The sequence below is a fragment of the Acomys minous genome, assembly GCF_964271855.1.
Source record: "Acomys minous genome assembly, chromosome: 9".
Lineage (NCBI taxonomy): Eukaryota > Metazoa > Chordata > Mammalia > Rodentia > Muridae > Acomys > Acomys minous.
In genome coordinates, this window is record NC_140490.1 from 39,213,375 (window position 1) to 39,268,211 (window position 54,837).

Here is a 54,837-nt window from a genome sequence, read left to right on the forward strand (position 1 = left end):
GTCCTAGCTGAAGGAATGCTGTTATTGCAGCCATCCAGGAACACAGGCACAGCTAGGCAGTCACGGTGCCACGCTTCGGCCACCCCTCCTCAGTGAGTCTAGGGCAGCCAAGGCTACACAGAGAAACCCTACCTCAAAAAACCAAAATAATAATAATAAAATACAGAATGTCAGGCGTGTATGCCTTTAATCCCAGCACTCAGGAGGCAGAGGCAGGCAGATCACTGTGAGTTAGAGACTAGCCTGGTCTACAAAGTGAGTCTAGGATAGCCAAGGCTACACAGAGAAAGCCTGTCTCAAAAAACCAAAATAATAATAATAATAACAACAACAACAATAACAATAATAATAACAATAATGTAGAGAGTGCCAGGCATGGTGTTGCACGCCTTTAATCCCAGCCCTCGGGAGGCAGAGGAAGGCAGATCACTGTGAGTTCGAGGCTAGCCTGGTCTACAAAGCAAGTCCAGGACAACAAAGGCTACACAGAGAAACCTTGTCTCAAAAAACCAAAAAAACAAAACAAAACCAACCAAATAAACAAACAAAAACGAAGTAGAGTGATCAAGGAAGACATCCAACGTCGACGTCTGGCCTCCAACCACATGAGCATGCAAATACATGCACACCCGACAGGCACATGTGTGCACAGCTGCAGAGCACATAGACACACCACTCACACAAAAATGGAATGAGAAGGCAACATGAAGAATACAAGAACATATTTGTAAAATGCAGATCTGATCAAGGGCAGGGACCCAAAAGATATGTGAAGAATTCCTGAAACCCAACCAGAGTAATAAGAGCAAAAACTGAAAAAAATAACAAAGGACTTTGAGTTGTTGTTTCTCCACAGATGTTTACAAAAGTGGCCAACATGCATACGCAGATGATGTGCTCTACCCATCACCAGAGGAACACAAATCAAAACCACAATGACTGTCATCCCTTAGCCACCAAAAATAGAAAATGCCAGTTATCAGCGGGCATGCAGAGAAACCACAGTCCTCGTAGTCCAATGATGAGAATGTGAGTTAGTGCAGTGACCATGGAGAACAGGATGGCAATTCCTCAAAAAATTTAGACATAGAATGTGAGCCACAGGGGCTGGAGAGATGGCTCAGAGGTTAAGAGCGCTGGCTGCTCATCCAGAGGTCCTGTGTTCAATTCCCAGCAACCACATGATGGCTCACAACCATCTATAATGAGATCTGGTGCCCTCTTCTGGAGTGTAAGCTCACATGCCAACAGAATATTGTATACATAATAAATAATTTTTTTTAAAGAAAAAAATGTGAGCCACAAAATTCTACTTCTTGATACTCATCTGTCACCAATGTAGAGGCTTAGGGTGTGTGTTGAGTATGGTATGTGAAAGCTTGGCCCGTGGTTGCTTGACCCATGAGCTCGAGTGAAACATCATGGTGGTAGAATCATGCGCCAGATGCTGCTCTTCACTTGTTGCCATGGAGAAAGCAGAGAATACAACAGCCAGCAAGGAATTAGGCAAAGATGCCTCCAGTGACCTACTTCCTTCTAGTCAGCTGGAGGCTGTGTGTTAAAAACAAACAAACAAACAACAACAACGACAAAAAAAAACCTAAGCCAGTGGGGGACACTTCATTGTCAAGCCATAACAGATGCTAAACTGTTATAACTAAAGGCAAAGACTCAAACATGTATGTATTCCCCTGACCCACCATGTTCATATCAGCATGGAATCATGTCAAGGGCCAGCTTCGACAGTCAGGGTAAACTGAGGTGGAGCATAAAGTCAGCTACTGATCACTCAGCAGACTTTTCTCTAGGGGTACAAAGCTTGATTCTCTGGGCCAATACTCCCTGTAGCTGGTGGCTGGGGGCCTGGTACTCCTTGTGGCCATCGAAGAAAAGAATGAAAGAGGGGAAAGAATCTTACTCACACACACACACACACACACACACACACACACACACACACACATACACACACACATTCACACACTAGGTGAATGGAGCAAAGCTCCAACAACTTTATTTTTTCTCCCACAGCTTATTTATCCCAGCAAAATCTTTTAAGCGGTACAAAAATAGCAGAGTGGTTACATTCTATTTTTCTTTAAGTGAACGATTACGAGTATACATAGAAAAACACGTTCCCCAATACCCTCACATGATCAGACGGTTTACCTTTCATGGGTGAAAAAAATTATTCCCAAGAACCCACATCATTTGCAACTAAACAACTTGTTATAGATTAACAAAGTTAATTGAGGAAGCAAGGTAAAGTTTCTTCTTACTGGCAGGCTGCAATTTGCAGTTACAAAAAAAGAATCAATTGTTTTATTATTTATCTTAAAAAGTAATCTTATAAAAATCTAAGAGACTCACACATCTAAACTTTCATATTAAAAACAGTCATTTTTTTAAAAAAAAACTTTAAAACCTCAAGGTGCACATCTACTCATTAACATTTTTTAAATTAAATCATATCAGGAAGCTGAGGGCAAAAATGGGTTCAAGAAATTAGTCATTGCCAGGCCGGCTTCAGCAGGAGAGAGGTGCGTCACCTAGGACCAGGTGGGCTGTCATTGTTATTGTTCCCTGACCTCAAAAGGTCCCTAGCTCAGCTATTAAAAGTGTGCCTTGCTGGGCAAGGTAGTACACACCTTTAATCCCAGCTCTTGGGAGGCAGAGGCAGAGGCAGGCGGATTGCTGTGAGTTTGAGGCCAGCCTGGTCTACAAAGAGAGCTCTGGAATAACCAGGGCTATTACACAGAGTAACCCTGTCTAGAAAAACAAAAACAAAATATATTTTTTAATTTAAAAAAAGTGTGCCTTTTTGAACTATAAATTGTTCCCTAAGACTTTCTACAGCAAAAACATCTTAACCTAACTTTCTTAAACTATTTAAATCAAATCAGGAATTCTGTAAAATCGTTAATTCATCTAAACAATGTTATTTTATGAATGAAAGTTCATCTTATTGATCTGCAGCAATGAACAACATGAGGAGGTACAGCAGCAACAGGAAGTAATCCAGAGATGAAGCCCTCAGGCTGTGCCTCTTCAGGGTACATCCATCACAGCTGTGCAAAACACTGGACCATCTCCGGAAAGCTCACTTGCCCACTGCAGTCCCTCCTGCATGGCGTCAGCCAGAACCGCAATAGCCAAGATGGAAGCAACCCAAGCATCTACTGGCAGGTGAGTAGATGAACAAAACTGGTGATTGCATACAAGGGAATATTATTCAACCATAAAAAGGAATGAAATTTTGATACAGGCTAACATTATAGATAAACATTAAGGACACTATGGCAAGTGAAATAAGCCAGTCCCCCCAAAAAACATGAATCCGTATGATCCCAGTTCTTTGAAGCTAATCTAGAGTAGTCAAACTCAAAGGGGTAGAAAGTAGAAAGGTGGTGACCAAAGGCTGGGGGAGAAAGAAGTGAGAGGTCTTGTTTAATGAGTATGCAAAAATCCTGGAGCTGGTCCATACAGTAGTTTAAATGTACTTGGTAGCTGTGCTGGTTGGTTTTAATTGTCATCTTGACAATTAAAGAGGAGACTTTCTCAGGGGAGAGAGTCTCAGTGAGGGACTGTCTGTCTTATGTTAATCGATGTGAGAAGTGCCAGCCCCCTGTGGGTGGCATCATCCCCTGAGTTTGGGTCCTGGACTACATAGGCCAGAAGAAAGTGTAAGCTTCCAGAAGATGGCCCACCGTTCTGCTGGGCTATGATGGATGGATGCACCTCGGAGAGGCACAGCCTGGGGCCTTCATCTCTGGATAATTTCCACTGCTGCTGTGCCTTCTCATGTTGGTCGCTGCTGTATTCCCCATATATCTGGCACGGTGTGACTGGGCGTGGGGAGACCCGCACGGGCTATAGTCTGGTGTGATTGCCTCTTGGGGGGCAGTCCATGCAGGTACTCATTTCTCTCTGCTGGTCCCTGGATGTGCTGTGACTGGTTGCTTGGAGTTCCTGCCTTGGCTTCCTTACTGTGATGGAGAGTAACTTGGCATTGCGAGTTAAAGCAAACCCCTCCCCACTATGTTGCTTTTGTCAAGATATTTTATCACAGCAACAGAAACAAAAATGGGCCAGTACGACTATATGTGTGCATAATTTACCTTTACCAAGATGCCATTTCTTTTCTTTTTCCTCTGCTTTCAGATCACCCAGTGCTTTAAGCAATGGAAACAAACTACACTTCCATAGAAAGGGGGTTTTGCTTGTTTTTCATGGTACATTAGAAATTTGAAGACACATGATTTTCAGATAGTCTTTATTCTCACAGTGTGGTAAGCCATATTTACACTGGGCTTTCATTTTACAATGAAAACAGAAAGTTCATGTGTGACCATGTATCACATTGTGAGGTCATCTTCCCCAGACAGATTCAGCTCTTAAGGAAATCTATGCTTTTAAGAGGTGTGTGTGTGTGTGTGTGTGTACGTGTGTGTATACGTGTGTGTGCATGTGTGTATATATGTGTGTCTGTGTGCACGTGTGTATGTATGTCCAGGTAAATGTACCTATATTTGCATGTGTGTGTATATATATGTGTGCAAGTGCATGTGTATATATGTGTATGTGTGTATTTGTGTGCATATGTGTGTGTGTGTGTGTATGTGTGTGGAGCATGTGGGCCATGCCACCAGAGGAACTGGCATTGAGCTGTCCAGGTAGACTGTGTTCAAACTGGAGAAATTTCAGACTTGAGATGGGCAGTCTCTGTTCTGAGCCTGCATGCCCTGGCCCACCCACGCAGCTACGACCCTCTACCTCCACTGTTCTCTATGTAGTCATGTAACCCAGCACCTGGAATTCCTCCCCATGCAAAGAGACCATTGCCAGCATCTTAGCCCCAGCCAATGAAATGCATTCACCCCAAAAACCCCTTCCCACTCCCCAAGGTTCATATAGTAAAGACACACATACACTCTTTCATTAAATATCACCTAAGAGCTGCTGTTTCTTTGCATAGCTCTGAGCTAAGAGAGCTGTAATGCTAAAATTCTCAGAGAAGGCCTTCTCCTCTTGCACCCTCAAGCTCCCCCCACACCCCAAGCTGGACTGGAATCCTGCAGACCCCACGCATTCCAGACTCTGCTTCATCTTTGCAAAGTTCGTGTCCGGTGGCACCTGGACACCCTGAAAGAGAAAGCAGAACTCAGAACCACGTATGTATGTGCATGCGTGTGTATGTGTGTGTGCATGTATGTGTGCAAGTGTAGGTATGTGTGTGATCCTGTGTGTGTGTGTGTGTGTGTGTGTGTGTGTGTGTGTGTGTGTGAGATTCCCCAGGTGCTGGTCTCCTTTTTTTTTTTTTTAATTTTTAAACAGGTTCTTTCATTGCCCTGGAGCACACCAAGTAGGCTGTGCTAGCTGGCCAGTGAGCCCCAGAAACCCAACTGTCTCTGCCTTCCCAGTACTGGGAGTACACTCATGTGCCACTAGGTTACGCTTTTTTTTTTTTTTAATGTGTGTACTGGGGTTGAACTCACGTCTTTGGGCTTTTGTGGCAAGTGCTTTACCTAACTCTTTCATATGGACTCTTTTTTTTTTTTTTTTTGGACAATGTTTCTCTGTGTAACCCTGCCTGTCCTGGAACTCACTCTATAGACCAGGTGGCCTGGAATTCAGAGATCCGCCTGCCTCTGCCTCCCGAGTACTGGGATTAAAGGTGTGCGCCACCACTAACCCAGCTTGATACAGAAATTTTAAGACCTATAGGACTAATGACAATGTTGGAGGTGGAGGTGAAGAAGGCTGTGCAGGAGTAATTTGTTCTTATTCTAAATCCAGAGGCCAAGTCCACGGCCACTGTGGCACTCCGGCCTCTGGGCATGGTATGCCCATCACTATCCTGAAAGCAGAGCAGCTGGGCTCACTCACAACCAACCCCACAAGATGGAGCCTGACGTTCCCTGTGGCTGAGAGTGCAGTGGATCACCACTCCTGGCCCTACCCAGAGCCCTGTAGACTGTGGCCAGCTGACCCAGCAGAGGCAGCCAGTGCAGCTGACAGCTGAGGAGGTGGAGGCACTCAGAGCACAAAGGAAACGGAAGGTTAGCTGGAGAGGAGCTCCTCTGTGCAGATTTTGGGAAGTCATTGCCCGTACTGAGTGTGAAATTTGGAGATTCTCCACTCCTGCAAGTTGAACCAATAAATTAATTGGCCCACTAAGCCGTTCTTTGGTGTGTTGTGGGTGCCCTATCTGGGGAGAAGGGCTGCTTGTTCACACTTTGAGAGGAAGGGCTGTACAGCAATGGCAGAGCCAAGCCAGGCTTCCCAGGCGGTGGCCTGTGAGATGCAGCTGCCACTGTGACAGTCTTAGATCATCTGAGAGGTGATGCGGGCTGTGACACAGCTCTGTGGGTGAGGCACCTGTGGAACAATTGTAAGGAACTGAGGACCTGAGTTTGAATTCTTCACACCTGTGTAAATACAGGGGTGGGTGTGGTGGACCACCTGCATGCAGTTCTGCCACTCAGAAAGAGACCAGCCTATTTGGCAAGTTCTGGGTTCAAGTGAGAGGCCTGACTCAATACTACCAGTAACCCAAAATCTACCTTTGGCTTCTAAAGAATGTGCATCGACACACACGCATGCATATCTACACACACGTGAGTTGCAAATGCATATGTCTTCACACCATGCAATTATACATTAAAAAAAAAAAAAGAGCCAGGTGGTGGTGGCGGCGGCGGCGGCGGCGGCGGCGGCGGCGGCGGCGGCGGCGGCGCACACCTTTAATCCCAGCACTTGGAAGACAGAGGCAGATGGATCTCTCTCTCTCTCTCTCTCTCTCTCTCTCTCTCTCTCTCTCTCTCTCTCTGTTTTGTTTTTGTTTTTCGAGACAGTGTTTCTCTATGTTATCTTAGCCGTCCTGGACTCACTTTGCAGACCAGGCTGGCCTCCATCTCACAGCAATCCTCCTGCCTCTGCCTCCCGAGTGCTGGGATTACAGACGTGCACCACCATGCCTGGCTTGGCAGGTGGATCTCTATGAGTTCGAGGCCAGCCTGGTCTACAGAGTGAGTTCCAGGACAGCCAGAGCTGTTACACAGAGAAATCCTGCCTCGAAAAACAAAACAAGAACAAGAAAAAAAGTAATATGGTTATGAAGGCCCTGAGTGTATTAATGGCTACCAGAGCATGGGACAGCTATCTCAGGAGTAGTGTTTGAAAACTTAAAAAAAAAAAAAAAAAGATGAAGGGTGGCCCTCATTCTGGGCCTGGCATGTTCATATGCCCACCTACATAAAGATAAAGCATATAAGTGCCTACCAGGTGCCAGCATCACTTAGCCTGTGATAGCCCTATGCAGGTTCCCTTCTTGCCCTGTGGCTCCTTTTTCATCTGGAGGCTGTGGGTAAAGGCAGAGCAGAGGTTATGTAAGCCAGAGCATCGGGAGGCCTCCTCCAAGTCCCTGCTTTTAAGCCGCCTGAGGGACAACCAGTGCATCCTGTGGACAAAGGGAGACAAACATGTGAGTTAATGCTGGGCTTAAGGGTCCCAGTTCTGGGTGTCCTGTTCACTCCCCTAGGGACTGATCAGGGGTCCAGGCACTGTTAAATTTAGCACAGAGTTTAACTCCGTGTAAATTATGAATGGGGAACAGCAGTGAATTTGTATTTAATAAGGAATCCTGGAATTTGGGGAACAATTGTAGACCAGAACAGCAGCAGTTCCCCCTTCTCACCAGCTCTGGCTCCTTAGCAGGTAGAGGCTAGCCTCCAGTGCTCTGGGAAGGCATGCAGTGGGTGGAGGCTAGCCTCCAGTGCTCTGGGAAGGCATGCAGTGGGTGGAGGCTAGCCTCCAGTGCTCTGGGAAGGCATGCAGTGGGTGGAGGCTAGCCTTCAGTGCTCTGGGAAGGCATGCAGCGGGTGGAGGCTAGCCTCCAGTGTTCTGGGAAGGCATGCAGTGGGTGGAGGCTAGCCTCCCGTGCTCTGGGAAGGCATGTAGCGGGTGGAGGCTAGCCTCCCGTGCTCTGGGAAGGCATGCACCAGGAAGCTAGAAGGGCCACACTGGTAGCAGGATTTAGGCCAGCGGACAGCAGAGCTGTTCCAACTTAATTGAGCCCCACCCAGACAGTGAGGGCTTGCCCCTTGAGTTGACACAGAGTACAGGAGTCAGGGGGAAAGATTTGGAGGTCACATCTGGGTTTGAGAGACAGCTTCGCTACATAATATATAGAGGATCCAAAAACGAGATCATCAGTTTCTCATTTGTAACAAAAGACTAATAAATAGTGGGACCCATCTCTGCTGTGGGGGACTGGGTATTTAGTAAGAAGTAGTATTTAGTATGTAACATAGTATTTAGTAAGAAACACAGTAGTATTCAGGAAGGCATCACTACATTTTAGTGTTTTGAAATTCAAATATGCCATGATTATTATTAGACAAGGGCAGAGGACAGAGCAAGGCAGAGCCAGTTAAGGAACAGAAACTCACCTCCCACCCTCACTCCACCAGGCCAAACCATACATCCAGAAGTGCACCAACTCCCTATCACCACAGGCACAGGAGACCTTCCTGGTGGCTGCTTGTTTGAATATCAACAGTCTCCCATAGGCTCATGGAGTCCTAGTCCCTAGAGAATGGCAATAGTGACAGGCGATGGGACCATGAGGGTGCTGGCTTTGTCAATGGGGTTAAACAGAAAGCGGCGGGGGTGGGGGGTGGAGAAAGGGGGCAGAGGGAGGGGGCATTTGGAGGAAGTAGCAGGAAGCAGGCTTTGTAGGGCCTATCTCATCCTTAGCGCTTCCTTTCCCCAGCCCTTCCCTTTTTCTGCCACCCCCTTCAGTCCTGCTCTGATGATTCTGCCTTGCTCGAGCCCTAAAAACCATGAAGCCACACGGCCAGGGGCTGAAATGTAATGAAACTGCAGCTCAAACAGACTTCTCCTCCTGCAAGTTTTTTATTTTCATAAATTTGCTCACAGAAGCAGAAAGGCTCCCCTGCCTTGGGCGTCACAGTCACAGCGGGTCACAAGCACGTGCCCTTCTCTGAGAGCTGGAAGGGGCAGGGAGTATTGTCCTAATCATAGAGCGACCATGCTCAGCCCCACGGGGGGGGGGACCCCCGGGGCCAAGACTACAGCTATAGGAGCAAGGCCCTGCTGGCCGGAAGCTCCCTGACTGTTCCTCCTACAGCTGTGACCACCTCTCCGTGTGGCCTGCTGCCCTGTACCCTCCTACTTCACCTCTACTCACTGCAGTCTGAGTGGCATCTCCCTCGAGCCATTCTGGGACACCTGGAATCAAAGGAACCAGGCTCTCTCCTTGTGTTGATTATTTTTTTTAACTTGACACAAACTAGAGCCACCTGGAAGGAGGGGCCCTCGATTGAAGACTTGCCTCCAATTAGATTGCATGTGTGGGGGCATTTTCTTGACTAATGGCTGATGTGGGAGGGCCCAGCCCACTTTGAGTGGCACCACCCCTGGGCAGGTGGTCCTAGGTTGCATTAAAAAATGTATGCGAGCAAGCCATGGCGAGCAAGCAGTAAGCAGAGTTCCTTCGTTGTCGGTGTTTCAGTCCCACCTTGAGTTCCTGCCCAAACTTCCCTCGTTATGGACTGGCACCTGGAAAGGTAAGCTGAAATAAACCTGCCTTCCCCAGTGTGGTTTTGCCAGGGTCTCATCACAGCTGCAGAAAACCCGGTGACGGCACCCGCCATCGGAGAAGCGGCTCTCCTAAGCTTTTTGCCTGTTCTCCCTCTTCAGCTTTGAAAAGCAGGTTGTAAGGATGCTGCCGCGGGTCCTCAAGACACACCAAGGGCATCCAAGTTGGCCGGAGAGCCAGAAGCAGGCCTCCTTGGCTGGGGGGCTGGTTGGCAGCTAGACTTCAGAGAACACCTGACTGCAAGTGCAGCCTGGCGAGGACCAGGCTCTGGTGTGGTTGGATTGCCCCCTCCCACCTCCTTCCACCCCACTCCACCAGAGGTGTCACCTTAAACAAGTCACCTGACTGCTCCAGCCTTGGTTTTCTCATGAGATGGGTCATAGGGATGCTTGCTGACTTTCCTCCTTGGGATTAAAATGGAACTTAAATAAATCTCTCCCATGGTGGGGATCCAATTCCCAAACCATCCTGTTTTAAGCCCAAACTGGGGCTTTCTGAGAGCATAGGGTTTACAAGTGTCCATCTCTTCTAATGGCCCCTCTCCTCAGGTATATTCTGGGTCTTCAGCCAAAGGTTCTGCTAAGGCTCAGGTAGCAGCAGATCTTGCTATGTGTGACACTTTCCACACATCTCACTTACCCCTCCCAACTGCACCCACTTGCCTCAGTCTGACAGAGAAGACCGAGGGCAAGCCTCAGACATAAGTGTGCCTGGGAATGGGAGGCTGAGGGCAAGGTTTTAGGAAGTGGTTGTTTTGTCTCTGGGCTCCCCAATGGTCTCATCTCACTGAAACAATACTCTTTCGAGTCCAGTGCCAGATGCCCAACAGCCAGTCAGAGGGAACCTTCTGAGCGAGGTCAGGAGGCTATGCCTCCATTTCACCTGGCTCTCTGCCCCCTCCCCCCCTGCCCCCACGCACTCACTTTGGCTCCCACCTTCCACCTAAATAGCTGACAGTAAGTGTTGTCTCTCCACACCAGCCTCAGAGTTTCCATTATGCCCTGAAGATGGACCCTGGGTGGAACTTCCTCCTGCCAGACAACTCCCCTGGGTGTTTCACTTCCCTTCCTTGATGGGAAATGTTCTTAAGCCCAGTTTCTGCACCCCAGGGACTTGCGTCTTATGCCTACCCACACCCTTGCTGAGGCATGACGATAGCAGAGTGGTGGGCAGGGAGTGTCCCATCTCCAAGGAAGAAGCTCAGGAGGGGTAAAGGCCCACGCCAGGCCCACTCCCTCTGAAGACAGAGGGGGCCATGAGCATCACTGAGGTATCATGAGACCTATAAACTTGCAGACACGAGGAACACTGAGGAGGAGCATCTTGTGGAAAAACAGGCTTGCGAGATCTGTATACACAAACACTGAGACATGTGAGCCCCGTGGCCCAGAAGACTTGCCCTGCTGTGCACAGACCCATCCCTGAGGCACCTGGAGGTGACTCTTGAGCTTCGTCTCATCCATCTATCCATCAGAGATTGTGTCTGTTTCCACGGAATAGGATACAGTGCTGGCAAGGAGCCTGAGGTCCAGTCTAGCTCTCCAACCTACACCTGGCTTCTCACCCTCCCCAGGCAAGTAGCATGCCTGCCACATCCTCAGAGCCACTCCTTGGGTTACTATTGCCACTTGCCAGACACCAAGAATTGTCAGGAGAGAATTTTCAAAGCGACATGGTTGTTTGGCTCCCTTTTCAATACCAGCAGGACCCAGGGCACAGGAGGTTGGGGGAAGGATGCAGTAAGGACAGGTAAAGGTGGTAAAGCCTCATTCACTGAGCTTAACGTCCATGAAAAGCACCCGGTTCCCAACCATCCAGAGGTTCTGAGAGGCAGCCTGGCTCCTTCCCACCTCTCCTGAATCACTGACGACAGAGCAGGAGCCCCACCCACTCTTTCCATACCCAAATACTGTCCCCAAAGTGTGGCCTAGAACAAACAACAAATTGCACGATGGGCAGGCCTTGGAGACTGGGGATTGATTCACCTGGGGCCCTCACCTGGCTGTGCTGCAGATTCACCGTGTGACCCTGGCAAGTCACCTCTGTGCTTCAGAGTCAGTATTTCAGCACTGACTCTCAGGTAGACAGGAAAGACCCAGGAGTAGCCATGGAGCCCCCACCCCCCACCCCCGAGCTCCCCAGAGCAAGCGCAGCCTCAGAGGCACTGTGCTGGATCCAGAGCATTCTTCTTGAGAGAAGGCAGCAGGAGAGGCTCTGGAAAGCCACGCATGATGGCCCCGATCCCATTCTACCCAACCCAACCGCAGGCCAGGGGTGAGCTGTCCTTGTCCTGCCTGCTTATATGTCCTTATTCTGCTGGCTTTTCCTAAGCACGTACAAGCCTTTGCTGTAATTACTTTTTTATTCCATTCTCCACCTATTAATTTGTCATAGAGACATATTGTTCTTTTACTGATTACATAGGAAATTGGACCATGGGTCCTTAGATTATGATGTGCACCTGCAGTTTGTGTTCCTGCATCCTGGGCAACTGGGAGGACTTTGAAACACTGTAATGATCTGCAACCTTTCCACCTAGATGGACTTTAACAATGCATATATAACGTATGTGATGAAGTCCATTTTGTTTCATTGAGCTGGACCAGCAGGTCACTCTTCAGTGATAGGGTCTTGAGGAAAAAAGGACAAGGGGAGCAGAAAAATAAAGAAGATGGGCAAGTTTATGATCTGAAGGTCTTGCACAGGCCCTGTATTATGCTAAACAAATTTATTAAGAAGCACAGCATCTTACATACAATTTTAAAGGTGGGGGGGGGGATGAGACAAAGTCAGCAGTTGGCTGTCTGCAGGCACTGAAAGAGCTCTATTCCTGGGCTGGAGAGATGGCTTAGAGGTTAAGAGCACTGTATGTTCTTCCAAAGGTCCTGAGTTCAATTCCCAGCAACCGTATGGTGGCCACAACCATCTATAATGAAATCTGGTGTCCCCTTCAGGAGGGCAGGAATACATACAGGCAAAATACTGTATATGTAATAAATAAATAAATCTTAAAAAAAAAAAAAAGAGCTCTATTCCCACGAGCGGCCATGCTCTCCCTTTCCTTCCCGTGAGTGGCCGTTCTCCCGCTTTCCCTACGTCTCACTCTCTGATGAGATACCCTGCAGATTCTCCATGAGTTATGGCTTCCTTGAGCAACCTCGGACAGTGGAAAGGAACCTCATAGTCTAGAAGCTCCGTGAGAGCAGCTCTCTGCCCTCAGAGGGGAGAGGAAGGCTGCCAGTACTCTGTGGTCCCTGGGGCTTAGGAGCACGGAGACCCAGGAAAACCCTAATGCTAAGAGGCCCCTCCTAGAGGGGTACCAGTTTCAGAACTCTGGCAGTGGGTTCCACTTCTGCAATGGTGAAAGGCACTTTTTTTTTTCCTTACAGGGAAAAAGGAAGAGTGGCAGAACTGACTGACGTGTTCTCTGACACAGTGCATTCCTGAACTATGAAAGAGCCTGCCCAGGCCTTGGCCCAGCCCAGACCCTTCCCTGCAGAGAGCTGCACAGTTAGTGCCAGATGTATCCCTGCAGTAAGGTAGGTGAAGATCAGAGGGACTGGGTCCTACAGGGAGCCTGGTAGAGCCAGCCAGAAGGGGAGGACTCCTGGCTGGAGCCAGTATCGTCCTGTTTGCCAACCATGTTGGCCATGCAGGAGTGCTGCCTGGCAGAGTGCTGCCTTCCATTCCCTTTGACTGCTTGGTAGCACAGAGAGATCCCACAGAGCCACGTTTACTCTCAACATCCTTGGGCCATGGCATTGATTTCTAAAGGACGAACTCTGTACTCTCACCAGGCCTGCAGGCACTGGTGCCCAGCCCTCAATCCTGCGCTCAACCTGCACCCTGCCTCAGGGAGAGGCATTCTTTGGGGTGAGAAGGCAGTAGCCTGAGGTGTGTCTTGTCTGCCTGCTGGGGAGAGGGTATCCTGGGAGGGGGGCCTAGGCCCCACTGTCAACTAGATTCCCCACGGACATACTCCGTTCAAAAAGCAACAGGACAAAAGCTTTGCAACCTAGCACAGGCTCCCCATCTCATAGCCTTTAAGAACTAGGCTCCCATTTATAGCTGATTGAGGTATCACCCACTGTATGTGGATGTCTTCTTACCTGGCAGATGTGCCCCAGACACTTGCTATGGCCAAGTGCTATAAGGACTGTCTGGTGGGTCATACTGGGCGACCATAGGGAGGCAAGAGAGGAGCCTATAGAACTCGGATGGGGGGGGTTGTGAATGAAACTATGGATGGGTAGGTAGGGATTGACCGGGTGCCCTTGTGGTTTACATAAGAAGACAGAGACAAGGTCACCTTCCCCAGAGAAGAGAGCGTGTGAACTGGGCCCTGAACGATGAACAATGTTTTCACATGGAGTTTAGGATAGAACACGCCTTCTTAGCAGAAAAAAAAAAATACTGCAGGCCAAAGCTAGGCACTAGAGAAAGAGTATAATTACTACAGAGCTCTGCTGAGCCCTTGGGTCCTGCTGAAAGTGGTGGCAAACCCTGGGTTGTGTAGATGTGGGGTATGTAGATGTGGCAGGGTCTGTGTTCTTCAAAGCCGGGCAGGAACCAAGCCGGCCTTAGGATGAGGCCCTTCCCATGTGCCCCCCAGATACTGGAGGTAGAGCTGTGAAACCTTGTGTGCGTTTCTGGAAGCCCCTGAGGGGTCTTCAGGGAGCCAGCTTTTCCCTCTGCCCACTGTCTCCACTAGGATCTTCTGTCAGTTGTTTAAGAGAGGCGAGCACTGATCATGGTGCGGGGCCCACTGGGGGCACCTCGAAGGTGCTGTTTTCACTTTCCATGGGGGCTTTCGGGACCTTTTATGTTGCTCTGTATCTCCACAGCTCGAAGTCTCGTATCTTCCCCCTCAAGAGGGGTGCTCCCAAGAGTGAAGGCCTGTCTCCACAGCACCTGGATTGGCACCTGGCTCAAAGGAGGGCTCTGCAAGGGTTGGTTTGTTGCATGCCTGCCGGATACAAGAAAGCCTGTCACGTCTGCTCGTCTGTTCCTAAAAAGCAGGGACAAACTGTCTCCAAATGGCCTGTAGATGCTCAGGCTCCACCCTGTAAGCTGGTAAGATTTACTCCCTTGCCTAGAAGGATAGGCACAACCATATGGGGCAGTGTGTCCCATTGGAGTATGGGTAGACTGAGTAACATCACTCATGTCAACGTCTACTCTGTCCTAGCTTGGACAGACTGTATCCATTTAGGCATGGTCCCCTTTGCAAGATGTGGCCCCCAGGGTCCCCAAAGTGGGCAGCTAGTGTGGCTCAGAAAGCTACAGAGATATGTGTTTGTCACATTCTTCCCAGGATCTCATCTATGGAGAGGTCCCTCACAGTCCTGCAAGTGAGCCTGTACCACCCTACACAGGGCCCGGTTGCCTTTGCCCAAGTCCCACTGCAGCTGCAGCATGATGCCAGCCGGCTGCTGGTTGGGCGAGGGCAGGATGCCCACCTCCAGCTGCAGCTGCCACAGCTGTCCCGCCACCACCTGTCCCTGGAGCCATACCTGGAGAAAGGTAGCCCTCTGCTAGCCTTCTGCCTCAAAGTTCTGACTCGCAGGAGCCGCGTGTGGATCAATGGGCTGCCACTGAGGTACCTGGAGCAGGTCCCCCTGAGCACTGTCAACAGAATCTCCTTCTCTGGCATCCAGATGGTAGTCCGCAAAGAGGGGGGCACCTCCCTCGAGGCCTTTGTCTGCTACTTCCATGTCAGCCCTTCACCCTTGATTTACAGACCGGAGGCCCAGGAGACAGACGAATGGGAAAGCATTGTTAAGAAAGAGACACCCCCTGTTTGGGGGGAAGCAACTCATGGTATCCTGGGGTCTCTCCATGGTCCCTCTCAGACTCAGACGGCTGTTTCCAGCCAACCCCTAGAGGAGCAACAGAAGCAAAGCTCCAGAGGCGGCTCCGAGACACCCCACCCCACCAGCCCTGCTGCTGAGAGCTAGCCCTAACTAAAACATGGCTGAAATATTTGAGCTACGTCCTTGTGCAAAGTTGACACGCAAAGTTCGCATGCCACGGCCAGCCACCCTGCCCACAGGGAAATGTTTCTGTGAACTTTGAGCAGCCCAGGGGTAGAGAAGTGCCCTCCCCAGCTCTGGGTAATGGGAACATCATACTCTTTTAGAGGCCCTGAGGGGTTCTGGGGAACCTCTGCCAGCATTCTCCCTCCCCGCCCTCTCGCGCCCCCCCCCCCCCGTTTCCTCCCTTGTCTGGCTAGGAGTTACTTTATGTTGCTCATGTCACATGCTGCTTAAGAGCAGAGGCATAGGGTTGCAGCAGGAATGCAGGGACGCGTGGAGAAATTACCTTTGTGGTAGCTCCGGGTAACCTTCAACTTTCAAATACCCACAGGCGCTCGGGGCTTAGGAAAGCCTGTGTTTAATAAATGGAAAGTATTTCATTAAGCTGGCATGCCCGGTAGGATTCCCTGAGCCCAGATGGGCCACATGTACGCCATGATGTCACGTGGATCTAGGAGCGGGGAAACCTAAAAGAGGTGTGAGAGGAAATTGGGAAGGGAAGGTAGGAACTTGCTTTTCTGAGGAGGCTGCAAGCGGAGCTCTAAGGCTCCCAGGAGGGGAGCTGGAAGCTAGGACTGCTTGGGAATTTCTCGTTCTCCTCTCCTCCTTTCTTCTTCCTCTTCCTCCTTTTCTTGTTCCTTTTCCTAATCTCCCATTCTCAGTCACTTCTAGACCTGAGCCTTGGTTAACCAAAGGGCAAAGGTCTTCAGGCAAAGGCAGGTTTCTACAGAAGTAGGCTCTTTCAGAACTGATTCTGTGGTTGGAGTGCGAGGTTGTGTAAGAAGTCAACCCTGAGTTACCTCACTCAGAGTCAGTCAGTCAGCTGCCAGCAGGGGGAGAGGGGCAATGCTGGGCCGTTAAGGAGCCAAGTAGGCAAGGATGAGAGAATTTTCCCAGTGAGAGGGCTAGCAAGTGCTTGTCGTTTAGAAATCATGTTTACTCATGTGATGGCAGGAGAGCACCACAAACTCTGTTAACCACTATAACCCCAGATCCTGTGCTAGGGCACCCAAAACGCCAACAGAGCAATGCTGCTGGGAGACTGATTCATATCCCCTGTGTCTGTAAGATCCCCTACCACTCTGTGCCCAAAGCAGACTAGAGGAGGCTCAGCCCTGCTCCCCAGGCCTGAGCATCTTCCCCACAGAGAAAACAACACTGGACAAGACCTACCCCATCCATGCTTGTGACGTTCCTCCTCCAGCAGGAAATGAATTGAGTACACGCAGATCGCAGACACAAGATGAGGAGAGCATGGTCTACCTACGAGGATCTTGGCCAAGCTGGGAGCGGACCCAAGACTCACAAAGCAGTTTTTTCCTTATTTGCTGATGAACTTACACCAAACACCTGCCTTATACCAAATGTGTACCAAGTCTCAGAACCCAGGAATAAACAAAGCCAGGAAAAACAATCTGTTTTCCAGCAGCTTGCAGGCCTCAGAAGGGAACAGATGACTTGACTATGTTATCACAGCTGTTGTGATTGTATCTTCTCTTCCCTCTGGTTCGGCTTGAGATTAACCCTATCAATTAGGTGGATTTGAAGTTGGTGCTGATTATACATTCATTCCTTTACTAGTTGAGTCACACTATAATAAGCCACTGAGCACTGGAGCCAGTTCCACTACCACAGCCAGTCCTCACGGTCCCCCAGATAGACACTCGTCTCAAACACAGTCCACAGGTAAAGAAAGTAAGAGTGAGAGGGTTAACTATCTAGCCGGGGCCGTGTCCTGTGTGAGCGGGATGACTTTGGGCAAGTGATTCATCCGGCCATGCCCACCCTCTATTTCTCCCTCTGGGAAGCCCAGAATAAGCATACCTACCTGCCAGAACAGTTGAGGGGATCTTAGGAGGTAGGACATGGAAAATGCTTAGTGCCGTGCCTGGCACACAGAAGCCACTCAAAAGTGGCCGCCATCCTGAGCCCTAAGACAGGGAAGCTAAAATATGCACATCCCATAGCTTATCACAAACATGGCCCTTGGGGTGACTTGAACCCCAGTGATCTGGCTCCAGAGCTCATAGAGCTTTCAGCATGCTGTGACTCTCTAAGGGTTTTGTGTCCCTCTGGGGCCTGGAGGGAGGAGAAGGTTTAGCTGCTTTTGTACCAGAAGATCTAGGTTTGAAGAACAAGAGGCGTTGTTGGCACTGGAGAGAGAAACTGTAGTTCGTGCTGGTGCTTCGAAGCCCTGCTAATGCTAAAGGAGGCACAGGTCCCTGCGAGATGCAAGGTCCGTCCAGCTGTACATCCCAGAGCAGCTGCCCACAGACGAGGCCGGAGAAACATGCTTAGAGATTGCGCATGACCACCAAAGGCTGAAGGCACCAGCGTCTCTGAGTGCAGCTCCTGGCACCTCTGAAGAACTTGTAGAACAGGCTACAGCTGCTGTCTGCCTCTCTCCATCCTCTCCCTCTCAGGAGACCTCACCCCCGCTAGGGGTCCATGCGCTGGAATAGCATCCTTCCTCCGCGGGGACTGTGTGGTTGGAGTGTTTTGGGTAAAGTGTCTGTGAGGTCCTCACACTGAAAAGGAGGCTAGAAGATGACAAGCCAGACACAGGAAGGGGAAGAGCCAGGAAACATCTGGCTTGTTTCACACAGTCTCCTTCGGAAAGTTTCTTCCTCCTCCTCCTCTTTCTCTTCCTTTTAAATGTTTTTATTATTTTTTTTTAAAGACAAAGTCTCACTGTGAGGCTCAGAGTTGCTGTGCACCCACCATCCTGCGTCTGCCTCCCAAGTGCTTTAGTTACAAACGTGCACTAACAGCCCCCCCTTGAAGAGAACAGACTCTGCTCGACTCCACTGCTCTTGAAAAACATAAGCAAGCCTCACGCCAGCAGATTCACGGGCCCCCGTCTCACTCCCCTATCACTTGAAATCTGCAGGTTGACTTCAAGGCCCTGGCTTGTGGATTTGACATCACCATCACTTCTCTTGCCTATGCAGGGCCCCGTCTGACCATCTCTTCTGACCATCCTCAGCTCCCGCCTCCCAGCAGGGTAGCCTGTGTGGCCACACAGATGAGCACTTGGAAGCATACAGAACACACAGACCCACAAACACCCCATATACACAAAACACGGGTACGTTCCAGGCTGGGCTCTGGTCAGCCTGCTGTCTGGGTTGCATTCCTTGCTGCTAACGTAGCCATCCTGTAGTCTTTGGACCCGTGCTTCCTGCATTACATCTCCTGCAGAAGCAAACTGAGGCACTGTGTTTAAACTTGTCGGTGGCACACAGTAGGCTTTCAGGAGGGTCAGTTAGCATTGGCCACTTCAGTGGAACAAGTAGAGCATATGTGATCCTGTGGACACAACTGCATGTACGCATATGCTGCAAACACACCTGCCGTGAGTAGATAACCACTTACGGTCAGATGGACCTCAGAGCGCTACAGTTCTGGGGACAACGTCTGAAGATTCAGAAGTCAGTCCCTGCCCTGCCTGTTAAGGCTACTTGATCCTCACAGACCTGTGCTTCCCCGACAATGTGAGTCCTCTCAGCCTAACTGAACCTCTATATCCACTCAAGGCTGCTGGATGTTGCACTCCCACTGGCTGTGATGGGATGGGACTGGCCAGAGGTCAGTGGTGGTACCACCACCTGGTACCACCAGGTCAATGGTGGTAACACAGATCCAAGGCAAACTTAGAGCAGACACCAGCAACCTGAAGCCCACAGAGGAAGAAGCTAAGCAGCCAGTGAGTCAAAACAAGAGAGCATTGCTGCTCCCTCTCCTGCCTCAGTGGGCAGCCCAGGGCTTCTGAGAACACAGAACCAGGCATGGGACATTTGCTTGATGACTGGTTGGCCATCAATGCAGGAGAGACAGCTGCCTCTCATCAGCACTTTCAGCCTCTAACAGAGGCACAGAGGGGCAGGCTCTCCCAGGAGACCCTGAGAAGGGCTCTTAGTGGCAATCAGGAGTCAGCTGGCTAGGCAGGGTCCAGGCCAGTCACCTGCCAAATCTCCTCTCCCTAGCCTCCTCTCCCAAGCACGCACCAGTAATACCCATCTTGATGTGCCAGCCTGCCAACTACACACACCAGTACTACTTGAGACCATGGGGCACCAGGAGGCCACCCTGCCAGAGGCCTGAACAGGACAGTTCTTAACCTGAGAAATACTTTTGGTACACAAAGGAGTAGCAGTCAGTTCTGTCAACAGGGCATCGAGGGAGCAGTCGCCCCATAAATTGGTAAATGAAGCCTTAGTCGAGGGGTCCAGTTTCAGGCCTCCTGGTACCTGGTGGAACTGAGAATCATTTCGGTAACTATTCACTGCACCACTAGGCTGCCATCACCCAGAAGCAAGCAAGCCTCGTTGAGTGCAGATGCTTCATCACTACCTCTGCTGCCCAGAAACCAACACAAGCCGAGACACCCGCCTCCAATCATCCATTGCTTCCATAGTGACTCTCCACTGCCCCAGGCCATCCATCCATCTAGCCAAGGCTTGGGGGAGGAGATGTGGATTTTAATGAACTTGGTTCACATTGCAAGGCTCTGATTCCTCCTACCTTTACCGTGAACTCACAGGCGGATTAAAGTGACATAAAGCCTGCTATTTGAGTTACATTTTCACCTGATTGGAAACAGCATTACCTCCTTGTGACTGGGCCGTGAGAAGGGAAGTCATTATCTTTCTTTAGAGTTTGTAAATGCTTTTATGGCTGAGGCATTAAGCCTGCATGGGGTGGGGTGTGTGTGTGTGTGTGCAGATGATGGAGGAAAAAATTGCTCCCACTTACCTTTGTTTTCCAATCACATGCTCCAGTGGGAAGGAAGCATCTCAAGTGAGCAATGGAGGGCCAGGTGAACCCCAGCAGAGAGGTGTAATTGCTTTCTCCTTTAGGCCTGTAGATTGAAAGGGCATTAAGGCGCTGTTTGGCAAGGGAGCTCCTTCAGTCCTCCAGAGAGGCTGCGACTCACCCACCCCCATCCCGACCGCTCCCTGTTCCTTCTGGTGTTCATTTTCAGGAAGAAAAAAACCAAAAAAACAAAAAAAAACCGGCCTCCATCCCTAGGGCGACAACTGCACCTTAGAAGGGCACAGCTCTAGACATTTGGGAACAAGAAGGAGACAGAGAAAGAACAAATCAGAGTCAGGATCATAGCCGTGAAGGAATGAAGAACACACCATGTGGGCCTGGCTCTAGAGCAACAGGAGATCCCTCTCTTCCCCTGTCAGGTCTGTAATCCCCCGGCATACTATCAACACAGAGACGCCCCCACGTTCCAGGCATGGAGTCCAGTGTCCTGACTGCTAGAAGGAAGCCCTTAAAGCTGTGGAGACAGGGATTCGGGGCGGGGCTGGGGGTGGGGGGCAGTCTTCAGAGCAAAGCAGAGGCTGCGCACGAGGCCAGTGTTCAGCCTGGCAGCCAGACCTGATGGTTTCTGGGGTTGCCTCTTTGCAAGGTCAGATGTCATGATACTGTTCTTCCAGAGAGCCTGTCGAGATGGGCTGGGAACAGGGACACTATTAAGTATCTTTGTTTGGAGGGTTTTAATCATGCTGGATCAAATCAGGCAAACAAAACCGGTCTCAAGTAATACACACACACACACACACACACACACACACACACACACACACACGAGCGCACACACGTATATATAAAATTTGAGGAATTGGAGACACAAGTGGGAGAATTGCTGAGGATCTAAACAGGAAAGTGGAATTCAGAGGTTGGCACGTACACATGTTACAGCCACTGTTGGCTGCACCCCTGTAACTGGAGGGGCAGCTAAGGGAAGAGATATAAGTGAAACTAGAGTAGGCTCTGTCCTGAACTGTCATGAGGGTCTCTTGTGGAACAGGAGGGCTCTGAGGGAGAGGCTGCTCATGGCCAGCTGGGACTACAGGTGACCCCTGAGTTGGTGAGAAGAGGCAGAAGTGGTGGGGTTTCTCCCCTCTACACGACCCACCATCTCGCCTCCCAATAGACCTCCCTTTTGCCAGAGGCAGCTAGTAAAGGATGCTGAGACTGAGTGACAGCCTGAAGGGTCCCTGCCACACAGAGCACGGTGGACATGTGGGCAGCCAAGCCCCAACGCAAGCCCATTGTGTCTGTGCCAGTGTCCCTTCCCCTTGCCTGGGCCCTAGGGTGGCCACCAAGTAGAGTGGGGACAGTCCTAGTACAGAGGATACCATAGCCTCTCTCTTCTCTGCCACCGACTGACTCCAGGGGCTCTGCTGCCAACCCCTCGACCCTAAACACCCATGGACAAGAGAATAGTTACAGCAGCCTGACACACAAGAGAGAGCAAGATGTAGTCTGGCTTGGCTCTCACACATCCTTACGAGGATGTCAAATGCCCTGCTTTGAGGTCCCCCTTCCCGGGAGTCAGGCACAGAGCAGAGAGAGGTGTCTAAAGAGGACCAATACTCAAAACCTCATTGTTGCCGGGGGGTGGTGGCACACGGCTTTAATCCCAGCACTCAGGAGGCAGAGGCAAGTGGATCGCTGTGAGTTCGAGGCCAGCCTGGTGTACAAAGTTAGTCCAGGACAGCCAAGGCTACACAGAGAGACCCTGTCTCGAAAAATCAAAAACCAAAAACCAACCAAACAAAAACACCTCACTGTTTGGTTTTTTTTTTTTTTTTTTTTTTTGCCTATTCTAGAAACTTCTACTGTCACACATGCCACCTTTTCCTCATCTATAAAATGAGAATATAGTTAGTGCCTACATCACCTCTGTGAATATGGGGGTGGAACCCAACATGTAAAACAAATTAGCACATGGACTGTGGGGGCCCAAGTGCCAGCCATCACATTAGCCACCAGATACTTCCAGAAAGATCTCTGGCTGCTTCCACTGAGAATTACTGTCTACCGCCCAGTTCCACACCCTAACCCTAACCCTGGGATACTCAGATGGGGCTGAACACAGTTACCTGTAGCATGAAAGTCCTCATTTCCAGAGAGGTCAGTACCCCATTGTAGATGTCTGCCCCTTAGAACTTCCCACTAGAAGAACCCTATATCTGACAGGAACCCTCTTAGACATGATTGGCAGCTGCCTGCCTCTCAGTAGGTCTTCAGTAAGGCCCTGAAGGCAGGAGGGTGAGCTATGAGGAAGAATTTGGGTGGGGTAAAAGCAGGCTTCTAGGGATGAGCCGAGCAGACCCTCGTGGAAACCTTGATAAAACTGTTAGCTGGAGCCATTAAAATGGCCCTTGAACGGCCAAGTGCGCAGGCTGAGATGAATGAACGGCTCCACTGCAGAAACAGTCACTGAATCCTGGAGCCAGCAGCAGCCCCCAGCAGAGCCTCACACCGCAACCCTCCTGTCTGCCAGCAGCGCTGTTTCCAGACAGACCTTGTCTTCCACTCTTCACCACTCAGAAACAGGCACGCAGCTCCTGGAGATCGGCCCCGGGAGGACTGGCAGCAGGCCGGAGGCTGGAGGCTCAGCACCAGCACCGAGCCTCATTACTGAGGGTCACACGGCCCCCGTGGACACTCATCGGAGGCAAGAAGCTATTAAGAAAGGGCTGTCTTTCCGTTTTATATTCAGCTGGGCCTGTAGGCTCTGTAGTTAGCGTGTAGATTTTGGGTCGAAATACCTCAAAGCCTCGTGTGCTCAGACTTCTTCCCCGCTCAGGCGGGCGCTCTGGGGGACCCCTGCCTAAGTCTGGGTAACAGAAAACCACAGGGTAATTATGAGCTGTGAATTTCTCTCCTCAGCTAAAGAAAGAGAAAGTATTTCCACTGAAGACTTTCAGCCAGCGGTGCCTTCCAAACCCGAGTGAATGTTTGACGACTCTCAAGGGAAAATAGAAGGTAAGGGGAGACCCTGAGAGACAGTGAGAAATGAGCTTTCTGAGGGGTCGGTTTTGTGACAAGGGAAAGTCTGGGCATTGCCTAGGCTACAAGTTCCTCCTGGTGACAAGCGCCCTCACTTTAGAGGAAGGGACCCCAGACTCCACACACTTCACTTCATTAGCCTCTACAGTCGGGGGGCCAAGCCAGTGACTGTTCAACAATAGGCTCTCGGCGCCAGGAGCTCCCATGGCTGGATTCAACAGTTGCTACGGTGTAATTCTTCCCACTGTGGTCTGTTTTGAGAGACCTATGACAAAGTGGCATTGTTGAATGGAAGAGGAAAGATTCAGCGAGGCACATACCGTTCTTTTTTTCTTTTTTTCAGGGAGTGTTAGGCTACTAGTCATTCAGATGGTCCCAGGACAGAACAGAATGTAGACACAGCCTCTCTCCTCTCTGCCACCTACTGACACACTTGTGACACAGCAGCCACACCTGTGATGCCTCTAGGGGCAGGAGCACATACTGGTTTCTGCCACACAGATGCAGTAGTTGGCCCCTTGGACACCAAGAGCAGGGCAGCACCTGATTGCCCACCCCCTGTCTATGTAAAGCTACCCAGCCGCCCCTGAAGGGCACCATGGCACCACCACCCTGTGGCTGCCAGCATTGGGCTCTAGGCCTCTGTTAAGGCTGGAAAGCACCCCCACCCTCAGCCTCCAGTGTGCTTGGTTTCCCTCTCCTGCCCCCACCCTCCTCAGTGCCACAGCTGTTTCAGCGGTGCCATCCCTTCCATACTCTCAAGAATACAGACACTCAGGCCAGAGAGATTTCTCAGCAGTTAATAGGACTTGTTTTTGTGGAGGACCCAGGTTTAATTCCCAGAATCCATGTCAACTGGCTCACAAGTGCCCGCACTTACAGTTCCTGGGGGTCTGACACCCTATTCTAGCCTCCGTGGGTACCGAGTACACATGGCACACATACGAACAAGCAGGCACACAATACACATAAACAAAAATAAAGAATATAGATACAACAAAATGCTTAACAATGAGTTTGCTTTGAATTAAATATGGCTAATCTAAGTTCGTATAACTTAACTTTAATAATTCAGCTAAAAATTTAAGTGATTCATAAATGATTAAATGTAGTTTATATTCAATTAAATAATTTAATTCGATTTATATGTCTGATTTTTTTTAAAGTATGTTATTTTATTTGTGTGTGTGTGTGTGTGTGTCTGTCTGTCTGTCTGTCTGTCTTGCATGTGTGTCTGTCCATCAAGTGCATGCCTATCGATCCCCTGGAAGTGAAGTTATGGATGGTTGTGATCCACCATGTGGGTGCTGGGACTTGAACTTAGGTCCTCTGTGAGAACAGCAAGTGCTGATACGGCTTTGTCCTGACATCTCATGATCTTTGACAAGTAACTCTTATGAGAGCCTCGGCACCCTGCTACTACATGGGAGCAAGTAAGTGTGCTGGCCCCTTGCACTCAGGTGCTGGCTGGGGCAAGAAAACAAACAGAGTGAAAATGCCTTAAAAGTGAAATTAGGTTCCCATTCAAGAGCAAATTCATTTTTACTTTTCACCACAGACATCTGTAGTAACCTCAGGAGAAGGTTAAGCTGTTGCATGTCCTAGATGAGGAAACGAAGCCTCAGAGAGCAGAAGTGAGCCCTGCCGGCTCAGCGGTAGTGCGAGCCTCTGGCTTTGCCCTCAGACCTTGCTCACCTCCCATTCCTCCATCCATGCTTTCGATAAAGGGAGGCCCATGGCCAGCTCTGAGCATGCCTGGTGAAGGCTCATTGACGAAGTCTGCCTGGCGAGGGTGACCTGTCATATTTCATAGCTTATGCAAGGTCTGGGATCAGTCCCTTACCTAAAGTGCAGCCGGGGCGGGGGGGTGGGGGGGAATAGTAGCTCAATGGCCATAATCGTGTCTTTCCTGGGGCCTTTCTGCCTCAGAGTGTAGAGTTGGGGACAGGTTGTGTTGCACCAAGAGACCACTTTCTTTCTCACAAGGTTGGAGGGAACCAGGTTCTCTGAGCCTCATCTTCTTCTGCCTCTGGAACACAGGATGTTGATGTTTCCGGAAAGTGGATAAGCAGGGAGGAGCAACAAAGGGTTTTAGCCTGGGTTCTCTGAGTTGGCTTCCTGGGCACTAAGAGCAGGCCACCATCTGTTGCTCACTCAGGCTGTTTATGTTGAGCTACCCAGCAGCCCCTGAAAGGCGTCATGGCACCACGACCCTGCAGCTTCCAGTGTTGGGTTCTAGGACTCTGTTGAGTCAGGAAAGCTGTCCCTCCAGCCTCCTGTGTACACTACTGTATTCTCTCCTCCCCCCTGCCCCCACCTCGCTTTCAGTGCCACTGCTGCCTTTAGCTTCTGGGCAGGAGACACCCCACTGCCCAGACTGTAGCCCTTTCATCATTGTCTCTCTCTGTTTTCTAGCACGTAGATTTAGCATGCTTGGCTCTCTTAAACACCACGCTTTATGGCCATTTGCAGTGCAATTTTGTTCCTGTCCTGCCATTCACTTTGAATTAAATATCAAACAGATGTGAGTCATTTTTTTTGTGCTCTTTTTAAAGAAAAAAGTTTAATATTAGGGAGCATGCCCTTCTAAGATCAGGAAGGCCATTCGGAGAAATAACCCTGCTCAAATTAAAAAAGAATCGTACTGGTTAGCTTGAGATGCTTTCAAGCGGTGCCTTTCGAAGTGCTAAGGAGCAGTGTTTCCAGCAAGCTATAAAGCATCAGGGGAAAGCAGGGCAAGATATATGGCCTGGGGGCTCATGGGGAAATTGAGCTCTGAGAAGGGGCAGCCCCACCTGTGAGGAGCCTGGAGATGAGGTTTGCAGATGAGGTTGGGGGAGGCCATCTTCCCCCTAAGGCCCTAGGGAGGGCCTGCAATTTGCAGCCTGTGTGGTCAGGCCGAGAAGGGAGATAGAAGAGATCATCCATGGGCTGAGAGAGACAGCAGGGCCTAGGCACTGTGTCCCACCTTCACAGGTTTGTGCCACCATGGCATATTTCCCACAGCCAGCCGTTACAGTCTGACATGTCTTTCTGGCATTGTCAAATGCCTTTATCACTTGTCTTGGTTACCATCTCTTAGATGGTGGGGCCTCTGGCCCTTGGCAGGTCATTGGAGAATGAGGAGAAAGTTACAGAAATGATCACAAATAAAGTTGTTCATAACTTCAATGACCGTGGTCGCGGCCTAGCATAGCCTATCAGCAGAGAGCAGCTCTTCACGGGAGTGTTCTGCTGCAGGGGCCCAGCTCACAGTGATGGCTTTTCCCATGAGCAGCAATGGCTGATCAGTCTCCAAACAACTCCCCTCAGGACTTGGCAGCAACCATACCTGCCTCTCCAAATTACTGGACCTGCCGCCATTAGTGGCTTCCAGCCAGGACCTCTCAGGGCCAGCTAAAGTGTTTCCATGTGGTGCCTTGACTCACTGAACCAAAAGACACCACTCCAACTGCAGCACCGACTGTAAACAGTATTTCCACGTCCAGGGCGTGGGGCCAGCTTGTTCTAGACATCTTGGATGCTAATACAACATTCTGCACACCCAAGGTTTGCCTCAGGGACGGCATGGAAATATCTAGGGGCCTTGCATCAGGCCCTGCTGATGAAACAGAGCCAACACTTCCTAGGATTCCACAGGCAACAAAGTAGGCAAGCGAGGGGATTTAAAGGAAGACAAGCCAAGACTCTGGCATCAGGCAGCTGAAGTCTAGACCGGGGTTCTACCCCTTCCTAGCTCTGTGACCTTAGCAAGGATCAACCTTATCCAGTCCTTCTTTGTTTATTATTTCCCCTTCCCTCCCCTGGCCCCTTTGTGTGTAGGTGTGGGTGTTGGGCCTGCATGTATGTCTGTGCACCATTTGCATGACGTGCCCACAGAGACCAGAAGCTACAGAAGGTTGTGAGACACCACGTGGGTGCTGGGAATAAAATCCCAGGCCCTCTGAAAGAGCAGCCAGTGCTCTTGACTGCCGAGACATCTCTCTAGCCCCACCCTCACACCCAGTTTTGTGTGTGTAACCCAAGTGTCACTCATCTCATGCCCAGGATGCTGAGGATGGGATGGCATGTGGAGTACTCAGCACAGTGGGGACCAGCACTTTAGCTGGTGTTAGGTAGCTATTTTTTTTTCACCCTCCCTTGAAGGTGACAGGCAACCCCTATCTGATAGTACTTGCTACGGCCTGGGAGGCTGGGAGTTGGGCCAGAGCCAAGTTTTTCCCTGAAGGAACCACACTGGTGACCTCAGGAGGAATGAGAGAAGCCAAGGGAGTGGGGGATGAATTACGCCTCGTATTTCTGTCCCAGGAAGGAAGAGGGTGAGAGGGGAGCTGAAGAAATACAGAGCAGCTGCAGATGAGGAACTAGGAGTTGGGAACCGCACTTGCTCCAATGGTCTGTGTCCCTGGCATGTTCAAAAAGAATGCCCCAAGACCAACCTCTGAGAGCTTGTGCTGGCAGAGTGTAAGGCCAGGTGTCTGCCCTATAGGGAAGAACAACCATATTTGGTTTCTAGCTGGACTCTCAGCTCAGACTACGGCTGGTCAGAAAAGATTTCTAGAGAAAGAACTGTGGTTGGATGATGGACAGCGGGTGTGTGAGAGACAGAGACCCAGACAGAGAGTGAGAGACAGAGACACAGGCAGAGAGAGAGAGAGACAGACAGACAGACAGACAGAGCGAGCTCCACCTTGCTGCTCACCAGGACAGGAAACCAGATGGCCCTCAGTCACCACCACCATCCCACCCCGCCCGCCCCTGCACAGCCCTCATGGCAGCCATTTGTTCCTGCTGCACTGAGAGCAAGAGGCTCTTGGAAAGGCTACTTAGAGCCCAGCCATGGAATCACTCACAGCTTATCACGCGGGCCTCTTCTCACAGAGCGCGGGCGATGTCAAGGGATCTGAAATCCCTTTGATTCTTGGCAACAAACATGCCTACAGCTCAGTACAAACCCTCTGCCCCTAGAGCTAAGGAGGTCAGACGTCCTGAGGCATAGCCTCACTCCACACCCCTCTCTTAGCCTTCCCCCCTCTCCCTCCGTCCCTGGAGAGTGGTAGGGATTCCAGGTTATTTAAGAAGGCCGGCTGGCCATAAGCTGGGAAGATGCTCGGTGGGTAAAGTGCTGGCCATTCAAGCGTGAGGACCTGACTTTGGATCTTCCGCATTCATATAAAAAGCTGGTATGGCAGCTGTATCTATAAACCCGAAGCTGGAGGTGTGGAGAGGAGCAGGTCCCAGGAGCTCAGTGGCTGGCCAGTCTAGCTGAAATGGCAAGATCCGGGTTCAGTGAGAAACCAGGTCTCACACCGAGACTAGAATAGAGTGGAGTAGAGCAGGGTAGGGTAGGGTAGGGTAGGGTAGGGTAGGGTAGGGTAGGGTAGGAGATGAAGAGGAGAAGCAGCACACACTGCTGACTGGTGCTAGGTCAGTCATTCTCACACACCCCCAGGAAGTCCCTCATGCTGAGAGCCTCCATTGGCCGCTACTCATATTCACACTGATAGCCTGCTTCCGTGTCCCCAGCAGGCCAGGGCCTGCTCAAGCTCTCCCCCCACCTACCACATCTGAGGCCACACTAGTCTAGTCCTCTGATGATGCCATAGGTCTCAGGCTGGTGAGAACATCAGCATCTTACACACATCCCTCTCTACCCCCGCTGCCGTGACGCACTAACCGATTAGGTGACTTAAAGTTAGTGAGTAAGCAGTTATTTACATTGTCACTTCCTCAGCGGGGATCAAGGTAGGCTGGCTTGCGTACTGGCCCCTCCCCCCCCTTTTTTTTTAATCGGGGCCCATGCTTGTCACATCTATCTAACTGTTTGCTTTGTCTAACCATTCAACAGGCCTTTGAAATGTTTGTAACATCCTAGCTGTGTTTGAAGTTATAATCCAGTGCATCCATAAAATGTGCCTTTAGAGCAATTCCCTTGGAGCTGTTCCCAGGGGGCCATACAGCCAGGTGAGAGCTACGTATGGATTCTCTGTATTCCTGGGCATGCCCCTGACAGTTGACAGAAAATATTCATTAGCCCACACACTGATTCAGAGTGTCCTTATGATGCCTCCTTTACAGATGGGAAAACAGGTAGGTGGGGTTGAGTGGTGGTCACTTACTCAGTGGTACCAAGTGTGTATCTGTGTCCCTTCTTAGGTTCCTCTGCTCTCAAGGTAGTCTGGGCTGAATGTGAACGCTGAGGGCCCCTGTTCATGCTAGTGAAGGGTGAATGGTGGGAAGATTCCCACAGCAGCAGCACATGAGCATGATGGGACTAGAAAGCTGCTACCTCAGCCTCTCACACCACCTCTGCAGATGGCCATCCCAGTCCAAGCCCAAGACTGCCCTTCCTGACCCTGTTGAAGATGTCCTTTTAAGTGAAGGGGGCACTTTAGGATCTCTAAGCCTCTTGGAAGATGTGAAAATGGGGGGCAGGTCAGCCACATGAAGAGCGGACTGCAATGTGTAAACACACCTCCAGGATGCTAATCTCCCAGGTCAGGCTCTGGGGCTCTGACTGCCCACTGCAGGAGCAGAGGCTTTGCAATCCTGTATCAATGACAGGTGGTCTCAGGGCTCACAGGGTCAGGCAGGATACTATTTGTTGGCACCTCTGCCCTGCATCAGCCTAAGTGTCCAGCTTAGTCTTCCCCAAACGCAAAGCAGCCATAGCTGCCAGGCTAGAGAGGAGCTCCAAGGTTCACACAGAAATCCCTGGCCCCTGGTTGTGCCCCTGGCCGAGGTGCACGGGGCTAATCAGAAACACCTGTGTACATGGAATTTCCTGCCCGGGGTTCAGCCTTCATTTCCTCTGCCAGTAAAAACCCGAGGCATGCAAAGGTGAAAGAAACCAGTCAGTCAATCACCCAGACGACGGCCACCAGGGCTGCAGAGACAAGGCTTTCTAAATTAAAATTTAATTCTCACCCGATGGCCCAGCCAGGACAACCATGATTCAAACCCTGTAACAGTGGCCGCAGCCAGGCAGCCCTCCACCCTGGTCCTTGCAGGAATCAACCTCTGCCTTGCTCATCGGGCTGTAGGAGAAATGAAAGTGATGGACACCCTTCCTTGTCAGCTCCATCTGCAGCTGCAAGGAATGTTGCCTGATTAGCGGCTCTTGACTTGAGGCCCTTTGAATTATTAGGTGCTGGAGAGATCAGAGCTCCCTGGTGACCCGGGGACATTTAGTAGACAACATCAAAGCCAGGGCAGCCAGAGTCCGAACTGGAGGATAATGGTCAGAGCCGGAGGGTCTGCGCTGTGTCCTAGCCCAGCAGGTTTAGGTGAGGAGAGAGTCATAAAAACGCCTCTGGTTTTTTTTACCCCCCAGAACATTTTCCCAGAGATTCCTGCAGGCCAGTGGAAGTGAGGCTTGGAATGCGGAGGAAGAAGTGTCGCACTGCCCATTTTATGATCAAACAAACTTTGTCTGAAGAATGACTTGCCTGACTGCCCAGATGGAGAGCAAGTTATGAGAGGCTGAGGCTGAGGCTGTTGCAGGAGTCTGAGGCATGGGAGAGACAGGGAGGCCGGGCTAGCTGACTTAACATTGAACAGAAACAACTCTCTCTCTCTCCCTTCCTCTCTCTCTCTCTCTCTCTCTCTCTCTCTCTCTCTCTCTCTCTCTCCCTCTCTCTGCCTCTCTCTCTCTCTCAGGACTAAGTGAAGTAATCTCTGAGAGGAAGTGTCTGCTTCCAGACAGTGGCAAGGCGTTGACAGTGAGCATAGCACAGGAAGGGAAGACCCAGCTTTCTGGAGAGCCTGACCCTGTCTGTCCACTGCAGACTCATTTCCTTTTAGTTTCATGCTTGTGCCCTTCTTGACAAGAAGCCCATGGACCCTTTTCCATTCTGCTTGATTGCCCCCCTAAGAGACTCAAGCACAAACGTGCACTGGTGATTTGGAAGCTGGAGCGACAGGACGAGCCCAACTCTTTCCTTGTCCTGGAGATGCTGTCACGTGGGAGAGTCTGTAAGGAGGACAGCTTAGCAGGACACAGAGTTTCTCAGAAGTGGAGCATGGCCAGGTCCTTAAAATATGCTCGCTCGCACTCTCTCTCCTCCCCTCCCCTCCTCTCCCTCCCCTCCCTCTCCCCCCTCTCCTTCCCTCTTTCTTCTCTCCCTGTCTGTTTCCTTCTCTTTCCCTATTTCCTTCCTTCTGTCTCGTCTCCTTCCTTCTATCTCTTCCTTGTCTGTCTCTGTCTGTCTTCCCCCTCTTTCTCCCTCCTTCCCTCTCTCTGTGTCTCTCTCTCCCTCCTTCCAACCCCATGTTGTACGTACACGCACATGTGCGCACAGATGCACACTCCTGAGTGGTGCCCATAGAAAGAGCAGACGCTGACTTCTGGTGTTGACCTCTATTGCTCTCTCTCCATCTTATTTTTGAGACTGGGCCTCTTACTGAACCTGATCTTGCTGATATTTAGCTAGACTGGCTGGCCAGTGGTGCCCCAGAATCCTATTATCCACTCCCCTCAGTGCTGGGATCACAGGTAGGAAGCACCTTTCGTATGCTTGGCTGTGAGCTGGGCGCTAGGAACTAAAGCACGGCAGCCTCTGTGCCCCTGGGCCATCTCCTCACCTCATACTCTCACTGCAGACAGTAGCGATACAGGTGGTTTTCACCAGAAGTACCAAGCACAGCCCAGATAGGAAATAGTTCCTACGAAGATGAAAATGGGACAACTTGAATTTGTTCCGTTGAATCAGGAAAAGGGAGCAGGAGAGATGGCCCAGTGGTGTGGAGCCCTTACTGCTCTTGCAGAGGAGCTGGGCTTGGTTCCCAGCACCCACACAGTAGCTACAGCTACCTGTAACACCAGCTCCAGGAGGCCCAGCATCTGGCCTCTGTGGGTTGCTGCATGCATGTGGTGCACACATACTCATGAAGGCTCACACGTACATAAAAAGAAATAAATCCTTTAAAAGGGTCCTCCTTGCCAGTGGTATTGGGTAGAAGTTGCCATGAGAGGTGGGCGTGCAGTAATGACAGACTTATCTTGAGCCTAGTGCTGGCTGTGTTCACTTAGTGAAAACCCTCAGAGCCATTCATGCTCCATTTGTTCATTGGCCCATATGCATGTCATGTTTGTCAGGTACAAAACATTGTATATGCAAATAAATACATGTGAAATATTCATCCTAGTTAGGAATATGTGGGTCTTACTTTGTTTTAAAGTAGAAACCTTACATGCTTTAGTGAATTTCCTTCTCACTTTTAAGAAAAGTTTTAAAAACATATTTATGTATGTGCCAGTGTATGCAGGTGCCAGCAGAAGCCAGAAGAGGGTGTTGGGTCTTCTGGATCTGGAATTAAAGTTAGTTGCAAACTGCCCATTGTGGGTGCTAAGAACTGAATTCAGGTCCTCTGGAAGGGCAGTTAGGGCTTTAAACCCCTGAGCCATCTCTAGCCAATCCTCACTTTTTTCTAGTGCATGGTGTGTGTGTGTGTGTGTGTGTGTGTGTGTGTGTGTGCGCGCGCGCGCGCGCGCGCGCGCGTAGCCTTAGTAATATTCTCATATGTAAAAAAATTTTGAAAGTCACTTTAAAAAAATATCCCACGGCAAGTACATTTCTACCCTTGCTGTTGCTAATTACATATATGTGAATGATACGTATCTATCTTAGCAACCATTTGTATTTCTTCTTTAGAGAAAGATCTGTTTTCAAGTTGAATTATTTGACTTTCATGGTTAAGATTGAGTTCTTGGACCCGGGCGTAGTGGCACACACCTTTAATCCCGGCACTGGAGGCAGAAGCAGGTGGATCTCTGTAAAACTAAGGCCAGCCTGGTCTACATAATGAATTCCAGGACAGCTAGGACTACATAGAGAGACTCTATCTCAAGGGGAAAAGAAAGAGTTCTTCGTGCGTTGTAGATGTCTGTCTCTGCCCGCTGAAAGCTGGCAAGCATCTTGTCTGGTCCGTGCTTGTCTTGCTATTCTGCTCAGGGCTCTTTGCCAGTTTGATGGGTCCCAGGGTCAGCTTTCATTCGCTTTGCTCTGCAAGTCCCCTCCAGAGAGTCCCTGCGTGTGCCAGTGTCTTGACGTCTTTCCCTTCTTCTCCAGACGTCCGTTTCAGATCTTCAGGGCTTTGTTCTACCTTGGATTGATTTTTGTGCAGAGTGAAAAGGATTGAATTTCAGTTTAGGGTTGGGTTTTTTTTGTTTTTGTTTTGTTTTGTTTTAATTTTTAAAAATTTTTTACTTTTTAATTTATTTATTTATTAATTACACAGTGTTTTGCCTGCACGCCAGAAGAGGGCACTGGATCTCATTGTAGATGGTTGTGAGCCACCATGTGGTTGCCGGGAATTGAACTCAGGACCTTTGGAAGAGCAGGCAGTGCTCTTAACCGCTGAGCCATCTCTCCAGCCCCTTTTTTTGGTTTTTTGATACTCTTCAAATAAGGAGTTTTTCTACTCTCACAAGAAACAAAATACTTGTTTCCAGTGCTGAGCTCAGTAGTGCCTCAAGAGCACATGACACTTAGAAGACTTACCACACGAGCCATCTTGTGCAGGCGAGCTTGTGTCTTACTTGAGCTGGCAGTGCAGAGTGACTGAGCCGCAGCAGCCTGCAGCCAGCGATCCTCTCCTCTGTGGAAAGGAATGACTCTGAAACTCTCCAGGATCTAAGAGTTTACGAGCTGGCTCTGTAGCATAACTTCTCTTGGGGAGAGAGGTGTGGTGAGAAGGCAGTGGGGACGTGCCAGGCAGGGTTTTAATAAAACAACCCATGAGCCAGTATAGGAAGATGGTTTCTTCGCTTTCCAACTACTAGTGTCTGCAGACCAGGACTCAATGACCAAAGTAGCAGGCTCTGGGTCCATCTTGTAGTGAAGGACATCTGCAACCATGGAGACGTCCCTCAGGAGCTTCCATCACCCTGGCCGAGAAGTTGCTGCCCAGTTGCTGTCTGGATTGTCCAACGGAGGCTGCCCTCTGTCAACTGCCAAATGCAGCCAGAGCACCCCTCCTGGCTCTGGTGTAATTGCTGGTGTTTGACTGCACTGGGGCAAGTAGCCCAGCAGAGCTCCTGGGTAAGAACCCTCTCCACGGGACTTGTAAGAGCCACAGTTGAGAGATCAAATAACCCTCTCATTCTCGGTCCTATAAGCAGGCCTGGTCTCCATCAGACAGGACATGCCAAGCCAGTCAGGACATAACTTCCCTGCAGACAGCAGGGCAATGAGGCAAGCCATAAAAAGGCCTAATCTCTTAAGGCAACACAAACTGTTGGCAAGAACGTAGGGAGAAAACAGCATCAGCCAAAAGCTAATTTTCTTCTGTTTTAGATACCTGCTGGCTGCCTGCAGAAAGCAGAGTGGGGGAAGTCCTGCTAACACTAGTGGGAGGGCAGCAAGATGCATAAATAGCCTTATTGTAACTACCGGTGACAGCCACTGACTGAGTGCTTTTCTGCAAAGGATAGTTTTATATTTGATAGCCTGACAAATCTCTGTGCTCCTAAAATACTAGTAGTATTACCACCCTGTGTCATTCATATACAGTACAAAACCCCAGAACCCATTTGAGCATCTCCTACAAATGATTTTCATATAAGGAATTAAAGGCTAATAACTGTGGTCCTTACCTGAAGAAGAATATGCATGGGGTGACAATTATCTTTGACATGTGAGGAAACCTCACAATCCTTATATTCAAGGACATGTGGATTATATAGCTCAAGTGAGGACAGCAAGTCCTCGGGTCAAAGGACTTGCCCAAGGTCACCCTGCCTGTCTATGGTAAAGCCAGAGCTGGTATCCAAGTCTATCTCAGATTGCATTCTGAAATTCTTAACTCCTGGCCATGTGTATACCTCCCTGACCCTTTAAGTGCTACAAGCTTCTCACAGCACCTGAAGAGCTACATCCATTCAAACATCTGGCCCTCCAAGGGGTGGAAGCGACTGCAGCAAGGCGATGGTGAGGGAGCTGGTTTCTGCAGGGTTGGGTACCATTTGAGACCAGGGCAGCCCTACCCATCACACCTTAGCCTGCCAGGGCTGCCTGGGGCAACTCCTGGAACCACACTGTTCCAGATTAAGAATCCTTGCTAGCCCAGCACTCTGTACCTGTGCAGGAGGGCAGAGCCCAGGCCTTGCCATCCTCTTCAGCTTTGGTGCTAACATGTACAAGAGGAAGCACAGCTCACTCCTCAGAGCAACAGAGGAGGCAGAAAGATTGTAAGAACCGGAGGGGATGGGTGGCTCCAAGGAGACAGTGTTTTCCAGACACAGCAGCAGGACTGATGCACATATGAACTCACAGGACTGCGGCAGCACACACAAGACCCGAACAAGTTCAAGCCAGATGGGGCTCCAGCGATGAGAAGGGGCAGGGAACAAGGAGTCCCATCCCTCACCAAGAAGCTTTCTGCAGCTGACACCTGCTAGCAAAGGGAAAGCCATTTCCCCCCCCAGTGGAGTGTTGCTGGGTGAATCAGCCACACACCAGGGCAGGCCCTTTGCCCAGGAGTACTTGGCCAACACAAAATGAACACCTGTGTGTGTGTGTACTGTTTGTTTAATTTTAGTGTGTGTGTACTGTTTGTTTAATTTTATCTTACTGATTTTTCTGGTTGTTTGTTTTGATTTTTATGGGGTGGTTTTTTTTTTTTTTGAGAGGGGGAATCCAGGTGGTGGGCCTGGAAGAATTGGGGGGGGAACATGATAAAAAATATAATGTATGAAAAAAATTAATGAAAGAGGAGGTCCTACAGTACAAATGATGTGCCAACAGTTCTGTGCCTGTCATAAGACATACACACCACCACTACCACCGCCAGGAGCAGCAGCAGCAGCAGCAGCAGCAGCAGCAGCAGCAGCAGCAGCAGGAACTTCTCCACAACACCTGTGGGCAGCTTTCTAGATAAAGAAGCTGAAAACCAGTACCCAACACAGCTACCAACTCCGCTTAGGTAAACATAGTGAGAGGCAAGAGGCAAGAACATTTGGAGCAAAATCCCTGATATCATCCCCCTGGCCCTGCCTCTGCCTGTGTGCAATCCCCCTGCCCCTGCCCCTGCCTGTGTGTGTGTGGGGGGGTGAGGGAACAAAGGGGTGAGGGGGGTGCGGGGGGGGGGGGAAGCAGGTGGGGAGGAGATCAAGCTACATACAAACGGTTTACCTTGTCTTCCAGAGCAATCAACTAAACTACATTTCCCAGCCTCCCTTGCAGGCAAGTGAATCCACACAATGAATCCTGGCCAATAGAATGCTCAACGTGGGCACAAGTGATGAATGTGAATTCTAAGTCAGCCTCAGACCTCTGTCTTGTACAGCCTCAGTTACTTTTTCTAATGTACTGGAAAAAGCTTTTGAGGTGCTAGAGAAGCATAGGGACATAAGAATAAAAAGAGCCTGGGCTCCACAGGACCACGTGGAGGAGAGCCATGTAGAAGAATCACATGACCAGAGAAACCTATGATGAGACACCTGTAAAAGCAAGAAATAAAGAAGTGTGAGGTGCATAGCAGTAAAGTCTCCTGAGTCGCACAAGAGCTATTTCGTTACTAGGCACATTCTGTTCTCTAAGCCATTTGTACTGTCTCTATTTAGAAGCAGTCCCAAAATATTTTTAAGTCTCTGGGAAAACATGGAGACCTCTTAACCTGTCTCCTATTGACTTTGAAAAAAAAATATATTTATCTTTTATTGTTGTTATTGTTTGTTTGTTTTCGAGACAGGGTCTTTCTGTGTAGCCTTGGCCGTCCCAGACTTGCTTTGTAGACCAGGATGGCCTCGAACTCACAGGGATCCACCTGTCTCTGCATCCTGAGTGCTGGGATTAGAAGCGTGCGCCACCACGCCCGGCTCAATATATTCATCTTTATTTCTTATGTGTACGAAGGTTTTGCCTGCGTGTGTGTATATGCACATGTATGCCTGATGTCCTCCGAGGCCAGAGGATGACTATATATCCCTACAACTGGGGTTATAGAAGGTTGTGAGCTACCATGTGGGTAATGGGATCCAAACCCAGGTCTTCTGCCCGGGCAGCAAGTGCTCTTAACCACTGAACCATCTCTCTGCCCTAGACTTTTAATGCAAAACCAAAATCAACCAACCCAAACAGATCTAACAAGAGCTAGTCATTATCTATCTAGCTTTCGGATCAGCACAGCTGTGAGTCCAGAGGGAGAAATTCATTGCTACATCACTAAAAGCTGGATGTCTTGCCCTTTGTGTTTGCATCTGTTAAAAAAAAAAGTCTCCTGTCTTCCCCACTACTGGCAGAGAGAGAGAGCTAGCTCACTTAGATCAGCAGGATTCTGGTCACTTAACATAGGGCCTGACAGTCCTGTACCACCAGGGGGCAATACTGTGTAGCAACAGAAGTAGACAGTGATGGGATTGCTGTAAAAGGGAGAAACAGGGAATCCTCTGGCAGGCTCTCTAGTGGCTGGCAAGATGGCCGTTGAGTAGCGGAAAGGGAACAGCTAACATGGAATCTTCCACACTTGGCTCGCACTTCCTCCTCCCTTGTCATTGTTCCAGGAGCTACCCCTGCCTGGTTTTGTTTTGCTTTGTTGTTTTTCTCTGCACATATGAAAATTCAGCAGCTGGAAGCTTTAGTTGTAGGAGGTTTTAACACACACACACACAAAACAAAAATCAAAAAAACAAAAAACTGTGCTGCCATCAAATCATCTAAACAAGTAGCTGTTGGAAAATGAAAACACAAGGTGGGGTGAAGGGAGAACATACACGCAGGGCAGAGCCTGGGACCTTCAAGCATCTGCACAAAAACGGTTGCTTCCACACTACCCTGTGGTTTCCTAGTAAAACCGAGGGCCATGAGTTCTGCTTCCTGGAATGGGAGCTTGCTTCCCCCTTGCCCCCATAATGAGCCCTTGCTAAAAATACCTACAAAAGTTCAGCCTGTTTGACAGTACCAAAGAGCAACTGAAGATTTGTAGGGCAATATAGAGGAGGGACTGGGGAATCCAGAGTCCAGCATATATCCCAGCTGCTAAGCAGAACCTTCCACGAGCACCCCAGCCAGTCGAGTATTCAAGAAGCAGCTCAGGTTTTCAGTTGGGGAAGGGGGGTCTTATATTCACAGCGCTGGGACAAGATGACTTTACCGCAGGATTCCTAAAGGTAGCCCGAGACAGAAGCTCACAAGCCTGTGCCAGTCAGGAGCTAAAATCTCGAGGGAGCTATGAGAAGAAAGGAGGCAGGCAAGGGACGAGGGGCCATGCATGAGCAGGGCTGTGTGTCTGAACAGTCTTTCTCAGGCTGCAGGCTGGGGAGAACCATTAGCAATTCCCTTTGGAGCACACTGACTCCGCAGAGCCAGTCCTCACATTTCCATGTCCCGGAATCTCTTTAGCAGCTCAGAAGACTGACAGGGGAAATGCAATACAAAGTTTAAACAAAGGAGATGTAAAAATTCTAGTATTAGACTAAATAGAATTTAAGATGCATTATTACAAAGAAAAGTGAAAGTTTCATAATGATGTGGAACAATTCATTAGAACATCACCGTCCTAGCCTGTCCATAGTGAATAATATAGCTTTAATATATTAATATGCAAAGCATGTTACATATAAAAACATGTATATATATAATGCTAATGTATCTAAAGCTGCAATCACAACTGACAGAACTAAAAGAGACAAACAAATCAACAAATCAACAGTAAGAATAGACGCCTTTCACATATTTCACTCAATATTTGGCTAGAAAAAAAGTAAAAAAGACAAGAAATCAGCCAGGATACTGAAAATCTGAAAAATATAATTAATAAACCTGACTTAATTAATGTATAAAATATATCCACAGTAATAATAAAATTCAAATTATTGCCAAGTGGATATAAACATTTTAATAGAGGAGAGCCATATGCTGAACCAAAAGAATCTCAACAATTTTCAATGCTTATAATGATCTGCTGAACAGTCTCTGAATATGTTAGAAGTAAGCATCAAATCCTGAAGTGCCCAACTGTCAAATATGTACTTTACAAATAACCTAGAGTTGGGGGCTAGAGCAGGTGGAAGCACTGGCTGCTCTTATAGAAGGCTCAGGTGCTCACAAGCGCCTGTGACTCCAGTTCAAGGCCAGCCTAGGCTACAGAAACTCTAGCTCCAGAAAGGAAAAAGGAAAAAAAAAATCAAAACTTAAAAAGGAACTAGATTAAAATAGGAAACCACGTAGTCTTAGTAATTCAATTTGGGTAACTGAAAGCTCAATTTAAATGAATTAATTCTGGGAATAGCAAATACCCAAACTGACTTTAGAATAGATAATAGATAATTTAAATAACAGATAAATTATATAAACTAATCACAGATAATTTAAATAATACTTTACTTAAGAATTAGTCTTGTAGCTGGGCGTGGTAGCTCACACCTTTAATCCCAGCACTTGGGAGGCAGAGGCAGGCGGATCACTGTGAGTTCGAGGCCAGCCTGGTCTACAAAGCAAGTCCAGGACAGCCAAGGCTATACAGAGAAACCCTGTCTAGAAAAAAACCAACCCCCCGCAAAAAAAATAGGTTTTGTAATTCAAAACCTTCTCACCAAGGGCAACTCCAGCCAGCTCTACTATATACAGGGACTGAATCCAGTACCACTGATCCAATACTAAATCTTCCAGGATATTTAAAAGGGAAAGAGAACAGTCGTCCAGATTTTATCTTCAGCAAGTTATTTTGAGAGTGCCAGTGGCTGATTCTAAAGTTTATGTGGAGAAACAAAAGACCCAGAACGGGCAGCATGGGGCGAGGGTGGGGTGAGAGGCAAAATGGACAAATGGCTGAGTGGGAGGAACAGACCGCCCAGGAACAGATGCACAGGAATGTAATTACTGGTCTAGCACAGGCCTAAGGCATTCAGTGCAGAGAAGGCTCTCAACATACAGTATTGGAGCATCTGGACACAAATGCAAGATAACCCCCTTGGACCCTTTACAACGCTAGATGAAATGGGTCACAGACTCTGAATGTAAAACACAGGACTATAAAGCCCCTGCGTGGTCTCCTAGAAGAAAGTCTGGGTGACCTGGGCTTGGTGACGGTCCTACAAACAATACCAGAGACAAAGCTCAAGGAAGAGATAACTTACAATATAGAGTTCGTTAAAATTAACGTATCTGGGGGCCAGAGACATGGCTCTGGGGTTAAGAGCAGTGGCTGCTCTTCCAGAAGTCCTGAGTTTGGTTCCCAGCACCCATATGGTGGTTCACAACCCCAGTTCCAGGGGATCTGATGCCCTTTTCTATCACTTTTCACACATGGTGCAAAACACTCATACACATGTGGTAGATATAAACATGTTTTTGTTTTGATTCCAAGTGTGGGATGGGGAACGGACTTGTGAGAGAACAGGTGATGTTTATCAAGTAGAACCACCTCGTGGTGGGGGTGGGGAATGGGGGCTTGGGTTTTGCCAGCTGAAACACATCCTAGTACATACTCTGAGCGGAGATATATATATATATATATATGAACCCAAAACAGGAAGTGGGGCCTTTTGAGTCTTGGTATTGTTTGGCTGTTCATCGCTCCACTTCAAGACTCTTCTAGAGAGAACTGCTCCAGCGAAGGCTTTGAGGCTCTCGGCTTCGGCTGCTGCTCTGGGCTCCGGTTGCTGCTCTGGGTTCCAGCTGCTGTTCCAGGTCCCAGCAGCGACTTTGGTGGAATTGCTGGTCTGCTGAAATCCTGCAGACTACACCAGGGGAATCGCTCCCAGGAACTGAATTCAACAAGGTCTACTTCTCCTGTCCCCATTAACCTCCTTTCTCTCCCATCTAGGGTAGGTGTGTTGGAAGGGAGGTATATGCACTAAAGAACCCCAAATAAAGTAGGTCTGGAAAAGATGAAGCCTACATACACAAAACATTTCAAAATCTTTTTTTTTTTTAAGATTTTATTTATTTATTACATATAGCTGCCAGAAGAGGGCACCAGATCTCATTATAGATGGTTATGAGCCACCATGTGGTTGCTGGGAATTGAACTCAGGACCTCTGGAAGAACAGTGCTCTTAATCTCTGAGCCATCTCTCCAGCCCAACATTTCAAAAATCTTTTAAAAAAGTAAAAAGATTACCTTCTTTCTGAATTCAGTGAACAACATTCTGGAAAAGCGAACCCCTCAGAGACAGTTTTTGAGAAAATCGGCAGTTGCCAGTTATTAGGGAGTAGAAGTGGGGAGGGTGTGTGGGCAGAGGCTGAGGCGTTTTTGTAGTAAAACCACTTGAAGCTACAGTGGGAGCCACACACCATCCACTAGACCATAGGGAACACCCAGAGTGAACACCAAGAGTAAACTCTGGTCTCTGTGTGTCAGAATGGCTTGCCACTTGTAACTCTGGTGGCTTTGGGGAGGGGTGTTGATAATAGGAGAGGCTGTAATAGCAACAACTGCAAACCATATGGGATACAGGAACACAACGGGTCAATTTAAGCACTACTAACCATAAAACTCCAAATTGCAAAACCAATACAGAATGGTCTATCAAGTTAATGGTTATTTAAGAAAGTGAGCTGGGCGTGGTGGCCCACACCTTTAATCCCAGCACTCCGAAGGCAGAGGCAGGTGGATTGTTGTGAATTCAAGGCCAGCCTGGTCTACAAAGCGAGTCCAGGACAGTCAAGGCTACACAGAGAAGCCCTGTTTCGAAAAACAAACAGACAGACAAACAAAGAGAAAGTCAATGATAGTATTATCGCATAGCTATGTATATGTCCACTAGAAATCCCTGCACCTGGACAGGCTTTCTTGTTTCATGTTGTCACTGGAAAAGTTTTTCATGATCAAGTGTTTTTCAGTCCTAATAGAACTTGATGAGCTGTGGTGGCTAGGAAGGGGGGAACCCCCACTTCTGAGGAATAGGTGAGTGGGGGAGGGGGAGGAGGAGGGAGGGTGGAAATGAGAGGTGAGGAGGGACAGGGCTATGACCAGGATTTAAAGTGAATGAATGAATGAATGAATGAATGAATGAATAAATAAATAAAAGTTATGCATAAAAAAGTGTGGAAACTAGTGCTGGTGTAGCAGGGAAAGGAAAGAATGAGGAGGAAAGGAGTAAGGAAAGAAGTTATGGATGGGGCGGGAGAGAAACGAAAGAGGCTAGAAAACACAAATATAAAAAGAAAGAAGCTGGACAATGGTGGCGCACGCCTTTAATCACAGAACTCAGGAGGCAGAAGCAGGCAGATCGCTGTGAGTTCGACGCCAACCTGGTCTACAGAGCTAGTTTCAGGACAGCCAAAGCTACACAGAGAAACTCTGTCTCGAAAATAACAACAACAACAGAAACAATAATGATAATAATAGCCAAACAAACCTAGGAGTTGAAGAGTTAAAGGCTAGGTCAGCAAGGTGCGTGCAGCAAAGGCATGAAGACCTTAAATCTAATCCCCGGAAGGGGCGTGGCCTGAAGGTAAGCCAGCACTCAGGGTAAGTGAGAACAGACAGGTCTTCTGGAGCTCACTAGTGAGCCAGTCTAGCTGTGTGTGAGCTCCTGCTGCAGTGGGGAAACCAGTTGCTGCCAGCAAGTCCCGGGCTGACCAACTCAGCTCCCATCCTGGACCACATCCAATGCTTTGCGTCAGTCCACCCCAACATCTACTCCATCTACCATCAGCCAGAGCACGTGAGGAGCCGGTCCTGCAAAAGCAGATGCCATTACGGAATGGGGCTGGTCCTAGCCACCGCGGTAGGGAGCTGCTGTGGCTGCAGCCTTCACTGGTCAAGCTCAGGAAACCTCCAGGCAGCCAACACCAAGGGCAGGGAGGTCTGTGGCAACCTGAAGCTCTCTCTGAACCTGCCCCTGGATGCCCTGCCTAGCTGCAGGATCGCCCTGACTCTGGAAGATCCCAGACGAGTCTCAGCGATGGCCCAGTATTTATGATATGTCAAAAACCAGAAACCTTGAACGAGATCAATAGTACATTACAATGAATATTTGCATGTAAAGTTATTGGGATGTAGATATATACGTGTGTGTGTGTGTGTGTGTGTGTGTGTGTGTGTGTGTGTGTGTGTGTAATCCCAAAAGCTGCAGGGACACACTGCAGTTTCCAGTGCCACTACAATGAACAAATATGCAATGGAGAGTGGGGAAGGCCAAGATATGGAGCAGTGCACACACAGTGGACAGAGGTTGAACTAGAGCCACATTGGCGGTGACAGGTGCGAGGGAAGGCCATGGTTGCCTAGGGAACAGGTCCTTGTACAGCAGGGTCAGCAGGGTGGCATGCAGCATCCTAGAGCTTGTGCAGACTCAGGTGCCTGAACATGCTCCTCACCGGCAGGATCGTCCTGGCTCTGAGTAATGACAGGATGTCCAAGATGAAGAACGCTTCATTTTCTGGATTGGACCTCCTCAAAAGACCTCCATGCTTATGCTGCCCAGGCCTTGTTGCCATCCATGTTCCGTGCTGCTGCCCCAGGCCGTGTTGAAGCCTCGAGGGACATGTGAATGGCTTGCCACTGGAGGCCATGTTGAAGTCGAAGGCCCATACTACTGCTGGAGGCCTTGTTAGTGTCCATCGCCCAGGGCCAAGTTGATGTGAGAGGCCTTGATGATGTCTGAAAGTCATAGAAGGCTTCTGTGACAACCCCTACTCCCCCCCCCCCTTGCTCCTGCCCTCAAGTAACTGGCTGGTCCTGAAGCCATCAAAGAGAACTCTACAAAGCAAGCCCAGGACATCCAAGGCTACACAGAGAAACCCTGTCTCAAAAAACAAACAAACAAACAAACTGTCCGCAATTGGTGGCTTCTGGCCGGGCCGTGGGTAGATGAAGACTCAGTTTTCTTTAAGAGGCTGCCGCTGCGAGTTTGATCATGCTCCAGTGGGTATATGGGTGACACAAATTGGTCTTATGGGGTTTTTGTTTTGTTTTGTTTTTCTTTCTCCTTCTTTGGCAAGAGTGGGGGGAGGGGGTGGAGTGTGGGAACAAGGGTGGGAGGGCCAGACCTGGGAGGGGTGGGAAGTGACTGTGGATGCATTATATGAAATTCCCAAATTATCAATAAAAATATTATATTGGAAAAAAATCACTGCAGAGACTGGGGAAAACAGCTTGAAATTTCCTCTGGCCAACACACACACACACACACACACACACACACACACACACACTTTCACATGCATGTGCATGCACACACAAATTAGGTAAGTGCAAGATGGGCTAAAAATTCAAAATGTAAGAATGAAAAAAAATAAGGTAAATTAAACTACTACTAAAAGTATAATAGAGTGAAAACAGGGATGGGGGCATGGGAAGGGGAAAAATAAAGAGGGTCTGCAACATGGCTCAGTGGGCAGAGCTCTTGCTGTACACACAAACCCTCGTGAAAGGAGTTGAAAACTGACTCCACCAAGTTGCCCTTTGACCCCAACATGTGTGCCACTGCACATGCACTCACCTGCCCACAGTAATAAAATAAAAATTTGTAAGAAAAAAGAAAGGAGAAGAAATATCTTCCCAGTAATGAAAAATATATGTAAGCAATAATTACATGAGTATATAGAGGATTTTTTTAAACACATAATTTTAAAAGTATGATAAAGAAAAAAAAACAGCAAAAGTGTATGGGTGGGGGGATTAGGGGAGAACAAGGCTTAGAAAAGAGCGGTAAAGGTGATGTGTCTTTTTTCTAGAAAGAGACTGCAAGTTATGTGGGAAGAGCTGAACTGGGGGATTCCTGCCTTTCTTCACGTTAGCGGCGTCCCTTCTTTGTGTACCGGGGGCCTCTGCTGGCCACACTTGGCTTTGCAGTCTGTGGACTTGGCTTCTCTGCCTTCCTAAGACTCCTCGCTCCATGCCTCCTCACATAGCTAAAGTCCCAAGGTGAAAGCAAAAGGCACTGAGATCTCAGAGGAGGAGGAGCGGCCTCATACTCAAACCCTCCTATTACCCGCTGCGATGGAGGAACGCACTGAGGGGGGGGGGTGGTGAGCCCTTCGGCTTGTGAGCATCTGTCTCACCCACTTTCCACAGCTGCCCCTAATTGCTGTCTCTCATATTGGGGGCAGGGCAGGATAAGTTCAGGCTTCCTGACTTGTGCTGGTACCCTGATCTCGAGCCTTCAGGATATCTCAGTATGAAACAGCAGATTCGTTCCCACCACACTCTCCCTATGCTGCTCACTCGCTATAGGAACCACTGTCTCCCTGACACCCGAACTTGCATCTGAAGTTGTGGATAGACGTGTCCTCAGGCCAGGAGTGCTAGTCTGTTTTTATGAGGGACGCCCCATCCGGCTCACCTTCAGGAGGAGGCTTCTGCTCCCCTTCCCAGATCAGGGAGCCAGGGGCTGCAGCTGAGCTCTGCTAGGGTTGCTTTTCTCCGTGTTGGCTTTTTTTTTTTTTTTTTTTTTTTTTTGTTCTATCTTCCCAGTGACTGCTGTGGCCTGCTGCTCCCCTTCTGAATTCCCGAAGCTCCTTTTCGCTCTCTTTGGAAGGGTCTGTGATTTGTAATTTTTACTTTTCCGTACCAGGTCACTTGAAGGCAGCCTGAATTCACTGTCACCCAGAAGTCCACTCATTTGATTCTTGAGTTTTGTTTTATTTGTTTGTTTGTTGTTGTTGTTTTTTCATCTAAAACTTTTTGGTTTGTTTTTTAATATGGTCAAGGCAGGAGTATTAGGAAAACCTTTTCAGATAATTGTGCACATTGTCTGACCCTATACCTAAAACTGACAAGTGGCCAGTTCTTAACAGTTACTAGTTCTGCAGAATCTACAACAGGCTACTAACTTCACATACTTTATGACATTAAACCCTCTGGTGTATCTTGCACTTTGAATGGACCTTCTCACCTACATACAGTTTTGTGATATCAGACATACATAATTTGGGAAAGTTCCATAGGTATTTCAAATGTTAGTTGACCTTATTGTACATGATATAATGTATATTATCAAGAAGTCATACTGTTGCCATGACACCATGCTTACACAAACAAGTATCTATTCACCCCAAGTAGGGCACCAGTGACAGTCCAAAGTCCTACTTGGTGAACCAATGAGTTTTATTTGGGTTACTTAGAGGAATCTGGGTAAGGGGTTACTTAGAAGTGCAGAAATGACTCCAAGGCAGCTGTATCACCAAAGCCAACCTCCCCGCCATGAAAGCTGGACACTTGAAACTCACTGTACAACTTACATGCAGCTCAAAAGGTTGGAGAGTGTCTCTTTCAGGCAGTTCAGCCTGCCTGACAGTGTCTCTCAGCACACCTTACTGCTTACAGATGCTTCAGAGGCTTGGGAAGAAAGGGGCCCAGTACATCTGGTTTGTTTCAGGGACTTTCTGAGACCTTTGAGTTGTTAATTTGTTGAACAGTTTTCCCGAAGGATGGAAATGTTTCAACTTCACTTAGAAGAACATCCTGTGTCTAAATGAACTTACCTCCAAGGTGGAAGGTTTTATCTAGGAGGAAACTGATAGACACAGCAACATCCACTGTTACCTGTCATGCCAAACTATTTTACACTTTGGAAAAACACACCAAGTTCAAGTTCATGTTAGTAGAAGATTCAACCTTTTCTAAATTTGTATAATAAACTTTTTTACTCTTATGTGAAAGTGTGTGTGTGTGCGTGCGTGTGTGTGTGTGTGTGTGTGTGTGTGTGTGTGTGTGTAAGATGGGAGGTAAAGAGAGAAAAGGAGGAGAGGGAGAGATAGGAAGTGAAGAAGCCCAGGCATTAGCTCATTTTGCTTTGTGCTAAGGTGGGAAGCTTTTGTATCTCATTGCAAACAATTTTTTTAAGTGTTGTTTTTGTTTTTAAAGGCAAACGAGGCTTTCTTATCAATATAAAAGTAATTTTGACTTGAAAGGACCCCACAAAGCTCTGCGAACCTAACCTAAGTGGATTCTCAGTACAGCTGCTGTGATGCAGGATCTAAACTATTTTCAGGCTAGCTCTAGCCCCAGGGGCAAAACCCCACTTCAATCCGGAAAGGTCTTTAAGCAACCAAAGAGATGGTAATACAACCATCCTGCTTCCTACAGACACCCTGGGCAGCCTCCCTTCCTCCCTCCCTGGGCAGCCTCCCTCCCTCCCTCCCTCCCTGGGCAGCCTTCCTCCCTGGGCAGCCTCCCACCCTCCCTCCCTCCCTCCCTGGACACCCTCCCTCCCTCCCTCCCTGGGCAGCCTCTCTGGTGTCTTTGTTAGTCTTCTTTAAGGGTAAGCTTTCATTCTTTCTTCCTCTAAAACTGGGCATCCATTACTTAACAAAGCTAAAGAGTAGAGTTTTAGAAAGCCAGGGAAGCTGTCAGATGTAGAGGGAAATCAAAGGATCAACATAAGAGGCCAGGTAAGGCTCCCCTGGGTGGAATGGAGCAGGTTGCCTTGCTGGGACAAGGAGAAAGAGCAGGCAAAACAAGATGGACCAAAAGGTCTGTCATCCTCTCCTGGTAGCTCCACCCACTTTCCCTGAGCACACCTTTCTGGTATCCTAGAGACCACTCCTTGCCTTCTACACCTGAGCCCAAGAGAAAAGGGTTGTTTACTACAAAGACATGGGGAGTAGTCTCAGTGATTTACTTTGTGCACATCTGAGTAACTGGGGATACATCTTAGAAATAGAATCACAAGGCCAGAGATCCCACTTTTAGACAACTTCTAGCCCAAGTGATCAAACTGCTCGTGAGAAGCCATGTGCTTGGCTAGAGGGTTGGGTTAGGCATTTGCAGTGTGCTCAGCACTTCTTGCCCCATCAAAGTGGTCAAACCTTTGTGGATCTGAGGCTCATACTGAGGCAGCTCAGGAGGAGAAAGCGAAGGGGAAGAGTCAACAAAGACCTGTTAAGTAAGCAATGGTCCCCCACCTCAGGATGAGCTCAAAAATTTCCTGGGGTCAAAACTATTCTCACAGGAGCACCAAGATATCACTTTTCACTGTTGATCTTTGCACAGCATGGCAAAAGTGTGGTGTAAGCGGGAGTCAGCAGGGCCATCTGCTGACCAGACACGAGTCACTGTTCCCTAGTCTCACAGGGAACGAGCCAGTCTCGACGTGCTCTTGATGTCACAGCAAAAAGTATTACATTTATTTACTAAATCTTGACCCTTTAGGACCACATGGAAAACATGCACGGGGTGATTTTGTGTTTGACAAACTTGCACGGTCATCCCAAAGACGATCCTTGCATCACTACCCCTTTCTTTTCTGAGGAACACATTTCACATTGGCACAGTGGTGGACAGCAGGGCTCTGTAGTGTTTCGTGGGCCATAGACACTTGCGCCTTGGTGAACCCCATCCTTTGAGAAAAAAGAAAAAAAAAAAGAAGAGTTGTATTTTATGACCGCACTGTCACGAAAACAAATGAATTATTATCATATATTAAGTTGTTTTCTTCAATTAAAAATGGGCCTAACCCTCATTTTCTTCTGACTTTAAAAGAAATCATGACATTCTCAAAGGCCCACAAAGACCTGCAGCCTAAGGGTTATTCTTTAGCAGACTGTAATTATCCAGATGTGCCCTGTCTAGGGATGGATTCCTCAAGAGGAAGTGATAATGGGCCATAACAATGTATCTGTCTTTTTACCAATGCAGTTTGTTTTTGTTTTTGAGACAGAATCTCACTATGAACCTCTAACTAGTATGGAATTTACGATGTAGACCAGGCTGCTGTTGCGCTAACAGAGATCTACCTGCTTCTGACTCCTGAGTGGATGATGATGATGATGATGATGATGATGATGATGATGATGATGATATAAATTGGTCCATGAAGCAAAAATGCTTGAAGGCCAAAAAAATGTTATTGACTGTGTATATGGTGAATAGTTTTTGAAACAGAAAAGAATGCACCATTTATTTCAAGGAAAACCGATGTGATGCTACTCTTTGCAGTAATATAGTTGGACTTTCAAGCAAAAAATATAAATTTGAAAAATTTGTTTGCCACCATGAGCCTGACAGTTTCCTAGTACGGGGGGGGGGGGGGTGGCAGGATTTTAAACCCCTTGGATGAGAGGCATGCTGGGTAACTTTTGTCAACTTGATCCGCCTGGGAAGAAGGCACCTCAGCTGAGGGATTGCCTCTGTCAGTGGGACTGCATGTCCGTGGTACTTTTGTAAACTGCTAAATGATGGAGAGTTTAGTGGTACCTTGGGCAAGGTGCTCCTGGGTTGTATTAAAAAAGGTTACTAAATGTGTGCTTCAGTCCCTGCCCTGGCTTCTATTAATGAAGGACTGCAACACAGATGTATAAGCTAAATAAACCCTTGCCTTCCCAAGTGCTGTGGCTATGGAATCCATCAAAGCAGCAGACAGAAAGCTAGAGATGAAGGGAATGGTGTCCACGGGTAGGGTGCCGGCGTTGTGCAACAAGCTGTTGACACTGGAAGCCCTGCATAACTCAGGGAACCTGCCTTTTCCAAATGACCAGGAATAGAGGTTACTCGATCCTGCATGGCTAAACGGTCCCTTCAAGACATAGGACCAATGGACTGTAATGGACCTAACGTCGAAAGTTGACTCACTGGTTTCAGATACCACACTGTTATAACCTTTAAGAATTTACTACTTTGTGAGCTCAGTGCTTAAGAACATTTGCTGTTCTTCCAAAGGACCGAGGTTTGATTCCTGCACCCACATTAGACAGCTCCCACCTGCCTGCACCTCTGGTTCTAGGAGCTCTAATGCTCTCTTTGGGCTTCCATGGGTACATAGATACATGCATGAGGCGCATGCACATGCACTCAGGACATACATACGTATATTTAAAATAATAAATAAATCTTCAAAAATAGTACTGAATTTGAATACAGTATCCCAAAGTATCTGCAATAAAAATTTTTTAAAAGACTATTTAAATCCTCTATTCCAAATATACATTTATCTGCACAAAGCTGATTTCTCACCATCAAAACTGCATATTGCAAATGATTGAATAAAAAGACACGAGAATCTAGTTCTATTAAAGCAGTCATTCAACATCACTCTCCTTGCTAACTTTTTGTTTAGTAGAATTATTTTTTTAACAGTACATTATTATGTTATGCATATGCTAACATTTTTAAATGAATACTTTATTGGACATTTTTTCTCAGTTTTAGTTTCTAATGGTACTTTTTTTTTTTTTTTTTTGGCAGTGCAAGGACTTGACCGTGGGGCTATGCACTTGCTAAGTAAGTTCTCCATCCCTGAGCTACATCTGTAGACCTTAAACAAGAACTCTTCAGGGTCTTCAGTAATTTTTAAGAGTGTCAAGAGGTTCTGAATCCAAATAGTTTGAGAGCTGTGGTTATAGGAAAACTCCCTGGTAAAATGCTCACGAAGGACCATTAAGTTTAAAAGCAGGTGCTGAGCACTGGAGTGGAAACCATGCACGTTTAATCTGAAGCAGATTCAGGAAACCCATATAACTCAGCAAACTGCTCAAAGGGGAACATTCTTTCCACGTGAGTGTGCACAGTGATTTTTTTTTTTTTTTTACCTTTTTGAGCATTTTTATTTTTCTAGATTCCACAATAAGCACACATTTATCTTGCAATTGGAAAAAAAGCCTCAAAGTCTTTAAAAATGAAGAGGAGCAGCTGGCCTGTCTCCCTGAGGCAGCCCTGGGGCAGGTCACCGAGACAGAGGATCAGGACCACAGGTGAAGAAAGATGGAGGGAAATGCTTGCTGCACTAAATAGCACAAGAGTGCTTTGTGCTCTTACTGCAGTCTGTGGCTAGCACACTGGCAGCTCCAGAGGTGGAGCTGACCTCTTGAGGAGTGTGGGCTCCAACTTTACTCGGTGGCTCCAGCAGAGCTGAGGGTACCTGCCCTCAGAGGTGGGTCAAGCAACAACAAGAGAGGTCAGCCCTACGGCTTCCCTTGTACCCCTCTCTCTGCATCTTGAGTACAGGTTTTTGGAATTCAAAGCATTTTCATTTCTTCGGCTTTCTCTCCTGTCTCTTTCCTAGGGTGGCATATCTTGAACTGTCAATTTGAATAGATTAAGAAGCATCTAGATTAGTAAATGTGTCATTGGGAGGGATAATGAATCTGGGTAGGATGGCGTCATAGGCTGGGAATAAAGGGATGGAATAAATGGGGGAGGGGAAAGCCAGTGAGAGCAGATACGCTCTCTGCATCAGGCACTGTGATATGAGCTGCTCCACCACGCACTCCCTGCCTTGATGTGCTGAAACTGTGGGTCAGGATCAGTCTTTCCCTCTCAGTTTGCTTCTTTCAGATGTTTGGTCACAATAATAAAAACATATGGCCAACATGGAAAAGTGGTATCTGAGAAGTAACCTGACTGTGTGGGTCCAGACGTCTTTAGACATGGATTGTGGCAGGAATTAGGAAGAGTTTGAAGATGTGGGCTAGACACGCCCCACAATTCTGTAAGCAGGGTTTAAGAGATGGTTCTGGTGGGAGCGAAGGAGACCAGAACGGAAATGAGTGTGGACAGCACAAAGTGTACCTGTGAGCTTCCAGTTGAGAACAAGGGCGTCACTGGAAACTGAGCCCATGCTTATCACATGTTCATAGTTGGTCTGCGTTTTCGTCTGTATCCCGGTGCATAGAAGACTAGATTTAAACACTTGATTGATCCGATAGAGGAGGTCTCAAGGCAGTATTGAAGTGTGGCGTGGCTGTTACTCGATGCATTTAGCCAGGTTTACAACAACCAATTAGAGAAAATAACAGGACAGATTTGAGAAACTTACAGCTTGGTCAAAAAAGTCAGTATCAAACAAAGACCAGTAAGGCGATGATTCCTAAGGAAACCAGGACTGACTAAAGGAATTTCTTTAGTAAGAGAAACAAAGAGCTTTGCATTACAACAACAGGAAAAGATACCTTGAAGGCATCTCGGGCATTGGCCAGACCCCAGGTTTTGCAGGCACAAGGGTATGGCATGTATAGACTCATCTGGAAGATGTTCCCTTGGCGGGAGTGGGAGCGGAGGTACTCTCTTCACACGAGGGCACCCAGAGGAGTGTTTGGCTGGTTTCAGCTGCCTAGGAACTCAGAAAGTGCTGGAGCCACGGTCTGAGGCAGTCAGTTACCCCAGGGCCTTCCAGTGGTCCCTTGGCATTGATGCTGGTTTTATAGTAACACAGCAGGGAAGAGTCATAGGGCCGTGGATGCTTCTTCTACTCAGTGTTTGGAAGAAAAAATGACACGGAAGGTCACCCGTGTGCCAGGGTCAGAGGTCCTGCAGCCTCCGTGGGTATCCCCCGAGGCGTCAATGACAAACTGAAAATGAAGCCCACGTAGGAATGAAGATTCCAGCACACTGGAGCTCCTGGGAGCATGGGAGACACACTAAGGTGACAAGGAGGGCCAGCCTAAGAGAGACGCCATCCAGGCTTACACTGCAAGGTCACAGAAATAAACTCTTTGAAATGCGTTTGACACCAGCATGCCCCGGGATCCCAGACATGGAGCTTGGTGGGTTTCAGTCTTTGTTTCATCCCATCTTTTCTGTGTTTCCATTCTTCCCATTTGAAAGCAGAGTGTTAGTTCTGGGCCACTGGATGTTAGACGTATATAAGTTGCTTAATTCTATAGGGCAGCAGTTCTGAACTTGTGGCTCATGAGTGATGGGGGGGGGGGCTCAAATGACCCTTTCACAGGGTTTTCGTATCTGATATCCAGCATACCAGGTATTTTACATTATAAATCGCAACAGTAGAAAAAGTACAGTTCTGAAGGAGCGATGGAAATGATTTTATGGTTGAGAGTCACCACAATATGAGGAACTGTATTAAAGGGTCCAGCATTAGGAAGGCTAAGAACCGCTGCTGTAGGGGCTCACAGTTAAAAAAAAAAAGTTTGCCTCAAGTCTCAAGGTTTTAGACTTGAACTTTTGAACAACATTGGAAATATTAAGATCGCCGAGACTCTTGCCTTTTGTACTGAGATGACCCTGAACCTTTAGGACCCAGGGGCAGATATTCTGGCTTGAAAACGCAATGCCCACCTTTACCCCCGAGTTCACTGTTGGAGGCGTGGCCTCTACTTGAGGAAGTCTTGGGAACTTTAGGATGTGAGTCCTAGTGGGAGCAACTGGGTGACAGAGGGTTCATCACTGGAGTGTATCTTGTCCTGACTCCCTCTCTTTGCTCCCTGTTTGCTATGAGGTAAGTAGCCTCTGTCACATGCTCTGCCACTTTGATGTTCTGTCGTACAATATGCCTTATCGTTAGAGCCAAGGACTATGGGTTGGAACCTCTGACATTTAGTAAAAGTAAATAATTTCTTCTTTAAATGGTTCCTCTCCTGCATTTGTTACAGTGAAAGAAAGTCTAATGTTTCCCCTTCATTTTCTGGACTCCATTTTCATACTCTGGCTCACAATAGTTCTGGACGTGCTCATGACTCGGAGCCTCGCGCTGGGAATAGTCCTTCTTCCCAGCAACCACATGGTTTGCTTGCTCCCTCTACTCTTTCAGGCCTTTCCTTAAATGTTTCTTTCTTACTGAAACTACCTCTTTTTTAAACATTAGATTTAGTTTATTCTGTGTGTTTGAGTATTTTGCCGGTGTGTGTGTGTGTGTGTGTGTGTGTGCGCGCGCGTGTGTACCACATCTTGCCTAGTACTCATGAACTTCAGAAGAGAGTACTGAGTCCCCGCAGTGGACTTATCAGGACCACATAAGTTCTGGGAACAGAGTCCTGGTCCTCTGCAAAAACATGAAGTGCTGTTGAACACTGAACCATCTCTCCAGCCTCAAGACTACCTCTTGAACGCATCCCTGCTAACCTTTCCTATTATATTTCCCCTCACTCAGTTTCCTCCCAGAATTTATACCCTGTAATGCATGACTTCTTTGTCTCTTGGTTTTCTTTTCCCACCAGACTGCAAGCTCCTGAAAGGCAGGTTTTTGGTTTTTTTTTTGGGGGGGGGGTTGTTTTGTTTTTGCCTGTTTTGTTTAGCATTTCATAACAGCACCCAAGTGCAAAGAATGTCTTTAGGTATTTACTTAGATAAATCAATGTGTGGATGACAGGTATTAGACAGTGCTTTGCGTGTCTTTAAAATGTTGCATAAGGGCTGGAGAGATGGCTCAGCTGTTAAAGGGTCACAACCCAAATACCTGCTGGTACTATAGTGCAGTCTGGGTCTGGAGGAGAGTCTTCAGTTCTGTGGACAGACTTCGCTGCCCTTCTTCTGGCTGCCTCCTCCGCCTTAATAAAAGTGTCACTGCGTCCGTCAGTAAAGCCAGTAGCTTAGTGGAGGTAGCTAACGGATTCCTTGAGCAAAGTAAGGTCAGACTTTGAGGCCAGGTGTGAAGAACCCCACTGACGCAGGGCTTGCGATGCAGCAGCTGATCTTAGTTAGGGCAGACAGCTGCTTGAATAGTACTTGCATTTAAAGACAGGGGGCCGGCTAGAGGCGCGGAGAGTTTGCACTGGCTGGGGAAAGAAAGATCCCTGGCTA

General features: G+C 48.4%; 1 protein-coding gene and 1 long non-coding RNA gene across 7 annotated transcripts; one reads left to right on the top strand and one right to left on the bottom strand.

Annotated features, from left to right (window-relative positions):
* Positions 1-4,233: 4,233 nt before the first annotated feature.
* On the bottom strand, positions 4,234-20,561 carry LOC311605485. 2 transcript variants are annotated; one of them, XR_014781981.1, is made up of 4 exons: positions 20,413-20,561; positions 15,944-16,009; positions 15,136-15,350; positions 4,234-5,142 (listed from the first exon to the last, which is right to left on the bottom strand). It is a non-coding gene; the product is annotated as an uncharacterized lncRNA (long non-coding RNA). The 2 variants fall into 2 exon arrangements; XR_014781982.1 differs by lacking the exon at positions 20,413-20,561 and having other exon boundaries at positions 15,944-16,058.
* TIFAB (TIFA inhibitor) lies at positions 12,452-17,132 on the top strand. Of its 5 annotated transcripts, none has more exons than XM_084796067.1 (4): positions 12,452-13,161; positions 13,420-13,516; positions 14,467-14,695; positions 14,937-17,132. In XM_084796067.1, the coding sequence occupies exons 3-4, from the start codon at positions 14,670-14,672 to the stop codon at positions 15,577-15,579; spliced, it is 669 nt and encodes a 222-aa protein (XP_084652193.1). In that variant the 5' UTR covers positions 12,452-13,161; positions 13,420-13,516; positions 14,467-14,669; the 3' UTR covers positions 15,580-17,132. The 5 variants fall into 5 exon arrangements, with proteins under 5 accessions (XP_084652193.1, XP_084652196.1, XP_084652192.1 ...); XM_084796070.1 differs by having other exon boundaries at positions 13,420-13,495; XM_084796066.1 differs by having other exon boundaries at positions 12,452-13,516.
* Positions 20,562-54,837: the final 34,276 nt, after the last annotated feature.

Excerpts from the sequence above, each read along its gene's own strand:
- TIFAB (XM_084796066.1), top strand. The coding sequence starts at position 14,670 with ATGCTCAGGCTCCACCCTGTAAGCTG. Across the intron at positions 14,696-14,936 it reads AGGCTCCACCCTGTAAGCTG|GATCTCATCTATGGAGAGGT; the intron begins GTAAGATTTACT and ends CATTCTTCCCAG.